The sequence below is a fragment of the Dendrobium catenatum genome, unplaced genomic scaffold, assembly GCF_001605985.2.
Source record: "Dendrobium catenatum unplaced genomic scaffold, ASM160598v2 original_scaffold_237497, whole genome shotgun sequence".
Classification (NCBI taxonomy): domain Eukaryota; kingdom Viridiplantae; phylum Streptophyta; class Magnoliopsida; order Asparagales; family Orchidaceae; genus Dendrobium; species Dendrobium catenatum.
In genome coordinates this window covers 234761-306849 of record NW_021555905.1, presented here as the reverse complement: position 1 = coordinate 306849, position 72089 = coordinate 234761, and the positions used below count along the sequence as shown (strand labels likewise).

Sequence of the window (72089 nt, the reverse complement as noted above, 5' to 3'; positions counted from 1 at the left end):
TTGATGGCTATAAAATTGGATATGGAGCAAGCATATGATAGCATAGGGTGGACAACTCTTCGTCAAATTCTTAAGTGGTATGGCTTTCCTACTAATTTATCTAACCTTCTCTTGGAATGTGTTGTAGATGTGAGGTTTTCTATTATCATTAATGGAAAGAATTCCAAGTGGATTAATGCTCAAAGTGGGTGCCGTCAAGGGTTTCCACTCTCACCCCTACCTCTTCATACTGTGTTCTCAACTTTTGTCAAATGCAATTGAGCAAAGGGGACAGTCTCTTGGAATTCATATTTCTTCTAGCGGCCCAAAGATCTCACATCTCCTTTATGCAGAAGATGTGTTAATCTTTTACCTTGCCTCCATTGCCTTAGCTAATGCATTGAAGACTATTGTGGAAGAATTCTGTAAGTGGATAGGACAAAGAGTCAATTTCAGTAAATCACAAATTATTTTTGGCAAGGTGGTTAGGTACCCAATGAAGAAGAAGATTGCTAGAGTACTTGGCTTCAAAGTGGTCAAAAAGATGAACTAGTTGGGGGTGAAGATCTCTTTCAGAAGACTCAGGATGGTTGATTTTCAAGAGCTTCTTAGTAATGTTATGGATAAACTCAATGCTTGGGGTAAGAAGTCTCTATCAATCGGAGGTAAGCTCACTCTCATTGAAAGCTCTTTGCTTTCTATGCCAAATTTCTTAATCACTCATTCTTTGGTTCCCAAGAGGGTGTTATATGAGTTGGAAAAATTGTGTAGAAATTTCATTTGGCATAAAACTGATGGAACTAATGGGATGCATTATGTTGCTTGGGGAGAGGTTTGCAAACCAAGGAGTTTGGGAGGGCTGGGTTTGCATTCTCCTTTGCTCAGAGTTGGATCTCTAAGATCTAGTTTGGCTTGGAATTTTATGCAAAAGCTGGATTCTTTGTTTCATAGAACAATGAAGTTTAAATATGGTAGGGATGTTATGAATGGAGCCCATAAGAAGATTACTTCTAGTGCTTGGAAAATTTCTTTGGATGGTGGTAGAAATTTGAAAAATGCAGTTAAATGGAGAGTGGGCAAGGGTGACAGAATTAGTGTATTAAATGATGCATGGTTGCTTGATGAATGCATCAACTGGTGGCCAACATTTGTTGACAGTGAATTGCTGGATGGGGTCTATGTATAGCAGCTTACTTTGAGCAATGGTGAATAGAATTTTACAGTGTTACAGAGGGCCTTTCATCCTAATTTAATCTTACTGATTATTCAAATCTGTATTGATTATGAGGAGGAGGATCGGGTGGAGCTGCTGAACTTGTCTTCAGGGAAGATAGTATCTGCTCTGGTTTATGAGCATTTGTTGTTTAACAATTATACTTTGGAGGAGAATGGGTACTTCAAATGGGTGAAAAAACTCAAACTTAACAAGAAGGTGGAAATTTTTTGGTGGAGGCTTGGCAAAGTAGCAATTCGAACCAATTTGTTCCTTAAAAACTGCAGGTTGTCTAAGAATGCACTATGTGCTAGAGGATGCCAATCTAATGAAACATATGAACATATCATGGTTTATTGCAAATATATGGTTGAAGTTATTGAGAAGATGATTGAATGAGGTATTCATGTACCTATTTTTAATACTTTGGATAGCTGTTTATAGGAGTTTAAGAACTTAGCAGCCCGAAATTCTGGAATTGCCAGAATTTACTGCACTATAGTTTACCTCTCATGGAGAAATCAGAATGATGTCAAGCATGGTAAAGCTGCTTTTCCATGCTCTATGGTTGCTTCTAATGCTTTATTCTTATCCATTTCAAAATCTAATCCATATCTTACTAGCTGGAGCACTAATCTCGTTAGGGAGTCTCGAAATACTTGGTGCCCTCCACCGAAAGATTGGATTAAGTTTAATGTGGATGCTTCATTGATTAGTTCCAATCTTGCTGGAATTGGTGGCATTTTTAGAGACTACAAAGGCAGGTTTATCAGTGCTTTTGGGAAGAAGAAAGTACATTGGGACATAGCTCAACTTGAGCTAGAAGTTGTTTTCACGGTGAGGGAATTTCTTAGAAGTTGGATGTTGGAATGCAAAGGATTGATTGTAGAAAGTGATAATACCAACATTATTAAATTCATTCAAGACTCTTTAAAGACGAATAAATGGCATGTGGATAGGTGGCCGGCAAAGGATTTATGCTTTTTAAATGATTTTAATAAAGTTGTTTTCCATCATGCATATAGAAGTTGTAATAAGGTAGCTAATTGTTGTCCTACTATGGCATTGGAAACTAGTTTCTTTTATGATAGTTTTTCTTTTGAGAACATTCCTTCCTTGTTGTTGTAATTAATCAAGGAGGAATGTGATCCTTTTATTACTTGTACTTAGTTCTTTGTTCTTAATGCAATTTGATGCAATTCTTGAAAAAAAAAACAAACAAATAACTATTTTATAGATTACTAGAGTTAGAATTACGTTAAAGTGGGGTAATTAATTATAAATTGAAGAATGGCGAATACCAAGAAGTCTGCAACTAGACTTAATTTTAAGCAATCCAAATTTCAAGGGTTTTACTCAAAGATTTATGGGTAAATAACACCACACAAAGCAAACTTAAACATGCCCTACATCATTTTCCTTCTTTCACATTGAATAAGTTGAACATCTTAATTATCTTTTCCTTTTTATTTCATTGTGATGAGGTTAAGGTAGGGCCGATGTTAAGAAACTTTTGATTTGTCATGCATGAAAATGCTTAATCAAAAGTAGAAAAATTTTATTCATTCAGAAAAATCATATCAATTACAAAATAATAAGCAAACAATAAACTTATGTGGACTACAATTCACAAGATATGTAGCATTCAATCCACCTGAACAAGTAAGGATGGTTTTAAAGCTAGCACCAAATAGTTAGCTGATTGATAATTATGACAGTTAACAGAGATTCTCAACCCTGAACATCATTTAACTTTGCAACAATAAAAAAAAACCTTAAATAACTAAGTAATAGGGAGAAGATGGTATGAACCTTCCGAAATAAGCACAACAAGTGCTTAAGAATATAATAGTAAGAAAAAAGGGATTCATCTACATTCATTTTCACAAGTGAGAGAATGATTTATAAATAATTATAAATACTCACCAAATAGTGTTGTTAATTAATTTAGATCCAGAATAAAATGGTCCTTTTTATCATATACTTTAACTATCTAAAAAAAGAATATACAAATAAAAAAAGTTAGAAAGATAAAATCAACCCCTCACAAACACACAAAAAAAGCATTATTGAAGAAAATCAAGCTAACATATAAAAAATAACAATAAATATGTCAAAATGGTTGTTGACCTCATTTTTATATGTGGTCATTGAGCACTTCTCGAAACACGTTATTATACATCTAATGGTTGATAGTTATCTAGCTGTCAATCATCCAACAATCATTCAATCTTCAAATCAACAGTTACTAATCAACCTCCAATCAATCATCAATTATTCATCCTGCAAGCAATTAATCATTCGGACAAATCATCACTTCAACTACATTTCAATCAATCAACAATACATTCAACATTCAATCAAATCATTCATAGTTAATCTTCAATCAACATATAGTTATTTAATTGTAATTAGTTGATGCATAATCAATTGATTTGCAACCACCCAACTTATATTTAGGTGATTCAAAATTATCCAAGATATTCAAATCACCCATATTTGGCTCTCTAAACTAGTGATTGACCACTTTGATCCAGTTGAGCCGTTCACTTTAGCTCAACTGATCATACACTTCATATACATTTAATTCATCTCCAGTTGGGCTCTAAACTCTGCCAAACTTCCCTAAACATCTCTCTTAGTGAATTGAGATTGATTGACCAGCCTAACCCAATGAGTAGTTGACTTGGTCAGTTTCAAACCAGGTTATAATGGATGAATTCAATGAATAATTTTAGATCAAACCACTCCAATCTCATCAAACACTGAAATCCATTTCATATTATAGCTTAACTGAAATCAAAATTTTCCATGTCTCAATCTGGATAGGTTTGACTTGGTCAAACTATCAAATATTGTTAACTTCTAGTAAAAATTCACATGGTTTCAAATACATGGAATTCCATCTCAGTAGAAAGCCTAGCCATTACATGGACTCCACCTCAGCTGTTTGACCAGTTGAGTGGTCAAATAGTCAACTAAAATCTCTCAAATGGGCTTTAATGGTGAACCCACTTGGCTTGATCAATTCTCATTAAACATGGCCCATCCAACCATCTAACTATATTCTAGAACTTCCTTAGAACCAAGCCGACCCAACCCAGCTATCGGTCTAGGCCAAATGAGCCAAAGTCATCCCCTCCACTTGAAACATGAAACCAGGTCATTTTCTCTATGCCCAACTCGCCTCCCTATGCTCTAAGGATCAGGGATAGGTGTACTGCATCTAAACAATAAGGTTGAGTGATCCCAGTTATCCATGATGCTCTAAGTGTTAGAATTGGGTCAAAGAACATGTGATTTTTATTCTAATTGAACTCTCACTACACTTACTGTCTAGCCATTCTAGCATTTCATTCTATGTTCCTAAAGCTTCCTCCACATTTTTTTTATTGTTTATAGCCATTTGGAACTTATCGGTGGTGAGGTCGACGGAGAACCAAAAGAAACTCCATCCTAACTTCTTCGAGTTCTCCTCCATGCATTTATGGAGCTCTAATATCTTCTTCATACTTTTATAGAAGCTCTCAATAAAGAAATCAAGCCCTTAAGCATTCCCTGAAATCATTTGTAGATAAGTATACCTCAGACCCTAGGATCTAATCTATGTTTCAAATAGCTCTTATTAGTATGGGTTAAAACTAATACAAACATTCCCTATTATTTGTTTGATAATCAGTAACTGACATTTTAGAGTTCATGCAATTTAAATATTAAATATAAAATTTAAAGCTAAATCTAATATTATGGTTTTCTCGGTTGGCTTTGTGAGGGATACAAAATCATGGGCATCCATTCATTCTATTTTATTTGGATGGTCGTGATGTCACTGCTTTTAAGCTTCATCCGACCATCTTCTTAGTTTAGCCATGGGATTGAATCATAGTCAATGGATTCATCCCGTATTTGATCAGATGGATGATAAAGGTCATTGTGCTAGATTAGAGAATCTAATCAGCTGACCATTGGCCCAATCCTCTATAGCAGTGTGGAAGGCTCAACCATGTCAGTGCTACGTAGCCTGTTGTTTGATCCTCTAAATGTTGAAACTGTAGGACTCAATCATGAATGTCTACTTCATTCTCATGCTTGATTGGATGGTCCATGCACTGTGCTGACAGGGTTAAGTGGTTAACCACATGCCGACACGTGGTTTACCAGGATGCAGCCACATGTAAAATGCGATGCATTGATGCTGTTGCTTACTTTCCACCTATAAAACTTCCACCACCTCTATTTTATTAAAAAAACTAGATTTAAAATATATTTCAAAACCTTACAACTTCTAAAAAACATTATAAAATAAATATTCCATCAAATTTTGTATGCAACCACTCATTCGCTTTTTAATAAAATTCCCTATCTTTTAAAAATAAAATTAGGGCCTCATATTTAGTATGTAAATAGTAATTTTAATTTCATCTATTTTAAATATTTTTAATTTATTCATTAAATTAATATATAATTTAAATGACATGATAGAGGAATTTTTATGCACATTAGGAGAATTTTTGTGGAATTATTTAAGCATTACTTAATTCATATTTGAATTTATAAAACTCTAGGTTATTTAGCCTAGAGTTTTAAAATTCATAATTAGTTAAATAATGATTTAATAGTTACATGCAAACAGTTTATATGACCAATAGCTTTAGTAATTCATTACAATGAATTCTATTAGAATTCAATCACATGTTCGAAATATTTTGATTTTTCATGTATTTACAACAGTTCGTAGCATTGATTGTTCAAACTGATTTTTTAACAATAGTGACACAAAGGACAATAATCAAGGACATACCTAGTGAACTTAGGAAAAATTTATGCTTCATATACATATCCTATTTGGATGAACCACTAAATATAGTAAACACAGTGACATTACACCCTATAACTAAATATACCTTGTTTTGAAATTAATTGATTTTAAAATAACGATTAATTAAATCAACCATTCATAAAGGGTAAAATTTTAATAATTTCCAATAAATTAAATAAAATTAAAAAAAAAAAAAAACACAAATCCAACTTCATTCAAACCTAAATCTTTCAAATAATCATTAAAAATTAAAATTCATAATTAATTTTCATTTAAATTAATTAATAATTAATTACATATAATTAAAATGTATTAAATAAATTTATTTAAAAATAAGATCAAAAAGTATAAAATAGGTTTAAATAATAACAAAAATAAATAAATAATTAATTTCAATATAATAAATAATTTTAATAAATTAAATATTAATTAATTAAATAATCATTTTTATATAATTAATAAATAAAAGAATAATTCAAAAGAAATAAAAATTTAAATAAAATAAAACAAAATTAGAGTTTGATAATTTAAATTTTAAAAAGAAATGAAAAATTTTAACATAATTTTTAATAATTAATTTTAAATTAAAAAATTATAAAAAATATTAAAAAACACTAATTCATTTAAATTAAAAATAATTGTATAATTTGATTGATTAAAGTTTTTTTTTATCAATTAAATTTGATATAAGTTTGATATAAAGTTTGGTTTGATTGAGGGTACTGTTGCCTAGAGAGTATTCATATGTGATTGCTTACTTTTTATAAATCTGAATGTCATATTTTATTTTCTATAGGTATAGCAGAGAGTGGAGTGAATGAATTTCGGGTTATGGAATTTATTTATATTTACTCGTATATATATATAACAGCTCACATTACACCATCATATTTGTATTTTTATATTATGTTCTTTATATTTCTACAAAATAGAATGTACCTAAGGATGATATATATGAGAAAGAGATATAAATGTAAATATTTAAAATTTTTGTATATAGATAGAGTTGTACTGAGAAAGGATATATAAAAGGGTCTAATACCACTACTTATACATATAAGTGGGGCTCGAAATAAAAATATCCTCTCTAGTGGATGATATTGTCTTTTGAAATTCCATAGAAGGTTTTGATCTCGAAGTATTTCATAAGCTGATATATTGATTAATATATATATATATATATATATATATAGTATATATATATAATATATATATATAATATATATATATATATATATATATATATATATATAATATATGGTAGGATTATAATCCAGAATTGTTATTGGTGGAGCCTAATCACCATTATTTTTCCCTAGGATGTATTTTTAGAAATTTACAACTCAATAAAACAAACTCTTTTATATATTGTTGTTCATGCATCATTTCCATTATACGAGTAGTTTTTTAGTTTTTTTGTAAGCATGGTGTAGAACATTTAATTTAAATTAAATGAATAATAACTCCTTGATTCTTAGGATATAGTTTACCAAATCATGCATACAAACGATGATTGTTATGTTCAGGACTGTTAACTGGCACTCTAGGCAAATGTAAGGTAGGATAAAAATCTGTGAACATAGACCTGCTTCAAATATTTAATTTAACTTCATAATCAAAAGATAAATATATAATTTATTTGCCTTTATAGTGAATTGAATATCTTTTATGTGTTTGATTATGAAAATAAATTTTATAATTTATTCTTCTAATTGGAATATAGGAGAATATTCTCTTCATCCTTTAGGATGGATTTCATATTCTCTATAAAGTATCTAATTAGGAAAGTGATTTGCGTGTTTATTAAATTTCCAATGCATACATGTCTATGCTCACGTGAGTGAGCATATCCTATGGTTACTTGGTTTCATCCTAAAAACTAAGCGGACTAGTCCAACTAAAAATATTGATGTGCTCCTATATTTTGTAGGGGTTCTACTATTGGTTGTCTTGGATTTGCATTTTCACGTTCTCTTTGGGACATCTTTCCACCACTTTGAGGGTAGGTGTTCGAAGGCCTAAAGATCATGCCTTTGGCATCATCCTTGTTATAAACATATTTTATTTATTTATCTTTTTCTTATGTTTCTTTTTCTTTTCCTTTCCCTTTCTTTTCTTTTTCTTTATTTTCTTTCTCCTCCTAGAGAATGGTTGCAAGTCACCATAGATCATATGCTCAATGTAATTGCATTGATACTTCATGCATTAATGTAAGGTAGACAAAACTATCCTATAGTTATGAATCCAAGGCCTACCTAAGAGTGCATTAAATGAAATTTTTGAATCAAATATATAAAATTTTACTTTAATTTTAAACTCTTTAACCTCTAACAGTAATGCAATTGAACCTAAAGATTTCTCAACCTTTTTATTGAACCCACATAGCATCATCATATCAGAGCTAAGGCTCATAATATTAAGTAATGTGCCTGAATAAATAAGGACTCTAGACAATTTGAAATTTTCCACATTTACTAAGATATACAGTGGGGATTATTTTATTTATTTATCTCCGTTAGAAATAGTTACTCAAGAAGTTTACTTAGAATATAAAGTTTCATTCCTAATGTTGAAGCTAGCTGAATTAAACAAATGTTAGAATTTAGAAGTGCTTTTATTAGAAACCCTTCATTTCTTTTGAGAGAATGAGGAAGTATAGAAGCTCAGCCTATTTGGCAACATTTTTTATGAACTAAGAAATTATAATCAACATTTGGAAAATTAGGATCAGGACCCAATGTGTTTGGGGATTCATTTGTTGATTTGATCATTAGAATAACTTATTTCTCTTTCTCATTAGGTGCATGCATAGGTAGTAAGACCTTGCAACTACGAAGTTGTATTTCCATGTTCTCTTTAGAAGAATAAACCATCGTATTGTCTACACTATCCCTATGTGATTCTTTGTTATATTTGAATGAGTTGCTTGAATCTGAAAGTTTTATACGATAGGACTCCCATGAAAATTAAATTCAAAGCCATCACTATTAAAAAAATATCTTAAATTCATCATCTTTATTAAAGATTGTTAGATTGTTGTTAGAGGATCATCTTTCATATAATTATTATTTATCATCATAAGATTAAAATTATCATTATGGTCACTATTATAATCATTTTTTGTTTCCATCTCATTCTCCCCGTTGACCATCAAGATATAACCAAGAGTGTTTTTCATTTCTTTATGACCCTTTATTTTTTATTGAATTAAGTAATACTAATGTAAAGTCTATGAGAATTGGACTTAACCCCACCATTTGTCTTTTTTATACATTTCTTTCAACTATATCTTCCCTCTAAAGTTTCACATCATAGTTTCTTTTATTTTTATTTTTATTTCACCATCTCCTAAAACTACAGTTGAGGGAATCATCTCAAAATCCTCCTGCGATGCCTATAGCTCAACCTTCAAGATCGGGCCTTGGGCTCTCGTTAGTAATTATTAATAAAGTTGAAATGATTTATTGATAGCTTTCTTAGAGGTACAAGAAAAGGAAATTTCCCATTCATCTTTAAGAGAGTAAAGAGAAGTGTTTGAAGATTGACCTGAAATGACCTTGATAAATCCCTAGTTTTGATCAATAAGGTACTCTCTTGAGATGATCACATTTATGTGTTTGTAGTTCCATTCCAACAAATCCGTAAAAGTGAATCAGTCCTTAACTGTGTGGCCCAACATGAAATGGTTTGGGAAAAAATTAGATGTATTCCTTTTATTTTTCTCTTATAACTTCTTGGCCTCTAGCAATCTAAATTCTACTCTCTTAAGAAGACTTTTAAAAAATTTTGATCGATTCTCTTTTAAAAAGAATATACTTTATCCAATTTATACTAAAATGATGTCAAGAATGGATTTTTAGGAGGAAAAGCATTTGCCTGAAGTGGTTGAGGAGTATTAATTCCTGACTAATTTTTCAATGGTTTCTTGCCCTTGTCTATGGCCGATTGATGGGGACGGTGGAGTAACCTAAAGAATTGTGAAAATAATTTAGGTCTCTATCAATTCCTAAATAATGCTTAGGTTTTCTTTGATATAAAATTTATAAAAACCCCACTTAATATGCTTAAGGTTATGTGTTGAATTAAGTAATATAGTGATATAGTAGAGTATCGATCCCAAAAGAAAGAATATTTATTTGCAAATACTAGTAATGCCTACAACAATTACAATAATTATTCTACTCAATACAAATTATTTTTTGTGGAGATTCAATCAGTTAGTTTAAAATCAATAAAAATTTTAAGTGAAATACTATTTTGATAAAATATTTTTGATTGATGGAATGCAAATATAATGTTTCATAATGATTTTCTTTTACATTGATGTTATTCTGAGTATATGCATCACCGATCGCTCAATCTAGCGTAAAGATAAAGAACAGATTAAATCCCAGGCCATTAGAGCATCAAAGAATATTATGTTTCAGGTGACAATGATAGAAGGTCCTTCTCACATATTAGGGATCCTTAGGGTTATATTAGTCCGATCCATGGGTCGGGTTGGGTTATTCTGGAGTCCAGGGATATCCTATAAGAGCTTAGTCTATTTAAGTGGGTTTGGGTTCAACAAGTGAGGTTGAGCCAAGCAATTTGACCATGAGGAATGGTTTTGGCTTTTAATTTGATTGGTTTGACCAATTAACTTGTCAAGAGTTGCTAATGTGGAGCCTTCTTGATGTTTAGATGCTGCCGAGGTAACTTGTAAAGGGTTTGAAGAGATAGATCGAGTGTATGAGAAATTAAGTTGACCATGAAAGACTCTATTTAATTTGAAATGACTAGTTTTACTAGTCAATTGAGGTGTGATGGTTATGATTGGCCCTAAGGAATATTTAAAATTGTGTGGGCGTGAGTCATATGGGTTTGAAGCCATGCCTTTGGTGTTTGAAAAAGTAAACCCATGTATGGTGGAGTTTTAGCATGCAAGGAGGTTTGATCAAGTCAAGTTAACTTGGATGTGATGACTAATTCATCTGGCCGGTTCGATTGAATCAACCTGTCCATCCTATTAATATCGCAAACATCATGAGGCGTAACAAAGAGACTTTTCATGAAATACAAAGGGGGCGAACGTGCGGCTTTCTGCTAGAGCGAGGTGAGTTCCATTTTTTTTCCAATTTTAGCAAGCGATTGTCTTCAATGACAAAAGGAGTTATACATTTGAAAGAAATTTTTGTGGACGAGAAGAACAATCGAGAAAAAGAAGGAAAAAGATTTGATGAATTTTTTTTCCATTTTTCTTATAACTTTCATCGATTACTTCATTTAAAAGTGAATAAAAAAAAATTTTTTTTTTTGAGGGAAAAGAAGGGATATTAAGCAAAGAGAAAAATTTTAGGTAGTGGAAGAAGGATTTTGGGATTTTTTTTATAAAATTCCCAAACTGTAAGTGAATGAAAGATGAATTAAAAAAATGAACATGAAAGGAAAAGGATATACATTAAAATGTACTTTAGTTCACCCCCGTATGGTATTGGCTGAGGAAGCAACGTACCCATGCACAAAAAAGGAAAAGGAAAAGGAAAAGAAAAAGGAAAAACGAAACGGTTGTACCTTTAGTACATATAGACGATGCTCTTATACAAAATAAATGGGAAAACAAATATATTTATATGTTAATGTTAATGCTATAAATAAATATAATATAGTATGTATAGAGGGATGAAGGAAATATGATATAATATTGATAAATAAATAAATGGAATGAAATGAATCAAAGAAGAAAATATATCTCAAATGTTAAATTAATGAGCATACATCTAAAGTTATATATATATATATATATATATATATATATATATATATATATCCTTTATGTATTTAAATTTTTTTCAATTTTCGAGTGAGTTTACTTTGTAAAATCAATCCATTAAATAAATATTTTCAGGTAAGATTCCAAAATTTTATGAAATGGCCAAAAGAGAATTGTTCATCTTCAATTTAATAGAGAAAATCTTATGTTGTATTTCTTATGAATTGAAATATTTTGATCCTACATTAGACTTTTAGTTTCAACCTCCTTAAATCAAGTATCTTGGCTTGGTCGTGACATTGAAGTTGACCCTTGGAATACTTAAGGAAGTTAAGACAATGTCATGAAGTACTATGAGGATTAAGAAAGCTTTATTTGATTGAATACATTGGGTTGATCCTATTTAACTTGATTACCAATCATAGGTGCAGTTAATAAAGTAAATGAATGACTTGGTCACCAATCAGGTCCATTTCACTTGGAATAATGTTCATAACAACTTGGTCTAGTTCATGCTTAATTTGAGATTCAATTGAAGGTGATTAATGTGTATGGTCAGTTGAGCTAGCACAACTAGATCATATGAGTAGATTATTAATAGGAGGAAATATTGATTGATGATTTATTGTCTGAAGCTCCTAATGAATTGGCTTGAACATGATTGAGGCCATGAGGGCCAATGCACTAAGCAAGTTAATTCATTGGGTCAGTTGATTATAGTATAGGGGTGATTGAATCTAGATATTGGTTTATTAATGAAAGATTTGATTGAATAGATTATAGGTTGGAGATGGTTGCTGATAATCATGGATGATTGAATAATAAATTGATAGATTGATAAACATTAATCAGGTGATTGAAGATGATTGAATTTATACTTGTTGATTGATGGAAGTGAATGATAGTTGATTGATTGACTGATTGAACAAAATTATATATTAAATGAAGAGTGCATGTTTTTTGATCAATTGAAGACTTAATTAATTGATTGTATGCTGGATGAATGTTTGAAGATTAGTTGATTGACTAGTTGTAGAATGCAGGTTGATTTATTGATTGTATAATATAGGTTCGAGGATTGAAAGTTGGCTGACTATTAACCATCAAATATATAATCAAGAGTTTATATAGTGCTTGATGACCTCATAAAAAATGAGGTCAATAATTAGATCCCCAATAGAAGTGAGAGATGGTGCGGAATTCTAGTGAGAGAAGGGTGAATTTCAAAAATCATTTGGCGGTCGGAGACGCAACTACTGATGGTGGTGGATGATCGCCGTCCTAATGCTTGTGGTTGTCCTAAAGGTGATCGTCGATTCAAAGACAGGTTCTCTTGCTAAAACTAGAAGTAATGGAGCAAGGTATTCATCCATTTATGCCAAAACTTTGGTTATTAAAGAAGGCTGCCTTTTAAACATTGAATCTATGCCTGTGACTGGGAATGGAAAGGGAGTTCTGTTATCGGAAGAGATCACTGAGAAGGTGAAGGTTCACAAGTTTTAGAACTTCTTCCCTGTTGCTAAAGCTGAGACAGTGCAGATGATTTGAAGGATTCTGAAAACCAGGAGAAAACATATAAAGACTGTAATGTTACTAAGAGTGTTGGGAATAGGAAGATTGATGGAATTGAAGATCAGAATGTTGTTCGTCAATGTATATCGGGGGAAAGGAATCATGTTGTTCCGAAAGTTAATGAAGCAGGAGGTAGTTGTATCAAAGATCAATCTAGAAATGAGTTACTTAATGTTTGGCATAAGAAAACCCATAGAAGAATTTATGAGTAAGATTGGAATTTTGGCAATTGCATTTCTAATGATGGGATAATAGTCCAACTATATTAGGAGAAGGTTTTGGAGATCACCAAGGCGTTGCAGAATGCGCTAGTGGTAAAAGTATTTGGGGAGAACATACCACATTTTATTGTTAATGCTGAACTCAAAAGGCAGTGGTCTCCAATTGGCAAGTTTAATGTAACTTGGGTTAGTAAAGGGTGTAGCTTGTGTTTATTTGAGCAAGAAGAAGAAGTGGATATGATTCTTGCTAAAGGTCCTTGGTATGTGAAGGGGAATATTATTGGTGTGGACAAGTGGAGTCAATCTTTCTCTCTGAATTGATTGAAGGGATTGACAGCACCTATATGGGTAAGAATGCCTAATTTGCCTCTTCATTTTTGGGATCCAAAAAATAGCCTCAAAGCTAGGGAAACCTTATTTACTAGATGAAAATATGTTTCAATGGGAAAGACGTGAATTTGTTAGAATTTGTGTACACATCCATCTTGAATATCCTCTTCCATTTGGAGTATGGGTTGAAGGGAATTCAGGAAGAATTTTTTAAAAAAATTAATATGAAAAAATTACTAACATTTGTTTTGGTTGTGGCAAGATTGGACAGACCAATGAAATTGTCCTGAGAAGGTTATTGGCATGACATCAAACGGTGTAGGAGAGGAAGACTGCGATGTGAAGGAACCTTGTATAGAACCGGTTAAAAAGATAATGTTATAAAACACCACAAAGGAAGATAATGGTTATGAACCTTGGATTCATCTTAGTTATGGAACGAAATTTTTTAAGGGGAATGGATTTTGTTGTACGAAGATTGATGGAGACAAAAATTCAAGCAAAAATAATGTTACTCAGTGGCCAAGGAAGGAATTCAGGTTAAAGAATTATAATGGTCCTGGTATGCTAAACCAGGAAAAGCTGGTTAATCCAGTAGCTACGGATGTTTTAGAACAAGTAATGAATAAGTCTTTAAAGGTGAAAGAATCTGGAGTTAATCCTGAAGTTATTTGAGAGGTTAACAAGTTTTCTATTCTTAGCAATTTGGTAGAGGAGTGGGAACTCGAAGTATTTGATAGAGGTAAAGATGGTTCTGCTTCTCATGAAGGTATTAGCGATACTGAAGCCATTAAATCTATTGCAATAAGTTCGGTAGACAAAGGAGACTGCTCTCCTAAGGACATTTAAGGGAATGTGATGGAGGAATGCAAAGAAGACAGTTCTTTACTGGGAAATGGAAAACAAGGGTTGGTTCTCTTAGTGGTTGGCCTATTCCTAATAACTCTATTGATGAGAAGGGTAGGGAATGGTTAATCAAAGAGTTGACTATGGATGAATTAGAGTTGGTAGTATTGCAAACAATTGATAGCATTTCTCCTGGGAATGATGGGATTTCATATTCCTTCATGAAATCATATTGGAACATAATTAAGATAGATTGTTGGAATGCAGTAAACCAATTTTTTATTTTGGGAGGAATTAATGATGATTGGAAAGAGACCCACCTTGTTCTCATTCCAAAGAGTTTGGAACCTACATCACCGAGCCACTATAGACCTATTAGTTCGTGCAGATCTATTTATAAGGTGGTGGCGATAATTTTGTTGAACAGGATGAAAATGTTGATTCAGAAATTAGTTTCTGTGGAGCAAGCTGCATTCATTAATGGTAGATCTTTGGGTGATCATATTCTTGTGGTGCAGGAGGCATTTTAGAAGTTCGGGAATTTTAGATCACCAAAAGGGTTGCTTTCATTCAAAGTGGATTTGGAATAAGCCTATGACAGCATGAGTTGGAATACTCTGGGAAATGTTTTAGAATAATTTGGGTTTCCTCAAAAATTCTCTAAGTGGATTATGGAGTGTGTATAGTTTCCAAAATTTTCATTGATCATTAATGGTAAGATGTCTAGCTGGATTTATGCGGAGGGCGGGTTTCGACAAGGATGTCCTCTATCACCCTTTTTATTCATTTTATGTTCACAATAGTTCACCAATCATTTTAACCAAAATGATATAGATGTGGGTATTAAACTTGGTTGTAGTTGGCCAAAGATATCCCATCTTTTATATGCAGACGATGTTATCATTTTTTCTCATGCCAATGTCAAAGAAATAAAAGAAGTAAAAGAAACATTAATGAATTTTTGTAGCTGGACAGGTCAGAAGGTCAATTTGGAAAAATCAGTGATGTTATTCGGTAGGAATTTGAAGAGGAGGAAAACTATTGAAAGAATCATGGGTTTTAAGGTGGTAAAAGAATTTATGTACCTGAGTGTCAAATTTTCATTAAGGAGGTTGGTAGCTTCAGATTTTGATTTCATTACAGAGAAAGCAATGAAGTTCACAGCGGTATGGGGAAGTAAACAAATTTCTTTGGAAGGGAAGATGTTGTTGATTAAAACAGTTATCCTTTATATTTCGAACTTCTATTAAACTTACTTATTGGTTCCTAAAAGCATTCTTAAAAAGATAGACAAGCTTTGTCGTGATTTCATTTGGAATAAACAAAATGGGAGAATGGGGTAGCACTATGTTAGTTGGAGTAATCTGTGTAAACCAATGGAATTTGGTGGTAGAGGAATTTGTTCATGTATTGAGATTGTGGATGCTTTAAGAGCAAAACTAGCTTGGAAGGTCATTCAAGAGAGAGACTCTTTGTTGTATCAAATTTTAAATTCAAAGTATGGTTTGTTGAGGGACGGATCAGTGCATGGAATTGGATCTTCTACTACATGTAAAATCTTATCAAGTGGGAAGAAAGGATTAAAATATGTAGTGAAATGGGGAGTTGTTAATGGCAGTTCTATCAGCATCCTTGAAGACATTTGGATTTTGGACAAAAAATTAAATAGTTGGCCTACTTTTGTCTCGATTTCAGATGCAGGGGAAGAAATGGTGGACTGTTTGATTTCAAATGGTGTATAGAATGTATATAAGCTTAAATAGTTGTTTAGAGACAAACTTATAAAGATCAATCTATTGGTGGAAATTCATAGAGATGAAGATAGTGATTATTTTGATTCATAGAGATCAAGATAGTGATTACTTGTGAGAAGATGAAGGATGTAATTGGCTATTTAAACAATTATGCCTTTGGTTTTTAGTTGTTTGATGCATTTCAACTTTGCTGGGAATGGATGGAAAAGTGTTCCAAAATGCAAGGTTTCATTATTAACATTTATTGCAATGTTGTATATCTTACATAGAAGTCTAGGAATAAGCTAATCCATGGAAAAAAGGAGGATTGTTCTATGTTCATTGCTTCATATGCTGTAAGTATGGCTTCCATATCCTTTATGAATGAAGGAAAGTTGGGACACTGGGGTAGGAATCAGTCTTCTAGACTGTCAGAACGTTGGTTACCTCCTCCTCCCAAGTGGTTAAAGATTAATGTTGATGCATCCTTGTTACATACGTATAAAGCTAGAATTGGAGGTGTTGTACATTACAATAAAGGAAGATTTCTTTTGGCATACGATCATTAATGTATTCATTGGGATATTGCAAGTCTAGAGTTATTCTCAATTTGCTTTATATAGGAAATTGATAAAGATTGGATGCAAGACTTTCAAGGAATAATCATAGAAGGTGACAACTATAATGTCATCAAGTTCTTGCAAGACTTGGGAGATACGTGGAGAGATGAGCTTTTATTTTTGAAGAATCACAAGTTCGTTTTCTTTAATTGGGTAAATAGGAGATGTAATAAGCTAGCAAACATTTGTGCTAGGTATGCCATTTTTAGTGATTTTTGTTGGGAAGATTTCTCTTGTAATAAGATTCCTCATTCATTCTTCAATTTGTTAAAGGAGGAGTCAAGTTATGTTAGTAGTTTGTAAGTAGGAAGCTTTGATTAATAATATTCCTAGCCGTTGTGCTTTTTTTCAAAAAAAAAAAAAGATGTGATGAGCTCAAAGAGTTTAAAACCTAATTGATTGATCTATTATCGGGGAGAGGTGAGCTTTAGATTTTGACTGAGAGAATAATTCTCAGACAAAACTACATACTCGAATAGGAGATTGATTCCCAGACGAGTGAATTTTAAACCTAAAAGAAAGATAAATTTTTTAAGAGGTGTGTTTTGACATTGACTGAGAGATCAATTCCTAGACATAGCTAAATAATCAGAAGGGAGATTGATTCGTTAATGAGTGGATTTAAAGGCCAATACCTCTGAACTCCATTGGGATAAGTTTCTCAATTATGCCATTTGGATACAGTTCACTTATATAACTTTAATAGAATTAACAATTTAAACTAGCAGATTTATTTTATTATAAATTTCACGTAGCACATCAACCATTATAATACTTCTTAAAATATCATCCACTGATAGGAAACATAGAATGATCTCATTTACAATCCATCAATTGATAAGATCCTCCTTTGTGGACTTTCTCCACCACGAATGATTCTTCCTAGGTTGGCTCAAATTTATCATCTATCTTTCCATGAGCTAAGATAGGTCTTCGCATAATTACCACCAAGTTGACTACTTGGAAAGTTATCGAATGAACTAATTTGTCGTGAGCCTGGATCATTTTAGCTTTTTACAACTCGAGGTTCTATTGAGCTTGCATTACTTTTCTTCCAAACATTAAAACTCTTCTAAATAAAGTTTAACATTTTGATAATAAGTCATTTTGTAGTTTACTGCGACTTTGAGTAACGGTAGCTGCACTTCAAGAGGAATGACAACTTCTGCACCAAAGACTAAGGCATATGACATATATTGAGTTTGGGTTCTATATATGAGTTGGTATCCCTTAAAGCTTCAACCTACTTTTCATGCCATTGACACTTATTATCATTTAAGAACTTTCTTAAGATTTGAACTAGGGTTTTATGAAGGCCTCTGAAAATCTATTTATCCAAGGGTAATAAATGGTAGAGTGTCTCCAATCGCTGTTGTGACATCTAGCAGAAATTTTTATTTCAGTGTTGTGGAATGAAGGACTATTATTTGAGATAATTCAGTGAGGAACACTAAACTGATGCATGACAATCTCCTTGAAGAATTTTAGAACATGGTGAGTTTTGACTTCTCTCAAAGGAATTGCTTCTACCCACTTTGAGAAGTAGTCCGTAGAAGTTATAATAAATATGTGACCTTTGAAGGATAAAGGATCTATCAAATAGATGATATCCGTACCCCATCTTTCAAAAGGCCAGGAGATGATAGTTTGATGTAGGACATTTGGTAGTTGATGTAGAATACACCATGCACATGATATTGATCAAAATGACATGTAATATAATGTAGTCATTTATCATCGATGGCAAGTTATATCCAACAGTATTCCATGATTCTAATTTACTTAGATATCGCAGTCACACCTGATCGAATGCTTTCTTTACAACTTGTTGTTAATCATGGCATACGACAATGATAATCTTTTAATTTAATCCACCTTTGATTTATCATGAGGGAGCTTATTTTCCTACAAGTATTTGATGAATGCTTTTCTCCAATTCAACACTTTATCATCTACTTCTAAAATAATTTTAACCTCTATTGGAGATTTCTATCTATATATTCAAAGTCTACATGGTAAGGAACATGTCATCCTGACACTTCTGTCAGAATTGGATCTTTCTCAGAACATGCTAATGCTTTTGCTAACTTAATGAGAACATCTACTATATAATTCATTCCATATGAAATTCTATAAGACGACACATTTGGGATATGTTCCAACAAATCCATCATATACTGATGATAAAGATTCAAAGCTTCTTTCAATACTTTGTAATTTCTAGCTACCTAATTAATCAGAATAATTGAAGCAGCACCACGAAAAGAATTCCCAGATAGATATCTCATTCAATTCGAGTTTTATGATTAGTTCATTTGGTACTTTGTCATTTATCGGGCAATCATCCAGAACTTGATGAGCTGCAAGGAAATCTTCTATAGTTTTTCCTTTTACTGCTCATAGAGGAGTGAATGAAATATCAAATTGTGATAGAATAATTGATCAACGGTCTAACCTTCCTGATTGTATCGGTCAAGTCATCAAATAGTTAAGTGGGTTTATTTTGGATTTCGAATTAACTTTGTGAGAAAGCATATAGTGCCTCAACTTCTGGACAGTGAATATCATGGCTAAATAATGCTTCTTAATTGGAGGATAATTTAATTAATTTATACTAAACGTCTACTCATATAGTAAAGTGTGTTCTCTATTCCTTCTTCATTTGCTTGAGCTAATAAGGCACGAAGAGAATCACTTAAGGCTATTGTATATAGGATTAACAACTTTCCTGGTATAGGAGCTACAAGCACTAGAGGATTTGTGAAATACTGCTTTATACATTCAAAAGCTTTCAAGTAATTCTAATCCAAATGAAATGGAGGTTCTTTAATACACAATGTTGCAAATGGCTCACATCTGCATAAATGATTGGATACAAATCTCCTAAGTAACACTAATTGACCATGAAAGGATCTCAACTAGGTAAGGCTTTTTGGTGGAGGTATTTATATTATTGCTTTAATTTTATTCGAATAAATTTTAATTCCATAGTGTAGAATCATGAAACACAAAAATTTCTTAATGTGACGCCGAAAGCATACTTAAAAGGATTTGTTTTTAAATTGTATTGACTTATTTTTAAAATAATTCTCAAGGCATATAAATGATCATCCCATTCGAGACTTTTAATGACTAGATAATTGACAAAACACTCTACCTAGTGGTGAATGAGTTATTTAAAAATCCTCATCATTGCTCGATAGTAAGTTTCTTGAGTGTTCTTTAATCCGAATGACATGACTTTGTAGTAGTATATCCCTATCGACCTTGTAAATGTTTTGAATTTTTCCTCTGTGTGAGCCATTTTAATTTAATTATATCCATATGAGCTATCCATAAAGGAGAATATCACATGCAAGTAACTGACATATACCATGAGTTTTGATATGGGAAGAAAAAACTCATCTTTAGGATAAGCTTTCTTTAAATCTCTAAAATTGATACGGACACATATCTGATTGTTCTTTTTGACTGGGACAATACTAACTTACCAAGTTATTTCTCATTAATAAAGTATGTATTAATTAACTTCTTGACTTCGACCATGACCTACTACTTGATGTCGAGTCACATAGGTCAAGGTGCTTGTTTTACTGAAACTATCTCTGGTTGAATAGTAAACTTGTGAACTATGTATGGAGATAATGTGCATCTCTTCATAACTCCATGTGAAATAGTCTTTGAATTTTGATAATATTTGAATCATGTCGCTCGTCTCATCCTCATTAATTAAAGAACTTATGAATATTAGATGAGGGTCTTCCTCGATGCCCAAATTTATTTCTTTTAGATCATCGATTGTAGATTTAATTTCCTCTTTAAGTTTAGGAGGTACATCCCTAACTTAAGAGTCATCCAAATCATCTGAAGCTTATAAATAAAGTTCTTTAAAAGACTACCAAACTCTAGATTATTTGATATAATTAAGTAATATTCATCATCATCAAATGAGTATAGAGTTTCAAAGCCAATACTCGAATGTATATTTATTATATTTTGTTTTCCACGGGCATTCAAATTACTTGGCTTTGCCTCTTGTTCAATTTGAAGGTGTTAAACTTATTAAATTTATTTATAGAGTTCGAATACCAATCAAAAAGTAGTTTTATTATCTCATCCATGAATGGATCATTGAGGGTTACATCAGTTTCTGGAGGTTTACTGGTAGAAGGTACAAAGATATTGGGTTTACTATTAGGGTTTAAAGAAAGAAAGGCTTTCACCTGTAACCTTTTTATATCATTCTAGCATAGTGGGATTAAGGAAATATATTCCAAATAGCTTTTTAACCTCCATATTATAGATAAATATAAATTATCTTACTTAGAAATTTGGACCTTATCATTGTCATTATTAATTTCTTTAAAAATCTCAAACTTTGGCTGATTTATGAATTTCTTATATTATACACCCTATGGGTCTTTCCCAAGCATATATGATTCATCATTCGAGCTAGTTTCCAAATGATTATGTATTGTAAGTATTCTTATTTTTTTATATTGATTTTACTTTTCTTGTATTATTTAATTTTGTCATCCTCGACCTCTTCCTCTATATTATTGTACCATTCTATCACCTCTTTATGAGGGAGCAACAGGTGAGCAACGAACGTCATGTTCGAGATTAGAACACTATTTATTTTCCTTTTATTTTTCTTATCCTTTTTCTTTTTTCCTTTACTTCTACTTTTGATAGTTTAAGATTTTTAGAGAAAACAGTCTACTTCTTAGGTAGATATTATGAAGTATCTTTATATATACCGACTCCGGGAATAATAAATGTTTGTATGTCACCTTTAATATAGTGCTCGTCTCGCTCTTGAGAGAATTTGAGACACAGATGTAGAGTGGAAGGCCCCATTATGTACTCAAGGAGTCAGGGTCAACCTAAAAGAGTGTTAAAAGAGGCTTCAAAATCTATAATATGGAATTTGGCTTTGATTTTTAGGGTTTATATTTCTTATAGGAAGGTGCTTGAACCTAAGGTACTCTCATCCTTCTAGTTGAATCCTTGAAATATATTTTTATCGGAGCTAAGTTTGCGAGTGTCCACCCATATCTATGCAAGAGTTCTAAAAGTCATAAGATTGATCGATGTACTCAGATCAACAAACACACGAGATTCATTAAAGTTATCTACGTTTATAGAAATATACAATAGATTATTATGATCTGTTGTACCCAACAACAAATATTTGTCAGAAAATGTGACACCTGGAACTTCCTTGAAGAATGTGTTACTTTTTTTATCTATCTTGACGCTAGCTGATCAATACAAATATCTCGATCAAGTAAATCTTTGACTAAAGCTTCCCTCATTTCTTCGGAGAGAATTAGAGCAACGTAAATTCTTAGTTTTATAAGAAGTTTTATAAAGAGCGCTAAAATATCATAATACACCTTTAAAATCTCTATATTCTCTATTATAAATGTTGAACTTATTAAGGTTTGTTGAAAACTTGTAGATTATCTACAACCTGCTTCGATTTATTAGTAGTTATAACTCATGGAGGTAAGACTTTACCAAAATGAAGGTTGAATTCCACTACTTTGGAGGAAGGATCTTTATTGGGTTATAATTGTTGATCATCGGTCCTCATCTTATTGTCTTATGGTGGACCATCTGAATCAAATACATCTAATTCTATATTGATAGGATCATCTTATACATAAAGTATAGTTGAATCACTATTATAATGGTAATGAAATTATTTGTATACATCAGTTATAGGCATTTCTAGAGAATTATTTTCAACATTGTTTATATTTTGTTCAGGATTCTTGTTAGCAGAAATAAATATGATATACGTAGAATCCCTTTCAATTACTTTTTAAGTCCTAGGAGGGATGAAATAAAAGTCATATAGAGTTATTGGTTTAAGAGAAATATGTTCACTATTTGCAAAAATAACAAATTTATCATATCCTAAATTCCTCTCTTAAAGCTGCAGGAGCTTGATCAACTTGCACTTCCTTAGGCTTTTATGTTGAAACATTATTCTTATTCTCCTCACAAACTACCAGATCAACCTGGATGGGTTTTTTTACTCTAGGGAGCTCCTGGAAATATGAGTGATATAAATTGTTTAGGGTTATTTTATAAGAATGGGATAAAGCTATACCTACTCGTCATTAGGTTTTAAAATAGGAGAAGGTGTAGAAGGTTCACCAAATATACATTTAGCAGATTCCTGAATCAAATCCACTAATTATTATTTGGGTATCATAACTATCCCATCTTTATAGTTTCATTCCATCCACTCTTCAAAAGTTATACAATCTTCTAACTCATGACCTAACATCTAATGATACAAACAATAATTGGGTTGCCCAGCTTTACTGACTTCTTTTAGTTTCTTGGGACTAGGGAGTTTAAATCATAGCTTCTTCAAGAGAGTAATGAACATTATCTTGATGGCCTCTTGTTTAAACTGATATACTTTATTCCTAAAGTAGTTGAACTTGTTCTTTTATTTCTCTGAAGTTAGATAAGGTTGGGGTCTAGACTACTGGCCACCTCACATTAAGGACTATGGTACATCTAATACTGATGAGCTCGATATGGATTTTTTTTCTGAATCTACATCGACTATTTTCCCATATCTATAGCAAACACTACCGATAATTTGTTCTATAACACTTTTTGAGATTTTAACTTCTTCATTCCTAAAGAAGCTGGATCCTTTTAAAAGGATAGCTGAGAAGATTCCTCATAAAGATTAGAGGCTTTACTTAATATCTTCTCGATTGTTTTAATTATAAAATATTTCAACAGAAAGGCAATTATTTTTAGAAGGGTCTCTATAACATGCTATTTTCATAGTTGCGGCTCACATCTCATGTTGAGCTTCCTCCAACTTAGGATATAGTCTACCAGACTTTCACCTAGCTTTCTAGTTCTAAATTACGAGATCACTAATAGTGATTTGATACTTTGCACAGACAAATATTTTTACAAACATAGCTTTTAGGTAATTGAAGGTAAGGACCGACCCATTGGTCAGTTTAGTATATCAATCAAATTCAATAGCGGATAAATAATTGACGGACTGCCTAAATAACAACACATAACTACTACCAATATTGCAGCAAGTAGCTTTGAAATGAGCAAGGTGTTGTTAGGATTTTAAAGGAGACACAAAAATCAATTCGATCGTCTCCGAACGACATGTTAAATCATCGAGAAGAATTTTCGGAAGCGTACCTGAATCCATTGAAATGCAAAATCAAGGTCTTTCGATCTTCCACGTTTAGAGCGGTGTTCTCCAAGAGAGCGAGAGACCCTTTCTTTTCACTCAAGATGGGAAAATGAGGGAAAATGAGAACTTCACCGCTTAAACTGGGGACCACGACCCTTATATATACTTAAAGTGTAAATATTTTATTTCAGCCCATCATTAAAATAAAATAAATACCCGGCCTCTACACAAATTTAATTCCATACAAAATTTAAATGAGATGCCACATAAGCCAAATAATAATTTAATAATTAAATAGATCACGAATTTAATTGGCTTAATTTTTGATAGCAACTAATGTATAAAACTGTATTTATATGTATAATAATATGGGCCCACTTATAGAAATTTCCCAATAATCTCCCACCTTGGCGCAACATATATATATATATAATATAATATATATATATATATATAATATTATATATTTATTATACATATAATTATACATTCTGAAATAACTGTAAGAGGTCAAATTTGCTATCTTTCTCAAATAACATCTCTAGACAATCTGGTCCATCAATCATATCAATATAGAAATCAAGCGACCTTTGTTACATATTTCGTAAACAAGACCCATCAATGTCACTATGTTGACATAATTAAACGACATAGATCGAATATGGAATGTGTAGCATGAAAAATTTCATGTAAGTTAATCTCCAAATCATGACAATTTTCAACTGGTCCAATTTTATAACTCAAAAGAGTTATAACAAAAATTCAATACTTTATGCTAAACTGCAATTGAAATCAAATAACTGTATTTCAGAGTTTTCAATCACCAAAATAACCAATACATTATCTATCAGAAATTAAGTTCATAATAATTGACAATACAAACAAACCCCACTAAGCTAGCTAAATCAAAACAGCATTACACCCATACGAGCCACATGCTCATGAAATACTTTAGGCTGTAATCCTTTTGTAAGTGGTGTGCAATCATTAAGTTAGTACTAATCATGTTCATACAAATTTGAGAACTCTGAACCCTTCTTTCACAACAAGAATTATGTATGTGTTTTGATTTGACAACTCCCTGTGTTCTTGGAACATATAACTCACTGCTTTATTATCACAATTTATCATTTAATGTCTCCTCAATGTCATCAACAATTGTAGCCTGTGATAAAATTTCGCAGCCATAATTCCCCTGATTTGGAAGCCTCATAGACAAGCTATTAACTCTGCTTCCATTGTTGAAAGAAGTATAAGTTTCTGCTTGACACGTTTTCCAGAAATTAGTCCTCCAGCCAACATAAAATATTAGCTGGAAGTGGATCTCCACTATCGGGCAACCAGCAAAATCAGAGTCGTAATACCCTGAATCTCTAAATATCAGATCTCTGATTATGTGCAGCATTAAAATTCTCTTGTCCTTTTTTTAGATAACCTCATGAACCTTTCACGCTTTCCAATGACCATTCCTGGGTTACTCTAAATATCTACCAAGACTCCACATATAGCAAATCCGGACGCGTACAAACTGAGCTACATAAGACTCCTTACTGCCGATGCCATAAGGATCTTATCCATCTCTTGTTTTCAACTTCATTTCTTGGGCATTAAGCAAACTGAATTTATCCCCTTTGGCACATGGGTGTAGTCCCTGTGCACAATCCTTCATGCCAGAATTTGCTAAGCACTTTTATCCTATTAGGTGTTTGTCGATAACCCATAGTATACCCACGGAGCGATTCCCGAATGATGTGTATACCCAACCACAAAAGATGCATTTCCAAGATCTTTCATCTTTCCAAATTTATTTGAAAGAAATCTTCCTAGTCTCATGCATAAGCCTATATCAACTGCTTCTAGTAGAATCATCGACAATATTAAACCAGTAAATAAATTTACTCCATGACCTTTCATGATCAAATACATTTGATCAACAGTGTACTCCCTTAAACACCAAATGAAGAAACTCACATTCGATCAAACTTTTATACACCTTGACGGGAAGCTTAGCTTTAAACCATAGATGGATTTCTTTAATCTTGCATACCAGATTTTTTGAATAAAGATGAAATTTTCTGTTGCACCATATATATAGTATTTCCTCAATGTCTCGCATTAAGGAAGCAGTCTTACCATCCATCTGGTAGCTCTAAATTATAATGAGCTACAAGTGCCATAAATGATCTAAAAGAGTCCTTATCGAAGAAACTGGGAGAAAGTCTCTTTAAAATCAAGCCTTCCTCTTTGAGTGAACCTTTATGCAACTAGAACGTGCTTTCATACTTTCAATATTGCCTTTTTGATCTCTTTTAGGTTTTAAAAATCCATTTTACAACCAATAGATTTTTGCTCCTCAGGCAATTCAGAAAGATCCTCAAAACATTCATTGTCTTTCATCGATTTCATCTCATCTTCCATGGCTTTATCCACTTGAAATTAAGCATTGTTTGACCTGACTTGAATGAGATTTGATCATTTTCCCAATCCATTATAAACTCATGCTCTTAGAGATATAAACAAATAATCAGTCCGAAATTGTGGTTTTCCTTCTCTTGTGATCTCTTTAATGTGCACTTATCAGTTTGAGGTGTTGTCCTCCTATGATGATGGGAGATAATCAAGATTATGTTTGATTATCTGGATTACAATCTGAATAATATCAGGCATAGTTACTGATCATTTTCAAAAAATTTGTAAGTTAAGGGAAATAGTATATATTTCCTCCTCAAAATCAAAATCTTTTCAACTTTATCATCCCACTATAATTCAAACATCCTCAATAAATTTAGCATTGCCGTCCAAAAAAGGATTTTACTTGAGATCATAAATATTTAAAACCTCTTATCTTTCAAGAGTATCCAACCAAATAGTAACTAACAGTCTTGAGTCTATTTTCTTTCAATTAGGCTTATAAGGCCTAGCTCAGCTGGACATCCCCTTACATGAAAATGCCTAAATACTGAAGCTTATTCCAGTCATAATCATATGGGTTTTTAGTACATGCCTTTACTTGGAACTCTATTAGGAATATAAACTGCATCTTAAGGCTTCTCCCCAAAGCGATTTCTAGGTAAGAAGAAGAATGACCTATCATACTTTGTAACATATCCTTTGTAAGGGTTCGGTTTCGTCTCTCCAGCATACACCATTTGCTTGGAGTCCCGGCATAGTGTATTGAGGAACGCATAGCACATTCTGCTAATATCTCGCAAAGGGCCTTGAAGGTTGTTCATGCTGATCATCATATCTACCAATAGTTTCACACCACGGTCAGATTTAAATAGCTTTAATCTCTTACACAAGTGATTTTCAACTTCAGCTTTGAAGATTCTTAAAATACATCCAGATGATTCTTGATTTTTCATGTATTAGTATAAGGTACCATAACGAGAATAATCATCTTGAAAGTAATAAATTATATGACCATTCCAAGAAGCTGTAGGGATGGCCAGAAATTCAGTATATAAAATTCCAAGACATTGACTCCTATTTGGCACCTAATTTCATTAATATTTGTTTGTTTTCCCTAATACATTCAATAAAATTTTATAAATCTGTATAATTCAAGGGAATCAAGACATGTCATCTGCACAAGCCTTTCATTCTGTTTAGAAATTATGTCCTATAGCCTTCTACCATAACATTAAAGGATTCTCATCGTTAAATTTTCTCTTTGTACAAAATTATTGTATGCAAGTTTCATTTATTTGTGGGGCAGAAAATATTAATTGTATATAGAATTATCATTTAAAGAAACCTGGTGCCAACTTTTAGAAATTATTGAAAGAGACATAAATTTTCCATTTCCAATGAACAAGCAGAACAGATTGTTCCAAACGATGAAATTAGGAAATTCAGATCCGGCTTAAATTACGTACATAAAAAGTCTCACACAAATCTAAAGTACAACCAGATTCTAAGTACAATCTATATAAGCCTACAGCTTTAACAGGAGCTTTATTGCCATTTCCCACATAGATGAATCTTTCAGCATCAGTTGGCACTCTGCTCCTTAGACAACCCTGCATAGTCACACTTATGTGAGTAGTTGCACCAGTATCTATCCACCAAGTGTGATTTGGTACTAAGGACAAATTAACTTCAGAACAAACATAATTCAGAAGTTTACCCTTTTTGACGAGCCAGTTAGCATATTTTGGACAATCCTTCTTCACATGACCAGTCTTCTTGCAAAAGAAACAAGTAATAACTTGATCTTGCTTCTGTTGCACTTTAGGTTGTGAAGTCCCTTTATCTGCAGCTCCTTTAACTTTATAATTCATTTTCCTTTTGGCAGCAAAATCATGAGAGGAAGAAGCTAAGTGAGCACTTTCTACCTTTTCTTGTTTCAATCTTTCTTCCTCTTGCACACATTGAGCAATGAGCTCATTAAGAGTCCATTTTTCCTTTTGAGTATTGTAACTTATCTTAAAAGGACTGAATTGTGCAGGAAGAGAGATTAAGACTAGATGCACAAGAATGTCATCAGACAATTCTAACTTTAATGCTCTTAGTCTTGTAACAAGATTAGACATTTCCATAATGTACTCTCTTATATTCCCTTTGCCTTTATACCGCATTGAAACAAGTTTATTAAGAATAGTACTTGTTTCGACCTTTTTAGAACCTACGAAACGGTCTGCTATTTGGCTTAGGAATTTCTTAGCATTTTCCTCCTCAGGCATTGCACCCCTAATGGTATCTGGAATTGAGTGCTTCATGATCATAAGACTCATGCGGTTTGAACGCTCCCACTTTTCAAAATTTGCCCTTTGTTCAATAGTGCTTTCCGCAGTAAGGGCGGGAGGGCGTTCAGTCCGAATCGCATAGTCTAGATCCATACACCCAAGAACGATAGTAATGTGCTCTTTCAATTTCTTAAAATTAGAGCCACTAAGCACTGGAATGTTATGTAAATTGGCAGATATAGAAGAAACATTAACTGAAAAAGAACAAAATTAACTCACAATTAGCAACAGTATATGGTGGGCCCTTTATAAGATACCTAACACAACATAATAATTTAGTCTTTGGACAGAAATTACAATTTGTAAATGGTACTCTTAAAATTATAGTTAATAAATATTGATAATAAATTCTGCCAATAATAAGCCTTTCTTTGGACCGACTTACTATATGCATGAATAAATTAAATTATCACATATTTATAACTATATCTTTAGAGTCCGGCCAAAAAATAATCTTCCTTTGGGCCGATTAATTTTCGCATAGACTAGAAAAAAATTCCTTAGCATTATTCAAATAATTTTAATATTAAATAAATTGATTTAATAGAGGTCACTTTGGTGACATATTATTTCAATTTAATTTAATTTTGAATTAATGAATAATTCTATCAAAATAGAAATATTAAATTCATAAATATATATATGAACAAAATATTTCTAAATCCAATACAGCAAATAAAATTTAGAGACAAGGAATTTGAAATTCCTTCAAAAAGATTAATTCTAATTTAAGAATTAATTATTTAGAAATCCTTAATCAATAGTTAATGAAAAATAACTACAGTTAAGGGAGTAATGATTACAAATCATCAATATCGAGATACCTTATTAAGAATCATTCAGTTACAAATGCACATTCACGATTTTAATACTAGCTTTTATATGCAAACAAGCTAGTTATAAATTAAATAATTCATATATGAAAAACGTCAAAATTAAATGAAGCATTAAAGTAACTGTAATTATCCAACAGTTACGTCTTTTCAATTACGGTAACCGCAAATGAAAAAAAAATAAAAAATAATAACCATCAGTTCATCTTCTTCTATCGTCTTCAAAGAAAAAACGATTAACAAATTTGATAATGAACAGTGAATAATTAACAAACAACTGAATTGTTATTCATATAAAAATTTCTGAATTTCTCAAAACTTAATGAATAACTTAAACAAATTAGTCTTGAAAATTATGGCAATAAATTTATGCTGAGAAATCAGAATCTTTGCATATGAAAACTCTCAAACGAAGATCGCTAGTGACCGAAAAACTCAACTAGTTAATAACATGATTATAGAAATTCATATCTCGGTGATCTAACATGACAACCGGGCTCTGATACCACTTGTTAGGATTTTAAAGGAGACACAAAAATCAATTCGATCGTCTCCGAACGACATGTTAAATCATCGAGAAGAATTTTCGAAAGCGTACCTGAATCCATTGAAATGCAAAATCAAGGTCTTTCGATCTTCCACGTTTAGAGCGATGTTCTCCAAGAAAGCGAGAGACCCTTTCTTTTCACTCAAGATGGGAAAATGAGGGAAAATGATAACTTCACCGCTTAAACTGGGGACCACGACCCTTATATACTTAAAGTGTAAATATTTTATTTCAGCCCATCATTAAAATAAAATAAATACCCGGCCTCTACACAAATTTAATTCCATACAAAATTTAAATGAGATGCCACATAAGCCAAATAATAATTTAATAATTAAATAGATCACAAATTTAATTGGCTTAATTTTCGATAGCAACTAATGTATAAAACTGTATTTATATGTATAATAATATGGGCCCACTTATAGAAATTTCCCAACAGGTGTTGCCTAGGATAACCCGTACCATTAAAATATTTGAAAGGAGGTATAAATCATTTATATAAGAGACTAAATTATACTCATTCAAATATGATCCTTCCTTTAGAACAAATGAAGTACCCAAAGATTTAGCTCATGCCTTTCTATCTTATTCTTCCACCATTTGCTTGATATCAAAAGACTGCACTGATGATTGTTCAACCTTCTCTTTTTTTTTTCAACAATTTTTCTAGTTCTTCTATTAAGATTCCCCTATACTTAGTAATTAAGTGTACTGATTTATTAGGGGAAGATAAAACTTGAGTATCCACAACAAGAGGCCCATTACCTTGCATGATGGATTTCATTACAATCATTTCGTCTAGTTTCTTATCTATTTTGAGTGTTTGTCTATCTTTATCATGCAGTTGTTCTAGCATATGGTGAGCTGAATCAATTGTATCATCATCATCTTTTTTAGCACTTCCTAATTTGTCCTTACCTTTTTCTCTCTTTGTAGAGATAAACGTCTATCAACCATGTTGACACTATTGGACATTTCTTCCTTCATGTCCACATCTTCTAAAACTTCTTGCTCTTTGATCTGGTGGATAATTTATTTTAGATGATCCACTATCTCCTTAATTGACTTTCCTTCCAGATTATGATGGTTACTCAGAGTATATTCTCTAGCAGGGGACAATTCTTTAAGAAATTTTCCTTTCCTTGATCTTTCATCCACTGGATTATTTCTATGTGCCATTAATGCAATGGGAGTGGGAACCATCTTAGGCGACCAAACCCTTTTCATATCAAATACTTATGTTAATTAATTTGTGAACTTTAATTTCCTCTATCAAAATGAGAAGATGATTTGCACCACATGTGTGGTGTTCACTACAGGAAAATCACTTATTACCGGCGGAATTTTCCGGCGGCTTTCCGGCGGTCTGGTTTCCGGCGGCTTTCCGGCGGTTTTTGACGGCTTATTTCCTACAAAATTTTCCGGCGGCTTTCCGACGGCTAATTTCCCCGCAAAATTTTGCGACGGCTAATTTCCCGCAAAATTATCCCGCGGAATTTTCCAGCGGCTTTCCGGCGGATTACCGGCGGCTTTCCGGCGGCTTTTTAACGTTTCCGGCGGCTTTTAAAAAATTAAAAATAATAATAAATTTAAACTATTAATGATTTAACAAATAATATTAAAAGTTATATTAACTATTTAATTATATTCATGTTTAAATTATTAGTTAGTTAATTTTTATATTTATTAAATAATTAATTTTTTATTTTAAAATTAATTACTTCCTTTTTAATAAATTAAAATGTTATTATTTACAGGTTAGAACTATAGATAAATAAAACCTATTGAGAATAAATCTTAGTTTGACATTAGCATTTCGGTTTGATAGCAGGGGTTTAATCCAACAGGTCTCCGTTCGAGTAGCCGCTTCAGCGGGGCGCACGACGTCGCGGGCAGCACACGCGCAGGAAATGGAGCTGCGGTGTGGCGCGTGTAGTGAGGCGGGACGGAGGCGTCGGAGAGGGAGCCGGAGCGAGGCGAATCGCGGCGCGGGAGCGGAAGCGGGTGTGGCGAGCCTCACGGCAGTTTTTTTTTTTTTTAATTCGGCGTGCGGTTTATGAAACCGCCGGAGAGCCGCCAGAATATAATTCGCTCGCCGGTAAAAACCGCCGGTATTTATTTTCCTACGCCGTTTTTTCCGGCGGTAAATGAACCGCCGGAAAACCTCAAAACCGCCGGAAAAGGTTCAATTACCGCCGGAAAAGGCCGCCGGAAATCGATGATTTTCCTGTAGTGGTTGATCAACCCTTGATGAATGTTAACTTGAAGGGTGAATATAAGCTTTTACAGGATGATTTCTAGACTAGTGTGAAGATAGGGGAGATATGAGATTATACCTTCAACAAGCTATTGCTTCATTCCTTAAAGATCTAACAGGAGTTTGTTGACTATGCACGTGAATTAATGCTACATGTTGATTATGATATGAGAACTTCTTTAGCTCCCTACGATGATTTGTAATAATAATTGGTCGACTAGGACCCAATTCTTGGAATTGAACTCTTCTTTTTATAGGATGAGCCACTCCTTACCTTCCAATTCAGTGTGGTTATATTTCAAGAGAGATTACATCCCTAACACTTCTCAAAAATTCAGTATTTGACTCTTGTAACTAGTGGCACAGTCATCGATTAATCCCTTCAATAAGAACATGAATTTCCTCTTTCTTTCAATAAAGAGGGTAGGATAGGATCTTTATGGAATGTATTGGGAGGAGAATTCAATATAAGCGATACATTCTCTTATCCAGTAGCGACTGAGAGTGGATGAAATCATCCACTAACTAGCTGAGGAGATTTAACATACTCCTCAGAAGTTATAGAATCTACTTTCCTTGCTGCTTTTATTGTAGCAACAATCAAATTGTTCTCTTTAAGAATTTGTCATCTTCCTTACTCCAGAAGATGGCCCCATCTCAAAGTTTTCAAACAAAGGAGTTTTAGCGTTGATTGGAGACTTCACCTTAATCATGAATATTGATTGGGGAAGGTCAAGAAAGAGAATATCGAGGGTTTAGTAGCTACAGGAGAAACTACATACCCACCGTCGATGATAACTTGGATGGAATTTGACTTACGGGACTCAGTAGTTGCCACCACGTCACCATGTGGTGCAATAAATGTCACATGATGGTTCTCAATACTTTATCCAAACTTAATTTGAGTTTCCTTAGCAGACTGGGAAGCAATGACGTTGAGGTTGAAAATCAACTTTCTAGATATTTTCTATGATTTAACAAAAAATTGAACTCAATGTTTGAACTAGCTAAACCCAATTTGATTGCTGAATCTGAAGATCATACTAGACTAAATATGCTTTATCCCTAAAGGAAATTCTAGATTATTGATGATTGTAAGGTGAATGAGCCTAACTAAGGACCCTTATGAATTTTTTTTAATTGTGTAAGGTAAAAAGAGATATGAACTAACTCAGATTTTGATTTAAATAATGACATGAGTGAGAAGTTTTTGTAAACGAGAGAAGGACAACTTAAGAAATTATAATATAAAGCCTAAAATTAACATACCCATGCAAGACACTACATATGCTAAAAGGCAAAAGTATAAAACAATAAAAAATGTAAGACTAAAAATGGGTAGCACCATTACTAGAATAAGGATGAAATAGGTATTTTAGTTAGACTTGTCCGCTTGATTTTTATAATGAAATCAAGTGATGATGGGATAAGCTAACTGGCATAAGCATCGACATGCAAGCATTTTGAGTTTAAATAAACACACATATTACATGCAAATGCAAGAAAATAAACAAGCCTAACCCTTACCAGACTTTAGACCAAATTGGTATTTTAGTTGGACTAGTTTGCTTGGTTTTTAGGATGAAACCAAGTATCCATAGGATATGCTCAATCATGTGAGCATAGATACACAAGCATTTTGAATTTAAATAAATGATCATATGACATGCAAATGCAAGATAACAAATGGGTAGAACCCCTGCCAGACTTAAGACCAAATCACTATTTCATTTGGATTAGTCCTCTTAGTTTTTAGGATGATATGACATGCTTACTCGTGTAAGCATATTCAAGCATTTTAAATTTAAAAAAATGCACATATAACATACAAATGCAAGATAATAAATGGGCAGAATGACTACCAGACTTATGACTAAAACTGTATTTTAGTTGGACTAGTTCTCTTAGTTTTTTGGATGAAAGCAGTAATCAAAGGATATGCTCACCCACATAAGCATATACATGAAAGCACTTGGTATTTAAATAAATGCACATTTGATATGCATACACAAGACAATAAATAGGTAGATGTATAATCATAAGTTTATGTTGTACCTAATGACCTCATATAAAAATAAGGTCAACAAAGAAGAGATAAAATAAGAGAGAATGAGAGTGATGGAGAGGAGGTTGACAGATGATAGATAGAGCGAGATGTGAGTGAGTGAGATATAAAAGAGAGAAAGATGGAGTGAGAGCAAGTGGGGTAGAGAGTAAGAGAGAGTGGGATGGAAAGACGGGGTAAGGGAGAGAGAGAAAGTGAGAGATATGTATTTTTAGATAAAGGGAGGTAGAGAGAATGAGAGAGGGGGAGGTAGAGCTCAACTTCTACATTTTGCATTAAAAAAGAATTGAAACTAGTTACATGTATACTCTCATTAGTTACTAAGTCCTATCACTATCCCCCCTCAATAAAGACAAAAGGGTTGAGGAGAATTCACCATTATTAACATCATAAAAAATAAAACTATCATGCAAATCTAACTTGGCACAATAATCTGTAGGCCAATTACTATCCCTATTTATATATTTAAAAATAACCTACTTAAATTCCATCAAAAATGAAAGATTCAGTCCTTCAAAGCTGTAGTGGCCTTTGTACTGGTGGTCATTCAGCTGATGCAACCATTTGATTACACTAATGCAATATCCTTCTAGGATAATCCCCTCCATCTCAAGCATCCACTCCATAATCACTTCTCGGATAACAGCAACCACCAAAACCTCCACTTGAAAGGCATCCCAATGTTCAATGCATTTACCACCCTCACTAACCAAAACTCTCTCATAATTCTAAACGATAATCCCAAGAACTACCTAATTAAAAGGTATTGAAGATGAATCCACATTAAACCTCAACCAATCTTTAGAGGGAGGGTGGGGGGGCGAGGGGCTTAGCATTTTTTGTGAGAAGGTAGACCAACGAGCTGATTTGTACCCCATTGCTCCAGAATCAGTAATCTATAAGGCCTAGGTAAGAGCGAAAGCACCGTAGTTACTATAATGGACAGAGATCTATACTTCCTTCCATGCTTCATGTTATTCCTTGCTCGCCACACCTGGTAAATAGTATAGAACCAAATCCCCCCCATACATGGGTTCCTGTCAGTAATGATAAAGCTCTTCCAAGAATCTTTAAGAAGTAAATAGTGGGCATAACAAACCCCCATTTACCAAGAATGTTAAACACCTCTTTCAATTTAAATGCATTAAGTGGTACAATACTCCACATTTGTGAGAAGTAGCCCAATGGGCTGATTAGTACCACATTGATATAGCTTCTTGCTTCTCTAAAAAAAAGAATATTGTCTTGAAATTCATTCCATCAAATGAATTTTTTTTGACAAATAAATATAATAAAATAAATAAATAAATAATATATATTAAATAAAAATTATAAATATAATATAATATATATATTAATGTGTTTGAACTATTAAATTATTATATAAATAAACTTATAATTTTAATTTTAAATTTATAAGTACATAAAAATGTATTTATGGATATATAACCCCCTAAATATTTGTAAATCATATTCGCATCGTGCCGATACTAGCGACCACATCGAGATGAACACGTGTCCCAAGCGAGATATAGAACGGATCTGACCGATTGGGAATCGGCTCGTGAGCTTCGGGTTTTTGATTTTGGTACCAGCTAGGACCGCTAGTGGTCCCTACATTTAACACATTGGGCCCCCTTCGCCTCCATCTGTCCCACGTCACTCTTGGCCTCGTCGCCAGAATAATATCTTCTTCTGTCCTTCGTTCTTCACATCTTTTCTTCATCTCTTTCTCCCTCTCTTTACTTTCCATCGATTTCTTTCTTTTTCTCAATCCACCGGTCATGCTCGGTTGCAGAACGGCAGAGATTGCAATCTGAGAAGAAAACCCTAACTCTTATAAGTTTATTGTATATTCTTCATCCTTCGTTTTCTTCTGCTGTCATAGAGCACGAGAATTGTTTCGGAACCCTAATTTCTGGTGGACTCGCCACGATCCGCGCCTCTAATCATCTTTTCTTTTCGAATCAAGAAATGGGCATTCCCATTCTTTGCGAAGGTGAAGGTATTCATTCTGTTTCTCTGCTCTGTTTTTGCTTTTATTTTTTTTTTCGTCGTATATTATGATTGTCTATAGATGACATAACGCTAGATTGTTCCCTATCTACTTACTCCGGAAGTAATTTCTTGCTTTGCCTTTTTGTGGTGAGGTTATTTTTCTTTTGGAAATTTTGGAGGTGCTGCAGCTGTTGGCGTGGCCGTGTGGTAAGTGGTGTAAAGGATTATTGGTTTCAAATTAGGGTTTAGAATACGGTTTTTTTTACCGATTATATTTTTTATTGATGCTTTACGGAGCTTCAATCGCGTATGAGTTTATTGTTCTATTATCGAAGATGCTCTGGCTTGATGTTTGCTTCGTTGTTTTGTTTTTTAGTACCGATATAGGTGGCGATATCTCGAAGATAACGGAATGCGTAAGATCTCCGTTAAGGAGTGCTTGACGCTAGTCCAGTGGAACGATTTCTTCATTATTGGTCTTTTTGAATCTCGTTGATGGGAGGGACACACCAAAAGGTGAGCCCCTTTGATGGGCTGGGCAGCAAAGGGATGGATGAACTAAATTGTGGCACCAGAAATGAACCCAAGGAAGTAAGGGATGGGTTAGCCAGAGAGGGACATGGACTTGCTGATGAAGATGAGTCTAGGATCAATCAAGCTGCAATGGATTTAAATGAAGCTCATTTACTGGAAGCAGCTGTAAAATTTCATGTTAATCCTGTGCTGGAGAAGCTGCAACACCAACCGTCGGCTCCTATTGTTCGGTGGGAGAGGTTCCTTCCTTTAAGAACTCTCAAGGTCCTTCTGGTGGAGAATGATGATTCCACCCGCCAAGTGCTATGCGCCTTGCTACGGAACTGTTGCTATGATGGTAAGCAACTTGTGGTAATGAAGACATCATTTTTTGACATGAATTTTTTTTTCACTGCAAAGTTGCATTTACTATAGTTTTGTAAAAGAAGAGTTTCGCTGTAGCCATTTTTGCTTTTTTTGGGGGTGATTAGACTTTACTAAGAACATGGTAGTAATTTTACTGATTCAACTATCTGCATAAGTGTCTTAGGTGAAAATATGACCTATATCTTGCAAAAGTTTCCATATTTGTTTATTTAATGATCAATCTATTTGCTTATGAAAAGTAACATTGATAATTCATGACTAGTTTTCATTAGTTTACATGCTGTTTGTTTAATCATGATTTTCTCTTCGTTTGTATGTTTATAATAAATTTTACAAAATGATATTGGGAACATGCTAAATTGGTAAAGTATGTATGGATAATTTGATCTCAAATATGCTGTGGATGATATCAGAACCTTAATAATAAAAATGGGTTGAGAACAGGAATGAAAAAATGAGACAAATAGAGACGGCAGAGAGATAAGCTCTAAAATTTCATTAGATTGCCAAAAAAACTTAAGACTAATGTGATTTAATTGATATGTGTGCTTGAATTGAGTTACAAGTCAACATAAAAGGTTACATTTGAGCTATTCAAGTGAAATTACATAATAAGATCTGAGAATTGGTTGCTGTAAAATGAATAAACTTATCTAGCTATAGCATATAAAGGTGCATTGAGAAGTCATGATGAATTCCAAGTAAAGCACTAGTTCTTTGAGAATAAAACTTATACTGAAGTTATTGGAAGCTCCACTTTGAGTTGGCAAGCATCTTTGGTTGCTTGAGCTAATTTGATAGCATATTAATATGCTATATTCAAATGATAACCGGATTGAGTACCGAATAGTTGTGCCGAGTAGCCTTGTTGAATTGAATTGACAAGTTCATTAGTAAGACAATCTTATCCCTTTGTGGACTTCAATTTTGTGGTGAGTTAATTTAATTTCTTATTAACTCATTTTAACACAGTATAAAAGAATTGCAGTACCTGGTTTAGCCTACCTAGTGTTGGGTGTATATGAACATATTGAATCAGGTGATAAATGTGAAGTGGAGTTAAAATGCATTGATTAAGTTAACTTCCTTTGGTGCACATCGTATTCCCTGAAGCAAGAATTGGTAAAGTGGAGTGGTTATGGTACTTATGTTGAATTAGCTTCCTTTGATTAGTGTTCAATTCTAGAAAAAACAGGGAACATCCTTCATTGGGGAATTCCTTAAAGATTTTTTGATAAATTGTGTTAGGTTAATTTGAAGCCTAACTTTTCTTTTCTCTCACTATTGCCTTTAAATATTTTCTCCATCACAATATTGTTTGATGGATGAACAGGGCAAAACATTTGTTGGATCTATTGAGCGTAAGAATTGATTGGCCTGACAATAATCGAATAATAGTTTGTGCTTTACTTTCATGAATGAAGTAGGAAGCCTGTCATATTGATGAATTTCAGAGAGTTAGATGCTTGCAGCTCTTGTTGAGGGTCTCCGTGTCCGTATGTGACTTTTTTAGTGTTCATGTAATTCCCCGAGTTATTGAATTCAATCATGTGTATGTATAATTTATCTTGAATAAGAAATGATTTTGAGTTCAAATTAGATTATAAAAAATTTGTTATTAGACTTGAAAATTGTTTACAGCTTCCTTCCAAGCGTAAAAGCAATGAATAGGGCTAATTCATTTAAGTTGGGGAGCAATCAAATCCATAGTATCTTCAAAGTAAACACTTGAAATTGAAGTTGCTTTGGTTTTTCCTTGAAATTCTACGAAAATACTTTAAATACTTGGAAATAGGCAAACATAGAAATGCTCTTATAATTAGTACAATGAATTGCTAGGACAATGCAAACATACTCAAGAAAGAAGGAAATGGAAATTAACATTAAATAATTTGATTAATGTTAGGGTCCTTGCAATGTGTAATATGCATGCACATAGACTTTTGGATCTACAAAGTTTAAATGAAAGATCTACCCCTTCCTCTTGTAATGTACTCAGCAAAAAAAGGAATCCCACTTCAAGTGTTGAGCAACTTCCATGTGTTGACATTTTTGCTAGAAACTGCAGTAGTTTTGGGTATTTATCTATTTACATTTTACTCTTGTATGATTGGCCTAAGTAATCATTGACAAGAATGCTTGTGCTTCAAGTATTTTGGGTATTGACATCAGATATATTTTATAGCTAGATTTTCACTCTGGCATGTAAAACGGACACACAATTTATTCATTCAGTTTCTAATGTTCATCACTTCGTCATTTCATTTAGAACTATATTAATCTTCTGGTATTATTGTACTTAATTTGCAAGTTTTAATTATCCCTAAAACAAAAGTTTCTTGATATTTTTTTCTAATATTAACCAATTCTCTTACAGTTACTGCTGTTGCAAATGGTCTGGAAGCTTGGAGAGTCTTACAAGATCAAACGAATCATATTGATCTAGTCTTGACTGAGGTAGTTATGCCTGGTTGGTCTGGAATTGGTCTATTATGCAAGATCATGAGCCATAAAACTCACAAGACCATTCCTGTAATTAGTAAGTAATATTTCCAATAGCTTGTTCAAGCATACAGCAAAACATTTGATTTTGTTTTATTTCCAGCGCAGCAGTTGTAACTTCTATGATTGGTGATTTTTGTGCAGTGATGTCATCCAATGATTCCATGGGTATAGTGTTTAAATGCTTGTCTAAGGGTGCTGTTGACTTTCTGGTTAAACCAATTCGCAAGAATGAGCTTAAGAACCTTTGGCAGCATGTATGGAGAAGATGCCATAGTGTAAGTTAATTGTTAGGGTTTTATTTAGCATTTTCCAAGCACTTTTAAATTGAGTAATCTTATGTTATGTTTTAACAAGGAGTCAAACTTATGTTGTTCAATGTGATTTGATTACAGCAAAGATTTTCATTATAAAATTCTCTTTTTTTATAGGATATAGGTTGCAAATCATTTTCTTTTTTTCAAATTGTAATACTAGTTTATCCAAGGTTGTTTCAACGTTAATCTGGTTGACTTACGTGGAAAGCAAACTAAAAGGTTGTCAGATAAATATGTTGCCTTCTTTTTATATGATAAGTTAGTGTAATTTCTTCACTAGAGAGGCTGTTCGCTTCTCAGCTCTTGTGTTAAGGAAATGTTGCCTGGGCTATTCATAAAATATTATACTTATAGGAATAAAGCCCCATTTGCTCTTTAGTATCTTTTTTTATGCTTGATGGTGGGCATAGGTGTGATGTTTAGGTTGCCCTTCTTGTGATCTGTAGGTTATGGGTACACATCATGGAAACAATCTTTTGCTAATGCACGAAACAGGCTGCATATAGAAACCCTTGCCAGACCTCACATTTGGTGGGAGCCTCATGCATTGCCTGCATTAATTTTCTTGGTCTTTATTGATTGTAGTCTTTGTATATTTTTTCCATTCCTTAGCATTGTATTTCACTTTTTCTCAGTCTAGTGGAAGTGGAAGTGGAAGTGGAAGCGAAAGTGGCATACAAGGCCAAAAATATACTAAATTAAAGAGCCTAGATGATTCTGATAATAACACTGGTAGCAATGATGAGGAGGACAATGGTAGTATCGGCTTGAGTGCAAGGGATGGCAGTGATAATGGAAGCGATACTCAGGTAATTCATTTTGTATATATTATCTGCCTTTAGTGATTTACAAAATAATTGCTTACCTGGAAAATTTGCCTAAAATGATAACCTTTATCCTCTCAAACCTTGGTCAACCTCTTTAAATCAATTGATAATCAATCTGAGATAAAGTACATGATTTCTCCAATTGTATTTTATTTTCTTTGGTATGAATCCATATCTGATAAATGGATTCTTGTTCAGTGTTTTGCTTCGTATTCTGTGGACGAATTAAGGAGCTACACTAAGAAATTGAGTGTTTCTTTGGAGTATTATGTTTGCATATGCTTTTTACTTGAAGATTCTTTACTAAATATACCTTAATGAGTGCTGTCTGCCTGCTATTATTTTTTATTTAGGCCATAAGAAATAATAAGCATTGTTCATAGAATTCTTGAAGATTTTTATCTTCTTCATGTACATATACAAGTCATTCTCATGCATCCAAGTGTGGGTGCAAAGATGACACACATGCATGCATCCAATAATGTTTTAAATGGGAAAAAAATTGTCAGGATATTCTGATCAATATTTTGATCAGAATGGGTTCAAAATATTTGGATTTGCTTTAAGATTGCAATTCATTTATAATTAATTTTACATAAATCTCAAAGCAGATCTAAGAGTTTGAGCTTCATCCTGATCAGATTTTTATCAATATAGATTGACACAATTTTGTTATATTTAATGCATTTATTTTGCTTTAAGATTGAACATGCTAAAATTTGATACAATACATGCATCATAATAAAAAAACTACTTGTGCAGTCCTATAAATTATTTCACACTTTCAACTTTTTTTATTGTGGCATCATTTTATTATTAAAAAAGTGTCCTATGTCTAAACAAAAAAAAATCGACATAGAAGTGGAGAAGGAAAGCGAAGAGATCACTATCTTTATTTTTATTATTGAAAAGATTTACTTAAATGGAAGATTTATCTAAGAAATATAGAATGTATATAAAAGAGAGTTAGAGAACCAGAATTGGAAGAATAGTGAGTTTGTTTCATTGTTCACGTTCATCTCCTTTTATCTTATGCGGTTATGCCTTATATTGAAGGATTGTGGGACTTACAACTCATCTAATTTTGGTAGATATCCTTGAGCTTACTGATTAAGAGTTTTAACAATTAGATTGATCCTCTTCTGACTGTGAGATTACAATTCGTGTTTTTTCTCTTCCTATTTTAGATATAAGCCCCACTTGGGGACTTTTCTCCTCTTTTTTGTAATTAGTGTGCTATATATGTTTCTCTCCATTGCAAAAGGAGTTTGAGGTGCTGTTAAATAGACGTATTTAAAAGTGAATGATAGTACTCTCACCTATGAGATCAAACTAAGACTTCAACAATCAAGCAAATTAACATTCATGTTATTGAGTAATTTAATGTAATGAAGGTTTATTGACTTAAACTAAATTATTATCATGATCTCAAGAAGACATGCTATGATGAAATGGTAGTTCTTAAGCAAATTGTAGAGAGAGAAATAGTGGTTGAGTTTCTTAAAGAACTTAATAATGTCATCAATCAAGTTCAAGTTCAAACCTTAAGAAAAGAAAACTTATCATCACTAAATGAAATATTTTTTTGTTACACAAGTCGAAGAAGGAAAAAATGATTGTAATGCTTGGTCTCCAAAATATCTATCATGAAAACCATCAAACCCTAGGATAAGGGACTTACTGCTACAATCCTTTTCCTCAATAAGGGTGAAGCCTTCTTCCAGAAATAATTTCTAATATAATTATTATGAGAAGAAAAAACTCATCAAAAAAAATATATATTGAAAACTCTATTAAAGGTCCTCAAATTATGGCGAGAATAATGGTCACGAAGAAGGGTATACCTACTTTGTAGAATCACAATGGTTCAATCCAGAAGAAATTAACAAACTCAGGCACTTTCTCAACTCTCTAGGAAAATCATTTTTTTTGAAACTACGCAAATTGCATTAAAACTAAAAAAGAAAATTGCAAACGACTAATGAAAAAGAAAATTATCATAGTCCTTCCTGTTCAAGTCTACAAAGCTTGAAGGAAGTTCACTGTCTAAAAAAACATCCCAATAGAAATCACCTAATATGACAATATGTGAACAATAATCTACCACCTTATTACATTCTCTAGGAACAAATTGAAATATAATATTCTTAAAAACTTCTAAAAAAGAGAGGTCTAGCCTTAGAGCTTTATTGATCTTATCCGGAGTCACATTTATGAAATTTTGAAGCTTCTTCATGGTATTTACATTATCACCTCCTATTATTAATCCTTTATTTGCGAGCATCCACTCTTGAATAGAGTTTTCAAAATTAAAAATAGCCTTCAATTCTAAAAAAGAAGCATCCCAATCAATTAATTTCTTTTCATAAGCACATAGCATTCTTCCTTTATGGTCTCTTAAAACACCAACAATACTTGCCAAATTGGATTGCAACACCGCTGCATCTACATTCAGTTTAATCCAACCATCAGGTGGGGGACACCAAGCGTTAGACAGCATAGACTGCTGATTGATATCCTAGTTCTTCTTGATTGGTAATGAATGCAAATACGAATAGTTAGATAAGACTTCTGCAGCTATAGATGACGACGAAGTAACTGATATTCCATGCTTTAGCCATATTTCTGACTTTCCAGTTGTGATAAACAGCCGCAATGTAAATTCTGGAAAGGCCATGCTTCGTTCGTCTTACAATCTTCAGTCCCTCAAAGCATTGATCCAGACTTTGAAATTCCGGAACATTTATACCCCATTGCCTCAGTATATGCAATATTTCTAAGAGTTTCAAGCAACGTTTTGAAATATGCTCCCTATCTTCAGGAACTTCACAGCCTCTCGGACAGGTAATATTGCAATGTAGTTTCCCATAAATCAACCATGCATTAGTAGGCAGTGCATCATTAAATAATCTCCACCAAAATAAGAACTCCCTATGAGGAACTCCTAAGTTTTTTCATCCATTTCAGATCTCTCTGATTTCCTTCTTGAATTTGATAATGAGCTTCATAAGACATTGATGTAATTGATCTGCCTTAATCAGATATGATTAATTCAACTTTATCTTCTTCAACACATGTTCCAATTGGAGTCTGTAAAATCATGATTTTCATTTCTTCAGAGAAATGAGTCTTCAAAGCCTCCCTATCCCATCGTTTTCTTCATCAATGAGAAAGGAGACGTTTTTTCCTTGAAGTTCATTTAAATTACAGGTCGCAGGCCACTTGTTTAAACTTCTATCTAGCAGCCAAACATCGTTTGTAATGTCTATTTTTGTGCCTAAATAAACCTGCCATCTTATAATAGGTTTCAAATAGTGTGCACCATCCTTTATTATTAACCATGAATGAGAGGAATTCCTCTTAATTTCTTCTTCCCAAATTCCATCACCATACTTTGCCTTCAATACTTTGTTAATAAGTTAATTTTGATTATGTATAAAGTTCCATGCTAGACGCGATCTGAGCGGACCTTGTCTATCCGCTGCTCCCTGAGCGCCGAAGCCACCAGAATTTATGGAAGAGCACAGTGTAGTCCATGATATATAATGCAAGCCTCGTCTTCCGTTCTCCCTGTGCCACAAATTTTTTTTGCAAATTCTATCAATTGCCAGCAGAACACTTTTTGGTATTAGAGAATGAGCCATTAAGTATGAGAGGATAGAGGAAAATGCTATTTTGATTAACAACATTCTTCCTGCCAGTGATAAGGAGCGAGAGCCTCACGTGTTTAATCTCTCCATTGCTTTATCTTTTACAAAATGGTAATCAGCAGCTTTCAGTCTCCTTAATGCCATCTTCATGCTGAGATAATTCATTTCATTAACTGGATTAAGTCCCGTAAGTTTATTCAATCTTCTTCTCCTCTTCTTTGAAATAGTTTTACCATATAGAACCATTGACTTTTGTGAATTTATATGTTGTCCAGTCCAATCATAGTACTCCTTAAAGATTTGCTTCAAAAAAATTGCATTGCTTCTAGAGCCCTCAGCTACAATTAGTACATCATCAACGTAAAGGAGATGCTTTGGATAGTAGTTCAGAGCACATAAAAAATAAGCTTGGAGACAGCGGCCAGCCCTGCCTAAATCCCCACTGTGTTGTTATCCACTTTGTCATCCTCCCGTTGATCTTAATAGAAAATTTAGGATAGCAAACACATTGCATAATTAGATCTATAATCTTGTCCGAAACCCCATAAGCTTCATAATTTGATTCAACGTCTCCCAACTCATGTTATCATAGGGTTGTTCCATGTCAAGTTACAAAAGCATATATCTCGATTTTGCAACAGAAAATCTCATTTTGTTCAAAATCTCTTAAGCTAGTAGGCATTTATCAAATATACTTCTTCCAGGAACAAATGGTCGTTGATATTCAAAAATAATATTAGGAAGACAACTTAATTTGCTTAAAATCATACCTGAAGCCATATTTTAAATGGTCTGGCATAAGCATATAGGTTTGAATTTAGAACATTCAGAAGCGTTCGGGACTTTAGGAATTAGCACCACCGTCATCTCCTTCCAGTAATCAGGCATGATACCTGAAATAAAGAAATCATTTATAGCATTCCATGTTTCATCCTTCACTATACTCAAATATGATTTGAAAAAACATGCATTGGCCGCGTCTGTACCAGGCGACTTATTGTTGCTCATTTTCATAATAGTAGAGTACATATCTTCTTTTGTAAATTTTGTATTCAACTCTTTCTTCGTCTCCTCATTTAACCGATCTTCCAAGTCAAAGGAAGGCCAATTGAATAATTCACTTTTGCATTTACTCCATTTTTTTTCGAGAAGAAATTCTCAAAAGATGTATGAATGACTTCCGGATATGTTTCTACTGTGCCATTAGAAAATGATAGCTGATTGATTGAGTTGCCGTTTCTTCTAGCTGTATAGCATAAGTATAATAAAAACATTCTCCTTCCATCCATTGGGCCTTCGATCGTTGACCCCACCACGTTGCAATTCTAGCAAGTGTGACATTAAGTTCGTGCACTTTTATCCTGAGTTTGAGTATATTTTTGGAACTCAACCCATCTGCCTTAGCCTCCTCTTCTTGTAATTGAAAAATATCCTTTTGTAGTTCTTGCTTCATGTTGGTAAGTTCTTTCAATTTGTTTTTACTCCAAAAGTACAAGTTTTTGAGAGATCAATTTATCTTCCTTTTAAGGACCTTTGCCACCACTCCATGATCTTTCTTCCTCTAAGCTTTAGCAATGATACCCCTCGAAGCTTCATAAGAACACCAGATATTCTCTAATCTAATTTCTCTTTGCTTAGCTTATTTAGAATTAGTTAACTGAAGTAGTAGTGGACAATGATCAGAAGCAACTCTTCGGAGATGTTTTATCACTGCAAAAGGAATATTCGACAGGGATTTAGAGTTTAAACAAACTCTATCAAGTCTCTCCTATATATGAGCGAATCCATTTTTATTGTTGCACCAAGTATATTTGAGGCCAATGATATCGATGTCATGGAAGTCATTTATGGTCATGAATTCCTTCATCTCTTGTGGACCTTGTGAAAACATAATTCTTTTCCCCCCTTTCTTCTCTTGCTTAGACAATAAGCAATTAAAGTCTCCCCCTATGATACATGGCTCAGAACTTGTTGTATTATCCTCTATCATTTTCCACAATTTCCTTCTTTCATAAAGATCTTTGTTACCATAAACAATAGACACCTTCACAGAATAACCCAAAGGAGAGATCAAGTTCCCAATAATACATTGGTTGGAAGAATCCAACAATGAAAAGGAAGAAATCCTATATTTCTAAAGAGCTAGAATACCTCCCGAAGTTCCACTAGCAGCAAAATGGAAGAAATCCCAATCATCACCAACCATTCTTCAAACTCCATCTTTATCGAAAATTTCAAGTATAGTTTCCATTAGCCCAATGAAAAAAAAAACATCATTCTCTACAATCAAACTCTTCAAATAGTGGGAAGCTTCTATTCTCTTAGCTCCCCTACAATTCCAGAAAATTATTGAAGACATTAAAGATGGAATGGGGAAGAGGCCCCAGCCCTTTCAATACCTCCTTCGCCTTTCCTAGTTCTCTGACTGCCCTTGATTGGACCTAGCATCTTCATCTCTTTAGAGAGCTTCAACTTATTTTGAGACGCTTTAGGAGTATTCCTCCCGATTCTAGTATTACCAGTTACATCTTTACCTTTATGATCACTTACATTGCCATTACTTTCATGAACTGATAAAGCATCACTCTGGACTTCAAGCTCATGTTTCAGCTTCTGAGTTGAAGCATCTTCCGGTTCTGCAATATTCTGCTCCTGGGGTTCTTCTTTCTCTGAACATTTATCTTCGTTTGATGCATCAATTTGAGTTGATGACATATCTTTCATTAAACCCGTATCCGCAGGCAACTTTCCAGTAACACTTACACCATTTGCTTCATCAAACTTGGATATCACTTGGGCAAATGGTTCAAGATTTCCAACCATTTCTACATCACCTGAAACAACTTCATTTTTCTTCTTAGCTTCTTTTAACACTTCATGGCCAGAAGCGATTGAAGCTAATTTCCTCTGCTGATTTGGATTTTCAGTTCTATTGGCAGGTTTGAAAAATCTATTCTTGTAATGCACATGAATCCATGGTCTTTAATAATTTGTTTCATTGCTATTCTCCTCTTCTCCCGATTCAACAGATAGATGAATTTTCAGATCTACCGCACTAACCCGATTTCCTACACTAACTTCTTGATTCTTCTGAATGACTGATGGATGCAAACAAGATTTTCTTTCCTTACTCCATTTGCTATTTGACCGGATATATCCAATTTTGCCACAATTAAAACAGAAAGATGAAATCTTTTCGTATTAAATCTTTTGAAAGAATCTTCCTTGTGTACCTTCAATCCAAACTCCTAACAAATTTGAGCATCAAGATTTATTCGAACGCAAACTCTTGCAAACTCCCTCTTGCCCCAATTAAATATATTGCCGTCTAAGTAAAGGGGAATGCCCAACCCTTGAAGCAATTCGGGTATTGTTGATCTCATCCCAACATTTTAGCGGAAGGTGTGGCAACCGAATCCAAATAGGTTAAAATAAGGCCTTCATCGTAGAAGGAGAAAATTTTGGCTTCCAGCTATCCATACCAATGATGTGATTACCTACGAACCAAGGTGCACCGCTCAAAATTGAATCCTTTGTTTCCTGCGATTGAAAAGAGCACAGGAACCAGTCAAAATCCAAACTGGTTAAATGAAAGGTCCCAAAGTTCTCCATTGCTTCCTCAACACCATGCTTATGACAGAAAGTCGAATATAGCTGCCAAACACCTTGACCACCACTGAATTCTGAAGTTTTTGAATGTTCTCTTCTTCACTTACTAGGTCTAATTAACAACAGCCCCATCATTAGACATTTCATCATTATTATTTGAAGATACCACCTTAATATTCGGTAGTTTTGTCACATGTTAGGAATGGGCTTGTCTGCTCTAATAGTTGATTCAGGATTCTCAGTAATTCTTGTAATTTCACCGCCTTCATCAATTGCATTGCCAAATTTGCCTTGTAATAGCGACGAACTCTTCAAAACCGTACCCGAGTTAAATAAACTATTAATTTTAAGGATCGGGCCTACTGAAGATGAAGCTTCTTTATCTATCAAAGTTTCTACCAAGGAACCGCTACCTTCATTGATTGCTGTAGGATTTTTTAGGGAAAAAACCTCTGCAATATTCTTTCCTTTCCCTTCATAAGAAATTCACTACAAGATTATTGGAACGTCCGTCTTCTCTCTAATCACCAAAGGACCAACAGCAGAATTCCTCCGTGCCTTCGATCTACCTTCCCTAAAAGAAGATTCATCCAAATGATCGGAGGGGATGATCGGATTCCAATCTAGCCTTGCCATGGGTGTGCCGGAGGACACCGAGACACCCGCGCAAAAGACTCCAACAAATTTTGAAAAGAATTCTCTCTAGAAATCTCGCTACTCTCTCTAGAAATCCCGCTAGTTAGGTATATCGATAATAACGTGACTGCATATCAAGGCTTTCTAGCTTACAATTATTCTAGCTTACAATCGTATGACTTCTAACTACGATTTTTTTTTAGTGCCTTAAATAATTTACCTCACACGACGCAAAATAGCATGTGCCATGGCGCACTGCGTGGCGCACCTACGGCGCCATGTTCATGTCGAGGCGCAAGTGTTTAAAATAGCGCGCTCTATTTTCGCCACATGTGAGCCATGGCGCATGGCGCACAGAGCAAAATAGCGCGCCAAATTGTTTTTAAATTTCGTTATACTTATGAATATTTTTTACAAGAATTTACAGCTTAACAGGTATGATTCTTATTGATTGCTACTTGAAGTGTTTCACTAACAACCATGGTTTAGAGGCGTCCACCTCTTAAAATTTAAAAAATCGCTCGGTACCGATAGGTACATGCTCGGTACCGTTAGGTACATGCTCGGTACTGCTATTTACATGCTCGGTACTGCTATGTACATGCTCGGTACTGCTATGTACATGCTCGGTACCGCTATGTACATGCTCGGTACCGCTCGGTACATTCTTGGTATCGCTATGTACATGCTCGGGATGCTGGTTGAACCCCGTGCTGCCCCCTTAGACCCCTTATAGCCCGGCATATTGTTGTATTCAACATCTTTAGTAATAGTTGTTAGTGTTAGTTTGCTTCTTCAGAGTGCACGCTTTGTATAAGTTTTCTTCATGAGTGCATACTTTGATTGGGAGACATTGGACTCTATAGAAGAGGAGGAAGGGGTGAGGACTTTAAATGTGAATTCTTGTCTCTTGGATAGCTTGTCTTTCATTTTTAATGAAATTTCATATTAATGCTTATTATTTTATAATTCTTATATAGTTTGCACCATGTTCAAAATGGCACGCGCCGCGCCGTTCGATATGCGGAATGGCTCTAAAGGGACCTTTGCGCCATGGTGCGCCATTCGCCGTTAACAAGACCTATATTCCAAATTCTGGAGCTACTAACAATATGTTTAGTCTTGTCAACCTTTTTAAACTTACTAATAAAAATAATAAAATTGGCTCTAATAATTATTGCATGTTAAGAAAAAAAATTAATTTTCTTTATATTTACTCTCAAAAGATTTAATGCAAGATAAGAAATAACTAATGACAACAACTGTGAGGTAATCTTCTTTATTAATCATTGTGTATTTTACATCGTCACTATGGGAAAAATGATCGGGGAAGCTAAAAAAAGGATGTGCTATATATTCATGTTTCTTCATTTATACTCTTAATAGAAAAGTCATTTAAGAGCATCATGATTTAAAATTACCAGATGTAAAGCACACCTCTAGGGGAGAGGAGAAATTATTTTGTGCGGAGTCTGGACGTAGCTCTGCGTCCGAACGCCAATAAAATCATGACGTGTGGATTGTCGACATGGATATTCATTTGTTTTTCGTTTTATTATTTCTGACTTTTTTATGTTTTACAACCCGACCCTGCCCAAAATGGCAGCACCATACTGTTCAATTTAGGATTGGTGCTTCTTTCTTCAGGATTTCTGCTGCGAAAGCTCTGCAATATACAAAAATTTTAGCTTAAGAAACTTTTCGTACAAGTTGAGAAAGAAAGAACAGAGAAAATGCCATGAAGATTTTTCTTTTTATGAGCATATGATATTCCCACAGGATGCGTAGACCGAAAATCGGTATGCAGACGTCTAGGAAGCAGAACAATTGAAGTTAAAAGAACTGCAGCTAGAGGGAAAGCTAGGTTTAGGAGATGTAGGTTTCAATTTATCAGTAAAGTTAACTTCTTCAAAATTTTCCTTACAACATGTACTTATTATTTATGCACATTTTTAAAATTAATTCATATTACTACACATTATGTGCATTTTTTAAATTAATGCAAATTTGTTAACTCTAAAATTAATGCATTTTAAAATTAATGCACTTTTTAAAATTTCAAATGCTGCATATTGGCTTAATATTTTGCTGCGTATTTTTACGTTTTTGCTGCATTTTTTTTCGTAATTACTGCATTTTACTGCTTTTTGTTGCATAATTAAACCTTAATTATAGCATTTAAATATTTAATATGTATTTATTTTTTGTTTAGTGAGTTTTTTTTTACATTTTTATTGTGTAATTACTGCATTTTTGTTGCGTATTTGCTGCATTTTTGTTGCGTATTTTGGACGTATTTATTGTTTATTTAATGCGTATTTTCTGCTTATCTTCGAATTATTTAATTTGTAGTTACTGCTTATTTTCAAATTATTTACTGCTAATTATCAAGAAGTGTATGAGAATGAGAAAGAGGCATACGAGCCTTACTGTAATGATGCCTAAAATGTTGGTTTTATTGTTCACAAGAATCATCATAGTTACTAGCCAAATTTTAGAAAAAAATTAAATGCAAGGATTTTTTTAATTCAATAGTTGGTTCCAAAAAAGATGCCTGATCTTAATTTCCAAAAGAAATACCAGAAATCAGACACCAAAACTTATTGTCCAGCTATGGTTAGGTTTATAGTGGATGAAACTGGATATAGGAAGTTGAAAAAATTTATTGAAAGCCATAATCATGATTCATCTAGGCCAGGAGACTGACATCTTCTTAGATCATGTAGGAATATGTGTGATGATTAAGCTTTAGTTCTTAAATCAATGATAAAAGTCGGGATTAGAACTATTAATGCATTTTCCTATTTTACTGATGAAGTTGGAGGTATCCAAAATATTGGATTCTCTAAGAGGGATGCATATAACTTTATGAAAAAAGGAAGAGTAACAATTGAATTTGGGGACACTAATACTTTAATTGAGTTATTTAAAGATCATCAAGTTGATGACAACATGTTCGCTTGTGATGTCAAAATTGATGAATTTGATAGATTGTTAAATTATTTTTTGGGTTGATGAGATGGGTAGAGTAGATTATGACTGCTTTGAAAATATGATTTTTTTATATTAGTTATAGGCTTAATAAGTATAATTTAGTATGCACACCATTTGTCGAAGTTAATAATCATTGACAAAATATTTTGCTTAGTGTGACCTTCTTGTTATAAGAGATGATTGAATTATTTACATAGTTGTGTACAACTTTTGTATGAATAATGGGTGATAAACATCCAAAAATCATTTTAACAAATCAAGACCAGATAATGGCTAAGGCCATAGAAGTTGCATTACCTCACACTTTTCATAGACTGTGCCAATGTCATATTCATAAAAAGGTTTCATCAAAAGTGTCGTGCTTCAATAGCAACAATAAAGTTAAAGGCCTCTTCCATAAGTGTTTGAGTAAAAGCGACTTTGAGGAAGAATTTGAGAAAACATGGGCTTAAATGATCATATAAGGGAATCTCCACATGGCTGGTTGGGAGATCTTTATGTGATAAGGAATAAGTTGTCAACAACATTCAATAAGGATTGTTTTAATATGGGCATTCTATCCACAGCGTAGCGAGTCTATTAATAATGGTGTCATGACATTTCTAAGCTCACAAGTTTTATAACTGATTATTTTCTTTGTTTAGAGAAAGTGATGAGGGCTTGGCATCAGAATGAACATGATGAAGATTACAAATGCAACCTGTCTGAAATAGAACTTATAATAAAAAGCAGCCTAATATTAAATCAAGCTGCCCAAATTTTTTTCAATGAAATTATATTTATTTTTTTAAGAATAATTTTTATAGGGTGTGAGTGAAATGAATATAGAGTTTGTGTCATGTGTTTCTTTAAAGTTCTATCTGTCGCACACAGAATAAGGATCAGCTGAATCATATGATTTAACTTCCTGGCTAATTTCTTTTCATTATATATTATGACATATTGTAATTATTTTTTCTTGAGATTAATTTTTTTTAATAGGGAAACCACCTGTGAAGGACAACACAACATAAATGTCTTCACGTTCAAAGCAGTGTAATTTCACAAGCATGCTCGAATGCTTCACTGAGGAATTCATAATTGACGTACCCTCTAGTCAGCCATTAGCTGAGTACATGAGGATAATGATGGATTTCATTTCTTCATAATAATAAATGTAATAAATTTATTTGTGAATATCAATTGTTTAAGTAAAATATTAATTGTAATTAAATTTATTTGTAACGATTGAATGTTAATAAATCATTATATACAATTTTTGATAAAATAATAACTTGGTTTGAATGATTGAAATCTCAAACTACTCAGCGCTTTAATTATACTTTATATTGGGAAAAAAACTCAGCACTTTTAATTGTAGCTGTGTAAGGAAAATATTTTGCTGTTTAATTCATTTCTTGAAATTAAATTTTCATTTAAAGAAATTTTTGTACTAGAAAATTGCTTTAGCTTGAATTATATTTAAAGTAATTGAACTAAGCATTTATTGCGTATTCACTACGTTTTGTTGTGTATTCACTACATTTTTTTTGCATATTTACTACTTATTTACTGCATATTTACTACGTATTTGATGCGTATTATTTAATTTTTTGCTTTTTGATTCTGGTACGTGTATCTCGCTATTTGCCTGCTTGGGTGCCCTTGCATAAGTAATAATTTATGTTTGAGGTGGTTGAATTTGGTGCCGTTTGGTTCATTCTATGGATAGTCCTTTTTAGCTGGCTTGATCGCTTTTATTGCCATCTTTATATTGGCACGTGTATCTCTGTTGTTTGCTTTAGTTGGTTGAAGGGGGCCGGTTTATTCAGTCCTATTGATGATCCTTTATTGTTGGTTTAACTTCTTTTTTGTCTCTATGTTATCTTTTGGAGGCATGTGTGAACTATCTTCTCTATATAAGCTTGTTCACAGTTTACTTCTTTCCTTGTTATGGAATGTAGTGTATGGTATTTTCAAATACTCTAACTAAGTATTTGCTGCGTATTTACAAATATTCAATGAATACTCATTAATCCTGACAGTCTGGACTCCCCACGTAAAAATTAGTCAATTATTGAATGGCTGGTGCAAACGGTCAAAGATGCACCAATCAATGAGAATGAAAAACGTCTTAAAGTTTCAGTGCAAAAGCAGAACAACTTGGAATTTTTGAGTTTAGTGGAGAGATTTTCCACTAATACTAGTAAAACTGATATGTTTCATTTGGGAAGACTGGATTCAAATTCTTAAAGTACCACTTCTTGACTTGCTTTCACTATCATGGTATTCAAGTTGTTGTTATACATCTGTGCAGATGTTACAGCCCTCATGAAGGTGAATGTTCTTGCTTATTTTCGGTCATACTCTTCTCCACAAAGGACGGGAAACAATTGGCATTGCAAAGAACATAATTGTGTGACAATCTTGTCAATTGTGACAGTCTCAGCTTTATTAAAATGTATGTTTTTTGCAATGTTATTTGTTACCTGATCTTTACGAAGTATGACATAAAATAGGGAAGAACATTCACCTTCATGAGAGCTGTAACTAAGCAATTACGTACAAATACTCAACAAATACCCCAATTGAGTATTTGATATGTATTTGCTGCTTATTTACAATATTCAAAATATAACAGACAAAAAATAACATACTAACCTTTTTTGAATGTAAAGCTATTTACGCAGATGAAAACTAATCGAATGGTGGAAGTTGCAAGAAGAACTATGAATGCTTGTGTTGCGAGGAGAGCAATGAACGATGAAGAAGAAAACTGAATAGGCCCTTGAAAAGTGAAAATTTTGTCATTTTCACTTTTTTTACCTGGACTCTGGGCGGGTCGGTCCGGATGAGAAGACATAAAAATGTAAAAAATAATAAAACTAAATACATATGAATATCCACGTCGTAATCAACGCATCATGATTTTAGTGGCGTTCAGACGCAAAGCTACGTCCGGAGTTGAGGCATATTATACACACACAAGCACACACAACTAAATAAACTTAATTAAACACTTTTACTTCCCAAAATAATTCTCATGCCTTGCACACATTCGTTCTGTCACATGAGATGGACATCACCTATGAAAGTTCAAATATTGGTTGTTAGACCGACTTGAACTTTTTTTAGACCGACTTGAACTATAAATGCACACCAAGAGGGGGTGAATTCGTGTTTATAATATTTCCCTTTAAAAATTATCCCTTTTGAAATATAATTCAGTAAAAAATAATATGACAACACCTATCTAAACAAAATTTTGTTTTGATTTTAAACAAAACTTGCCGAGAAAAAAATATTTTTCGGTTTTTTATTTCTAAATCTTTTGTTTTTCTTTTTGAGCAAAAACAAGATATACGTTTGATCCACAGTGGAACTCATATATTATAGATTTTGCAATAAGTAAAGATGCAAGAAATAAAATGCGGAATAACAAAAGCAAAATTAAGAACAAACACACCAGAGATTTATAGTGGTTCGGTCACCCTGACCTATGTTCACTCCCCGGAGTCCTCCACTTTGAATAATGCACTAGAATTTATTGACTTAAGTTGTTATCCTAATTGATATGCATCACAAAGGTGATCATTGGAAAAGTCTAATTTGGGTATGCCTCTAACTATGTCTTTTTGAGTTATCTTCCCCAGATTTTTTATGCTTGCGTGGCATAGTCTTCTATGTTTAGTCATGATTCATCAACAACAATCTTCAAATATAAAGTATTTAAATTATCAATACAAAGAAAATCTAGCATTTACTCTTTTTCTTTTTAAAATAATTTTTCTATTCAGACTAATCATATAATTTTATGATTTAAGTGCACAGAAAAAATAGTTCGGGCATTTAGATTTGAACAATAACCTATAAGTTGTACAAGGCCTCTGTCCTCATTGCTCAATTCATTAAAAGATATTTTAGTTTTGATGCCGTTTATAAATCTAGATGATGTAGAGTTTTTTTGTATCATATGCCACAGCGAGTCAATCGATTGTAAAAATGTAGGGTTACAAATTTTTTTAAAATCAAAGAGAAAATGATCAAATAAAAGTGGTCGGGTTATTGAATAACCCTCCGCATCGCAGTATTTCTATTCCTTAGGTGTGCTAATTAAATTTTCATTTGTTATTGATATTTGAAATATATGTACTCTCTTTCTATGTATATTTATTTAAATGACAATCAATATTTAGTTGTTATTATTATTATTTTAAATTTATTATTATCGTTTTCAGTCCTTATACCATCTATAATTGTGTTTAAGTATGTTTAATATTTATAATCTTTAATTTAATACCTAATATCAATGTAATTGTACTAGTCATTTTATTTATTTAATTTGAAATTATTTATAACTTAAAATTAATCTAAAATATAAGCAATATAGCTCGTGAAAGTATAAAATTTTATAAGTTAAATAAGTATATTTTTATAATTTTAAATGTCTCATCTCTCCCATAATATAAATATTATAATATTGCCAATTGACATTCATATCTTATTTCAAACCTACTTAAATGATACATTACTTTACTCTTTTTTTCCTTTCTGGTAAGTTATAACCTAGATAAATATTTTATAAATTAATTATCCTAATTTATAAAAAAAATCTTAAGATAACAATATTTAAATTTTATAGTTAATAAAAGTAAAATTTCTTACCTTCTACCCCACACGTAAATTTTGCCCATTCCCTAGCCGCTCGCCCAACACACCTTCCCTCTTGTCAAGTTAACTCAAGGGCGTGCTCTTCTTCTTCCCTCGCTTCTATTCTAACTCTCTCTCTCTCTTTCCCTTGCCCTCCTCTCTTTCTCCAATTTATAGGGATTAGGGAGGAAACCCATTCGCCTTATTTGTCTCCTGCCGATGGAGGCGACCACGACACCAATCGATGGACTCCTTCGCCACTCCAAATGATGGAAATGAATCGATTTCCGTTCGTCTTCTTCGATACCATGTATCGAAATCGAAGGTGATATTGAGTAACCAAATGAGCTCCTTAGTCTCCTATGCCTTCTTGCATGCCTTCTTCGACTCCCGCCGACAGAGCCGATTTTCTATTTCCCATGCTCGTTTTCATCTACCTCGACTCTTAAGCAATCAAAGGAGGTTTGGGACATAACATCCATTTTGGGTAAATTGGATATTGAATGCATTGGTGCACCCCATATTGAGAAATAGGCAATGATTAAATATTATTTATGATAAGGGTGAGAAACTTTGTTGTTATATTTGATCTGGTCGATTGTGGAATGGTTATTGAGGTCGACAAATAAATTTGGAAAGGCAAAATATTTACCACCCCTACTCTAGCTTTATATTCTCTATAGAAACTTGTATGTAACAATTTTCTCTAGTGTTGAAAAAGACGCTACTGCATTAAATTTAGACGAAAAATCTGAGAAATCTCAAGTTAGAACTGTGGTATAACTTCTTTTAACCAAGGTTGAAAATGAAAATTACTATGCAAAATGATGTGAGCAGGAAGATCCCCTTTGTTAGAGCACAAGAGCCTGCGAAGAAAGCATTTATTGAGATTGGTTATACATTTGCAGAGTTCTTGGACAAAACGTGCCGTTGAAGCTGATAACCCACAACCAATGTCTCCATCCGAACATATTGCAGGTCCATGTGATAGTACTTGTGCCCAAGTTATTCATCCTAAATCTGAAGCATTCTGCAGCAAGAAGGTACCAGTAAATGCTAGCATCGACTGGAAAGAACAGAAGAAAATTACAGGTATTGTTCTTAATTGCTATCATTTGCCAATAACTAGGTTTTAAATGATTTATTTTTCCCTTTTACGCTTTGAATTCTCAGCGGCTTATATCATGGACACCGATCTTAGGAATGAATCTTATCAAACTGATAGAATTTCCACGAAACTAACTGGTCCAAGCACGGAGAAATTGCATGAGAATATGCCAAACAATATTGATGTAGTTCTGTATATGAATTACGGCACAATTGATGAACCACACGCTCAAGCTCCTGCTCAACTTGGCAGCAGCTCCATCAATACTAATCAACAATCGGTTTTGGGTCCTCCCGACACCTCTAAAGATTTCTTAAAAATATCAGAAAACAAAGATAATGGATATGTTGAGTTGCCATCTCTTGTGCCATCTCTTGAGCTAAGCCTCAAGAGAGTCAGATCGAGGATTATTCCATCGAATGATGAAAGAAATGTTTTAAAACACTCAAACCTGTCAGCATTCTCAAGGTGAGCTGTTTATTTGTGGCCAAAGTGTTTGAACTAGCTCGATCTCAACTTAACAAAATTATGCAGGTACCCTGCTTCAGTAGCCTCCGTTCAAACGCCTACAGCGTATGGAGGAAACTCTGTATTTGACAATGGTTCTGAGGCAGCTCCTCTACAACAGGGTTCTAATGGTAGTAGCAATAACAATAATGATAAGGGTTCTACTAGCATAAATGTAGTTATGAAGCCACTGAAATATAAAGAGGTGTCCACATCAGCCTTTCATCGTGTTCAGTCTCAAAGTTCTTCCATTCAACCAGTCACACAAGAGAAGATTGATGAAGTGGCCGTAGCACCAGTGATTGGACAATTAAGGGGATCACAAAAGAAAGTACAAGTACAGCACCATCATCATCACTATCATCACTACCACCATCATGTCCATGCTTTGCAGCCCCAATTGGATCAGGATGACTCGTCCGTTGAGAATTTGAAAGGAAATGTTGAGTACTGCAACTCATCTAATGTGTTCGCAACACCAGTTGAAGCTAATGCTGCTAACTATAGCTTAAATGGAAGTAATTCAGGAAGTAATCACGGGAGTGATGGGCAGAAGGGATGTAGCACAGCTATTAATGCTGGAGGAACAAACATTGAGAGCACGATGGGCGTAGCTGAGAGAAATGGAGTTGTTGGAAGTGGTAGTGGAGCTGATCAAAATCGTTTTGCTCAGAGAGAGGCTGCCTTGAGCAAATTCAGGCAAAAAAGAAAAGAAAGGAACTTTGGCAAAAAGGTAATGAGCTCCTACTTGAAATATTCAGTCATTTTGTTATTAAGTCATCGATTCTTCATTGGAAAGAGAAACTTTGGCAAAAAGTGATGTGAAACAAGCACAGGAATTGCAGGATGTTAATAAGAAAGTTGTTTTAAGCGATGCAATTATAATCTAATGTTTCACTAAGATTGGATTCTCAATTTTCGTAGTTGTTGATTTGATTCGGCATGCAGTTACAATTTAAATTAACGGAGCAATTCAAAGTAACAACAAAATATAGTAAGACTAAATGTGCTAATAATAAAAATCCCTCATCTAACAAATATAAATTTTACCTACGAGTTTTCCTCTTATTCACTTTTGATAGTGGGGTTAGATAACTTCAGCTATCCTAGGGATGCCACTGAAAGGAGGAGGATGCCTACGACCTTGATCCACAGAAAGTTAGCTGGAGGAGGGGTAGTCGGCTGATGTCCGATGATTTTCCAAAGTCCAGAGGGTAGATGTTCTTTGATAGAAGGTGCCAAGGTGAATAGGATACGGTCAACGTACGCGTCGACGGTGTTGTCAACTTCTAGATTGAGGTCGAAGAACAGAGATTGTAGAATATCGACTAAGCCTTGATGGTAGTAGACGAATCCGTGGTCACGCTCGTGGCCGGCCATCCACGGGAAAGATAAATCGCTTCAATTCCGGAATGGTCAAGTGGCCGGCAATTTGATGGTGAGGGGGGAGGGGTTGGCCAGTCTTGGGGAGCTTTGGGGTAAAGGAATTAGGGAAATAATGGAAGAGGGAGGTGGTAGGTTCGGCCAAAACTAGGGAAAGGAGTTTCCTTTAGGTTTTAGATGTCAAGTATTGGGTATGGGAGGGAAAGAGATTAAAAGAGAAAAATCTGAAATTCCAAATTACCTTAATGGGGAATTAATTAGGGAAAACTGGAGAGAGGGGGCCGGCGGCTTAAGAGGGATTAATGGGCTTAATTGGTAGGCTAGGGAATTAATTGGGGAGAGGAAAAGGAAAGGGGAAGGGGCCGGCCAAAGGAGAGAGGAAATATGTCCACATTCAATGTATGTGGTCCTAGGCTATAAATGATGATTGGCTACCTAAATCTAAATTAATATTTAGATTTAATGATTGGGGAAGTTTCTTAAATTAGATCTACTGATTAGGAAAGGGATTAGAAATTCAAATTAATTTGAATTCAAATTAGAAACTTTCCAAATCAATATTGGGATGAATTTGGATAATATTTAGGAGGGAAATTGAATTGGGAATTTAGGGTTTGGAGTTAGTATGGCCAGCGACTAGGGTGGACTTAGGTGGGCCGACTGCTAGGGGAGGGGCGGTGGGGCTTGGATCGGTGGAAGGGGGGGATCGGCAGTGATGTTTGGACCGGCGCTTGGGGCAGCAAGGGGAGGCTGGTGGTGGGGAGGTGGAGGGAGGTCGATTATGGTGGAGGTGGAGGGAGGATAGACCGGCGGTTTGGGGTGGATTGGGAAGGGTGGCCAGCGGTGGAAGCAAAGGGAGGGGGAAATTGAAAACAACACAAATACTAACCGCGAACCTCGGCCTCTGCTGGCGGCTGACGGGTGATGCTTAGCCCTCCTAGGGTTCCTTTCCCTCAAGAATTCACAAAAGAAATCAAGAAAAAAGCTGGAATTTTCATTAATAATCAATCATCCCTCATACATTAGAAAAGACCTCTATATATAGTCTAAAACAAAAGAAAATATAAAAGACGCAAATGCCCTTGGGGCTACAATATAATTATTGTCCCTCATGGGGTGTATAATAGTAACTAGAACATAAAAATAAAATGCAAACAAAATATAGCATAAATAAAGGCTCTGAATTATAGCCGTCAATCTACGATTCTTCCGATGATAGACATGCAGAAATCTCCTTATGTCCTCATCAAAAAGCTAATGAGCTCCTTCATTAAAATATATCAGTTTGTTAACATGTCATTGATTCTTCATTGGTTGAAAAAAGAATAAAAGAAACATGCGCAAAAAGGTAATGAGCTCTTCCTCGAAAATACTCAATCATTTTGTTGTCATGTAATTGATTCTTCAATGGTTGGAAACCTAATAATGTTTGCTGTTAGCATATACAAAAGATTTCAAATTCATATACAGAGCATAATCTAATGTGACTATCCTATACAAAGCGTTGAAGTTTTGACCCCCCAAGCTTGGGATCTGAAGGTCTTCTAATATTGGATAAGTCTCATTTTGTAGTTGTGACCATTGATTACTAATTTGTTTTATTGTGGAGCTTAATTTTTTATCATACAAAGAAAATGTGCTACGTAGATTTCGTTATGATTCATTTCATCAAGATTATTTTGAAAATTTTATTTTATTCTTGATTGCCTTAATTTTTTCTTTATAAAAGATGGAGTTTTTTTTCTTTTTTGGATCAGAGGAATTATGATTTTCATTCTCCATAACCAAGTCATGCTACATCAACTGAGTAAACATTATTTTTTAAATTTTATTCTTTTTCTCTCTATTCCTCGGGCTAGTTATGTAAAAGTAATTCATTTATGGTGATGCATGAACGTTTTGGAAAGAATTGGGACTTTTCCTTTTGTTTTGTTATTTGCAGGTACGCTATCAGAGCCGGAAGAGATTGGCAGAACAACGGCCTCGTGTTCGTGGGCAATTTGTTCGCCGGATAATCCACAATGAAGACCATGAAGAAGAAGACAGCTGACAATTAGCGTTTGATTGATTACACCCTGATGTACATAGAGGCATCAGAAAGTTGGGTTTGGGAGAACAAACTTGTTATGAATAGGGCCTCAGCCAGGTTCGTAGAGTCCCTATTAAAGTGTCTCATAAATGTTTTGAAGACCTCTTGGTTGCTCCTGGATGGTCACCCTTCATAAGGGGACCATCAACCATTATAGGTTATTGTGGCATTTCCAGTGTGGTTTGTGCTGGTTAACTAATATGCTTTATTAAGGAAGGTAACCAGGTTTTACTATATATAGAGTATATATTATTCAACCAATTTAATCATGCTGAAATTTGTCATGTGCTGCTAGCATGATGGAAGGATGCTCAAAGCTGTTGTCCTGTAACTGTACTAGAAATTGTCTTGGTTATCTTACCCATCAAATATGGAAATTTATGTAATATGGCTTCATAGAGTAGGATCAATATCTTACCCTGTTTATATTATTATGAGCCATTTTAATTCACGAGCAGCAGGCACCTATTCTTCACGCAATTGTAGTATAATGAGAGCTACTTTCAACAAAGAAAAATGGTTTTTCCTGCTACTTATGACGAAAGCTCTAATAGGTTTTTTATGAAGAGGGTCTTGAAGAATATACATTCTGTTTTGTGAGTGTTGAGATTGAGGATTCGGTTGGGATAATTTTTTTTTTTTTTGCTTATAAAAAATTTTTTTTTGCATAAAAATTAGAAAATTATTTTAAAAAATAGTAGAAAAGTCATCCCAAACAAAGCTTGAATTGTGAGTATTGCTGCATTGAATTTCATTGTTTCTCAAAATTTCAAAACAAAAAAATTAGTATGTTATGATTAAGGCTAACGTGGATAAAAGCAATAGTTTTGAAAGTCATATAAATTGTGAACTACAAAGAAACAGAAGGAACTCATTTTAATTTTAAAATAATATTTGATAACTCATTTATGTATATGATATTTAAATTTTTATATTTATTAAATTATATGAAAATGGTACTGATATCAAAATCTTGTCATAAATATTTTTTAAAATAATATTGATATTATATTATTAAAATAATTATTAAATTTAACAATTAACCTTAATATATGAGAATTTGAAGTTAGAACCTAATTTGTGCTTTTGGTTGGGGCTTTGTTTTCTGGTTTTAGTTTGGGTTTATTTCATGTGTTCTTTTTCTTTGCTGCTGCATTGTTTTTGTTTCGATTGCAGCTTTACTGCTTGTGATGTTTAGCCTATCTGTTTTCTGGGCAGTCGTGGTCCACTTGTGGTTTTTGGCTTGATGGTCTATTTTACTCTCGGTTGTTCCTATTTGTTGTCGTTTGAGGGACTTTGTCTATGCCTTGGGGTTGTTTTAACTGCTGGTGGTGGTTTGTGGTGGGTGTTGTATCTTGATGTCCATTTTTGCTCTTACTTGGGAGGAGGATTCGTGGGTGTCTCCTGGTGCTTTTGGTTGGTTTTGTTGTTTAATTCTTATTGTCCTTGGTTTGTTTCTTACTTGTGTATTCTTATTTCTATTGTAGTGTCAAGTTTCCATCACTATTTGGCATTTTTTGTCCTTTTGGATCTGTTGGTGGTTGTGGGGTTGGTTACTCGGTCTATCTTATTGTTTTGCTTTGGTGGGACTTTTCCCTATATCCTTCTCAATTTTAGTGGTGTTTCTCCTTCTAGTGCTTGGTGTTTCAGCAGGTTTGTTTGGCTGGGTTTCCTGTTGATTGACATTTGTTGTTTCTATGGTTGGATGGCTGCTTCCTTGGGTTGTCAGATGTTTTCTTATTCCTGTTCCTTCTGTTTTACCATTTCTCTCAGCTGGATGGGCTTTTCTTCTGGTTGTCCATGTCCTGATTTATCTTGGATTTTGTGTACCTATGTTGGGATTAATGGAGCCAGGTTACTTGTTTTAATTGATGTTTTAGCTAATCATATTACTATGAAGGTGAACAAGTGTGATATCCACTTTTGCATTTCTATGAATTATGCTGATTTGGTTCATAAGGTGGATGTTGGTTCCTCCGGTTGTTCTACTAATAAGGTCACTCTTAGTGCAGGTGTTCGTGGTGGAGACAATCTGGAAAGGGTGCTGGATAGGTTGCTTAATCTTAAAGCTATTTTTTGTTGTTTTCATCATTTTTGGGTGCTCGTTCTTGTACGCCGTAGAATGTACCTAGGTCTTCTTTTACTTTTTGCTTTGAAGGGACCTCAAGCTCTTAGATTTTTTTTTTTTTTAATTTTGTAGATCTTTTGAGCATTAGTGAGTTTGAGGTCCCTTTAAGGATTATGTACTTTTTATTAATTAACGCGTAGGCCCTTCTGTGGGTTTCTCTTATAAAAAAAATCTATTCTGACTATGTTATTATTAAGAAGCCGCTTAAGTGTACTTTTATATTAAATTCTAGTTTTTATTTTATTTTTTAAAATATTATTTTATCTCTTTATTATATTATAAATAAATAATAAATTTAAAATATAAAATTATTAATTTATTGATCCTTCCGTTTTTAATTAATCCAATTAATCTAAGATTAAAATAGTGGTTCGATTGAGTTAACTCTGCTTAGCATTCCATGGTGTTACCCATTTATGAATTGGTCTGATTCACCTCCTCTATCGCATGTAATTAATTTTCAAATAACCCTAATTAGCACTCTTAAGGTGTTACCCATTTTTGTTTTTTTTTTTTTTCGTTTTGCACCCTTCAGCTTGCCCTAACTCTTCATCGTTTCTCCGGTAGCTTTCTTTTCAAATTATTTCGATCTCTTCACCTTTGACTTAACATCGTTTCTTCTTAAAGGAATCTACGTCTCTCGCGTTCCTACTTTTGGAAAATTGAATAAAACCGTCGAACCCTTTGGAATTTCCAACAAAGTTAAAAAAATGTTTCGATTCTCCGTAAGAAAACTGTCAAAGCTCTGTTCCCACAAAGATAAATTTTCTCAAAATAATTTTTTCAACCACTAAAAATAAATGTGCAGAAAATAAAAATGAAAAAAATGAAGATAGAAAAACACCAAATTTTATAGTGGTTTGGTCCAACTAGAACTATGTCCACTTCCTGGAGACTCATTCTTCAGGTATTGCGTTATACCAAAATGACTCTCCTTTTTCTCCCTAGTAAGGCGGAGAAGCCCTTAAAACAACCTCTCTTCCACATACCTCGGTGCAGTAGAGTACCAACGTTCTTCCTCATCCTCCTGGTAATGGGAGAGTCCCAACATCCTTTCTCACCCTCCTAGTGATGACAGAGCACCGACATCCTTTCTCACCCTCCTGGTGATGACAGAGTATCGAATCTCCTCCAAAGATCTTCTCTCAAGAGTTTTCAAAGAAGTAGAACAGAGATTTGAAGAACATATAAAGAGATCATCACCTTTGGGCAACCTTGTGAACCCTTCACAATTTCCACTTGAAATATCTCTCAACCCTCACTCCCAAACACTTTCCCTAAATACTCTCTCTATCACTCCCAAAAGAGAATTCATAGAAGAAGTAGGATAGGCAGTATTTAGGACTCTTATATATGAAGGATAAGAAAAACTGTCCAGAAAACAAAAAATTTCAACTTGAACGTACTTGGATAGTACAGTACAATCATACTTCGTACGTACGAACAGTTCAAAAAATCCATGTACAATCCTATATGAACTGATTTTGTACTTTTGCAATAGTAGGTTTGAACTGACATCGCATTGTATGACTAGTTCAAAATTGATCAAGTTAGTCTAGTACAATTTTGTATGAACCCATTTTGTACACTTTTCGTCGTCTATACGTACCATATATCATATAGTATGGATAGTTTAAATAAATCATGCTTCATATGGTACGAACATGGATGATCCCATTTCGCACACTGACATCATTCTGTACGAACCCAAGTTCGTACAATATGAATAATTAAAAAATTTTAGGCGTTTATATGGGATGAATTGGTATGCACCTTTTTCATACTCTGGATGTCGTCTATACAAACCTCACTTCATACAGTACGATTAGTTCAAGAAATAGTGAATTCATTTAAGACAAACTGGTACATATCCATTTCATACTCTAGACGTCGTCTATATGAACACAATCGTACAATACAAACAGTTGAAAAGATAATTTCCAAGGCATGATTCAATAACTTCATTCTGGAAGAACTTTCATGTCAAATCGTTTAGTACGATTCAAGAATCGTACAATACGATTAGTTTTTAAAAATAAACTTTTAGACTCACTCCCCCAATGTGTGTGTGTGTGGTTACCCAATTACAATCATATTTTCTCATACTCAAGAAAAATAAAAAAAAATATAGACTTCAATTACAAGAAATTATAATCTAATATGTCTTGAAGTCTTCGACAGTCTGTAGTATAATTTCCCTAAAATATTAGTACATACAAACACATAAACAAAATATATTCGATATATGTAAAGATAAATATTAATAAACATAATAATATTTTGGTATCATTAAAAACTCACATGATATAAAAATATAGCTTTGAAATCTAAGATGCAATAATCTCATCCTTTTTATTGATGACAAAATAATTATTATTTGAGTAAACATTTAAGGCAATTTCTCTTCTAAGCTTCCCCTTAATGAGTGACTAATTTAAAACAAGGAATTCTATTAAAAATCAAAACTAGATCAACAAATTAAAAAGAAACAAAAACTCAAACAAAAACAACACAATAAACATACACACAACTTAAACAAAAATAACACAAACAAATATACAAAACAACACAAACAAACATACACACCATAACACAATACACACATCATAAAATTATATTATAAATAATCATACACACATACGTCAAATAACAATTCAAACAACAAATTCATCAAACAAATAAAATATCAAAGAATAACTACTGACTCCCCCTTTTGACAACAACAAAAAGGGAAGTACTTATTGAAAAGATAAGTTTCAATGAATAATCAAAATAGATGATGAAGATTTTTTTTTAAAACTAATTACAAATATAACATTAACTTCCTAATGCTAAAAAAAAAAGTCAAATTTAAAATCAAAGAACAAATAAGATAAGAAAAGTTAACTAGGTTCACTATTCATTCTACATATATAAAATAAAAATAATTGCAAAAATGATGAAATAAAGATTAATTATTTTTTAATTCAATTGTGAAGATTATTGTTGATTATGTAGATTTGTATAAGAGACAGAATGATAAAGAAAAAAACAATATCAATTTTTCAATTGGCAACATTGTGTATATTTTTAATTATTTGTGGCATACTTTGAGCATCTTTTCAGTTTGGGTTAATTTTTTGCCTCTTTTTACTTTGGCGAACGTTGCGATCTTTCAAAATCATTTACACATTTTATACATCTTTTCAAGTTGGGCATGCTTTGTGCATCTTTTTATATTTTTGGTCTTTCCAGTATTAATAAATCTTAAAACAAAATCTAATAATTAACAAAAATAAATACATTGAAAAGGAAATAAAATAAAAATAAGACATCTATTTTGCAATAGTTATAACTGAATGGAATTTGTCTATAAGAACATGAAATTGATCTTCTAATCTACATTCAATCATAATTTAATTTAAAATTTTGAGAGATCAAATTTTGTAAGGAAATTAATTTGTAGAGCAAAGTAATTCAAAATTTTATTTTGAAGATCAACTAAAAATGATTTGTCTCTAAAAACTTAACCAATTTAAGAATAGTAATTTCAATTCAAGTCAAAATATCATTCCATTAAACATTTGGAACACCTACAAATATTACATCATACTAGAAATTGAAAAATCACGATATGAAGAAATTAACTTATAAAATCACAAAAAACATCTCAATAATAAGTATAAAAATATCAAAAACAAGTACAACATAGAAGAAATAACTAAAATCCTAAGGGGCCTTGGTCTGTAGGTGATTGAGGGGTGAACATCATAAAGTAACTACTAATCATAGCTTCTTTATTGTTGATCGAGTCAAATTGCCCTTAGATCCACCCATTGTCTTCGTTGTACTTCGCATCCTGCTAATTTAGGTGATTCTCAATTTGATCAAAACATTGATCAAAATGAGATTCCAGTCTGTCAAAATGTTGGACCATTTCTTGATAAAATTTTTGATTGGGTCCAGGTGCATATGCAGGTGCTGGAGCAAGGGCTCCTTCTCCCTCAAATCCTTAAGCCTAACTAAAAAGTGCACGAAAAGAGGCATCAGCAAAGTAAATGGGAAGTTGAGTGGGAGAATCATGATGGATCAGGTTGTACTTCTTTTCTAAAATGTAGGAAACTAAGTGTCTTAAGGCCATATTTTTCTTCCTCCTATTGTGAGGAAGTCTAATATCAAAAATTTTATAGATGTAGTCCATAATTAGTTGGGCTTTGTTAATAGGAGTAATTATCATGATCAAGTATGTGATAGTAGAGAAAAGAGGAGTCAAATTGATACAATCACCAGCCTTGTGAATAAAAGAAGTTCACAAGATATGTTGGATGATCCTAATATTTTGGTTAAGGGTATACACACGAGAAAGATGGTTCACTTGTGCAACACTTATAAAATTTTGGTTTATTCCCAACCAATCAAAATTTGCTCTAGAGGTCATTGTGTGTGCTCTAACCCCTTGAGTCCTAAGGTGAAGAAAGTTACCTAGATATTCCTTAGTTATTTAAACTTGCTGCTTAAAGACATAAGAGGTCATCATAGTATGATATTGGTTCACTTTCATGTTCACAAGAAAGATTTGGAAAGTTTCTTGATGATATAGATAAATCAAGGTGAGGATAAAAAAAAAATTGAGTTGAAGCAGAAAGAAGCATAACCGAGTAGTTTATGTCACTTTGAATAAGGAGATGAGAGGGGTAATCTTGGCTCCAACGGAACATTCGAAGGTTTCCTCATTGTCCTTAGAAAGAAAGTTCTCATCTCTACCAGAGAGAGAGGATGAGCCCTTGGAAGTGTGTGGATGTTTGCTACTGCTGGCTATTCCTAAAGATTGGACTCGATATGGTTTGAGATTAAATAGGATTATGAAGAAAAAACCATCTACAACCTTTCAATTTAAAGAAAAATGACTATTGTACAGTACAAAATTTCAATCATACGGGACAAAAAAATATTTCATACATACAAATGGAAACGATAAAAAAATGAAACGACTTTTTGTAAACTGCTATTCTTGAGGCATTATTTCATAAAAGCTTTCTGACTATATGATCGTACAGATGAACACCTGGTCATCCATGATGATTAGAATATTAAAGAGTGTTTTTGATGGTTAGGTTCATCCACATGAGAAACTCACTACAGGATCGTATAGATGAAATTAGATTTCAGATGTACAGTCTGATAAAAAATAATTGAACATTTAGAAAACTGTCCCTAATCATACAGACGGATGCCTGATCATATAGATGATGACAACATCATACTATTTGATATGCATTGAAAAACTCAAAAAAATATGATGTATACACTATATAATTTATACAGTACAAAAAGTTTTTACAATATGAAGAAAATGATTAAAATAAGACACGATAAATAAAAATCCATTTTTAAAACCAATCACTCAAGATCTGATGACATGTAACAATAAAAAATAAAACCAACAATATAATACAAATGAAAGAGAAATAAACATAACTAATGAAATAAACAGATACTAGCAAACAAACAAAGAAAAACAAACAAACACATTAATACATTACAAATCCAATTTGCAAAAAATTAATTTTAAGCATTAAGATCAATCACACCTAATCTGGTTCATAAAATGCTAAACATTTTAAAAACTAGTGGTTTTGTGAAAATGTATGTAAGTTGATTCTTTGTAGCAACATGATATAATTCAATTTATCTTTTAGCAACATAATCTCTAATGAAGTGATGACTTATATTAATATATTTGGTTCTAGAATGTTGAATAAGATTCTTTGAAATGCATATGACTCTTGTATTATCAAAGAAAATTGGAATAGTTCCATTTGAAAATCCTAAGTCAATCAGTTGTTATGTTAACCAAAGAACATGTGCCACATAACAACCTAAGGTAATATATTCTGCTTCAGCAGTAGAAAGGGCTACTGAATTCTATTCTCTGCTAGACTAATAAACCAAAGAGTTTCCTATGAATTGACAAGTTCCAGAAATACTTTTTAGATCAACCCTACATCCTGTAATATTTGAATCAAGATATTCAATTATTTTAAAAAAAGAGTTGTGCTTAGGATACTAAATCCCTGAGTTTTGAGTTCCTAAAAGATATCTCAAAATTCTTTTAACAACAGTCAGATGTGATTTCTTTAGTTCAACTTGAAATTTAGCTCATAAATAAACATTAAACATGATATTTGGTCTGCTAGCATTCAAGTAAATAAATGATCCAATTATTTCTCTAAATTTCTTTTGATCAATTGATTTTCCCTTAGAGTCCTTTTATAACTACACTGAGAAACTCATTGGTGTACTAACTAGTTTAGTATTATCCATTATATATTTCTTGAGGATGTCTTTAATATATTTTGACTGGCTAGGAAATATTCCTTCCTAATTTTGCCTTTTACTAAAAAAAAAAAAAAATAACTCAAGTCTCCCATCAAACTCATTTCAAATTTACTGTTCATTATTTTTGAAAAATCATCACAAGGATTATTATTGGTGGATCCAAATAAGATATGATCAACATATATTTGAATAATGAGTATGTCATCTTCTATCATTTTCAAGAAGAGAGTGATTTCCACACTTTCTTTAATAAATGATCTTTATATTTGGAAAGTGCTTACCCTCTCATATCAAGTCTTAGGTGCCTATTTTAGTCCATTTAATTCCTTTTTCAATTTAAACACATGATTTGAGATTTTCAAATTTCAAAACCTGAAGGTTGCTTAAAATAAATATCCCCTTGTATCACCTCATTAAGAAAGTCACTCTTAACATTCATTTGAAATAATTTAAAATGTTTAAAACATGCAAATAACAGTAACACCCTTATCGCTTCAAGTCTAGCTATAGGGGCAAAAGTTTCTTCAAAATCAATTTCTTCTATTTGATTATACCCATTGGCCACTAATCTTGTCTTATTTCTGACCACTAAACCTGAATCATTCATTTTATTTTTGAACGCCTACTTAGTTCTAACAACACTTTGATCTTTAGGTCTTTCAATCAATTCCCAAACTTCATTTCTAATAAATTGATTCAATTCTTCTTACATGGCCAAAATCTAAAATTCGTCCAAAAGTGTTTGATTTATATTAGTGGGTTTAATCATTGATATAAAAGAAGAATGGTTCACTTCTTTGCTAAGTCCATGCTTAGTTCTAGCACCCTCATTAGGTTCTCCTAAAATTAATTCTTTAGGGTGACTCTTAAAAAATTTCCATTCTCTAGGCAAAGCATTTTTTATTCCAACATTCTCTTCCAAATTTATCTTTTCAACTTTGGCTCTTCTAAAATGCCAGATTCATAAAAAACTACATGAGTAGTCTCCTCAACTACTAAAGTTCTCTTATTATAAAACCTATAAGATTTGCCAATATTAAAATATCCTAAAAAATTCCTTCATCAGATTTAGGATCAAATTTTCATAAAAGAGTTTTATCATTATTATGAATGAACACCTTACATTCAAAAACATGCAAATTTGAATGATTAGGTGTTAACCCTTAAGAAGTTCGTAGGGTGTATTGTTCAACGTGGATATAATGCTCACCCTATTTAGAACAAAATAAGTCGTACTAACCACTTCAACTAAAAAATATTTTAGAAATGAATGAATCTAATATGGCTCTAGTAGCTTCTATCAAAGTTTTATTCTTTCTTTTGATAACCTCATTCTGTTGAGGGGTCCTAGGTGCTGACAAATTAAGATCAATTCCTTGCTCTCTATAAAAAATCTTCAAAATTTTTATTTTCAAATTCTCCTCCATGATCACTTTGAATTGATAAAATTTTACACCCTAGTTTCCTTTGAATCCAAGTAGAAAAGTTTCTAAATTTATCAAATAATTTACTCTTATGACATAAGAATTTGACCCAAGTGAATCTTAAAAAATCATCAACTATTACAAACCCAAAAACTTTATCACCTAGACTTACATTGCTAACCGGTCCAAAAAGTTCCATGTAAATGATTTCTAGTGGTTTGCTAGTTCTAAGATCTTTAATTGAATGAAAGAAAGACTTCACCTATTTTCCTAATTGACATGCATCATATAGGAGATTCTTAGCGAAGTCTAACCAATTCTTTATGATAATTTT

The 72089-nt window shown here is 33.3% G+C and overlaps 1 protein-coding gene across 2 annotated transcripts; it reads left to right on the top strand.

Annotated features, from left to right (window-relative positions):
* Positions 1–36440: 36440 nt before the first annotated feature.
* Positions 36441–62336, top strand: LOC110106776 (two-component response regulator-like PRR73). 2 transcript variants are annotated; one of them, XM_020836786.2, is made up of 10 exons: positions 36441–36741; positions 36887–36941; positions 37111–37605; positions 40012–40173; positions 40281–40414; positions 41089–41262; positions 57707–57890; positions 57972–58374; positions 58441–59146; positions 61739–62336. In XM_020836786.2, exons 3-10 carry the CDS (start codon positions 37230–37232, stop codon positions 61844–61846), a joined length of 2247 nt encoding a protein of 748 aa, XP_020692445.1. In that variant the 5' UTR covers positions 36441–36741; positions 36887–36941; positions 37111–37229; the 3' UTR covers positions 61847–62336. The 2 variants fall into 2 exon arrangements, with proteins under 2 accessions (XP_020692445.1, XP_028548435.1); XM_028692602.1 differs by having other exon boundaries at positions 57957–58374.
* The last annotated feature ends 9753 nt before the right edge of the window (positions 62337–72089 follow it).

Excerpts from the sequence above, each read along its gene's own strand:
- LOC110106776 (XM_028692602.1), top strand. The coding sequence starts at position 37,230 with ATGGGAGGGACACACCAAAAGGTGAGCCCCTTTGATGGGCTGGGCAGC. Across the intron at positions 37,606-40,011 it reads ACGGAACTGTTGCTATGATG|TTACTGCTGTTGCAAATGGT; the intron begins GTAAGCAACTTG and ends ATTCTCTTACAG. Across the intron at positions 58,375-58,440 it reads AACCTGTCAGCATTCTCAAG|GTACCCTGCTTCAGTAGCCT; the intron begins GTGAGCTGTTTA and ends AAAATTATGCAG.